This window comes from Gopherus flavomarginatus, chromosome 1, assembly GCF_025201925.1.
Source record: "Gopherus flavomarginatus isolate rGopFla2 chromosome 1, rGopFla2.mat.asm, whole genome shotgun sequence".
NCBI lineage: Eukaryota > Metazoa > Chordata > Testudines > Testudinidae > Gopherus > Gopherus flavomarginatus.
The window spans coordinates 200,952,532-201,024,620 of record NC_066617.1 but is presented as its reverse complement, the minus strand read 5'-3'; positions in this window follow the sequence as shown (position 1 = coordinate 201,024,620).

Below are 72,089 nucleotides of genomic sequence, written 5' to 3'. Positions count from 1 at the left end.
GGCCATTGGCACTTCCTTTATCCCACTTGGGGGAGTAATACACCACGCAAAAAGACTCCTAAGGTTACAAGCAGTGGTTGAAATAATGGCAAATGAAACTGGAGAAAGTTTAAAAACCCTAGCCAAAGAAACAGGGGTGATCAGACAGGTGGTCCTCCAAAACCGTCAAGCATTAGACATAGTGCTGGCGGCCAAAGGAGGGACCTGTGCTCTCATTGGAAAAGAATGTTGTGTGTTTATACCTGACAATACCAATGAGGTAATAGATCGCGCTAGCCACTTAGAACAAATCGCATATCTTCCTCATGAAGAGCTGAGTTCTTTATGGAAGTGGCTAAGTAACCTGTTCAATTTCTCTGGCATAGGAAACTGGTTGTTTCAGGGAGCCCTAACTATCCTGTTTGGAATCTTAGTGATTTTTGTATGCTTTCAGTTAATCTCCTGTTGTATCCAGAATTGTGTCACCCAGATGACTGCCCCAAAACAGAGTGCTAATATGATGATTTTTAATATCACTGATGAACAAAGAGATAAGGAACGGTTAATTTGTGGAACCCAGTAAGGGTTGGTCATGGCGTACGCCTGACCAAAAGGAGGGATTGTGAAAGTAGAATGAATTATATAGTAAGAATAGAAAGGATTAAAGAAATGTAGTCTGTACCTTTAAGCAAAATTGTTGGAATGTTGCAACCAGGTGTCAGGAATACAGACATTAACATAGAACAATTGCACCGTTTAAGGGCAGTTGGTGAAACATTAGCCTTAGATAGATAACAGTTAGTAAGGAAATAGGATATGCATGCTGTGCCCCAGGTGAATTTTACTATTTTGCTTTTTTTGTCCCTTTGTCTATTTCCCGCTCTTTTATCTATATAAATAAGACTGTTTGGGCCTTGCATGGACACTCACATATTCTGAATGTTATTGGCGGAGCGCTGCGCTAATAAACAGAGTGGTCTGACAAATTGTGAGTCCTGATTCTAACTTTGACATAGCCTAACCAAAAGAAGGTTGAGGGGGGATATGATTGCTCTTTAGAAATATATGAGGGAGGAAGAGGAATTATTTAAGCTTATTACCAAGGTGGACACAAGAACAAATGGATATAAACTGGACACTAAGAAGTTTAGACTTGAAATTAGACAAAGGTTTCCAACCATTAGAGGAGTGAAGTTCTGGAACAGCCTTCCAAGGGGAGTAGTGGGTGCAAAAGCAGGGCTGGTGCAACCATTTAGGCGGACTAGGCGGTTACCTAGGGGGCCGAGATTTTAGGGCGGTGCCAAAAAGCCCCCCAATTTTTTTTTTAAATGGTTGAGCAGCCACTGCTGCTGGGACAGAGAGGGAGTCTGAGCTGCCGGCAGCCCAGGGTGTCCCCTGGGTCAGGGCGCCGCCCCGGCAGCCGGCAGCCCAGGGTGTCCCCTGGGTCAGGGCGCCGCCCCGGCAGCCGGCCGCCCAGGGTGTCCCCTGGGCCAGGGCGCCGCCCCGGCAGCCCAGGGGCTTGGGTCCCCTGGCCTAGGGAAACCCTGAGCTGCCAGCTGCTGCGGAGGTGCACTGACCCTGGGTCAGGGTGCCGCTGCGGCAACCGGCAGTCCAAGGTGTCCGGAGGGGGCGGCAGGCAGCTCCTGTGGAGCTGCCGCAGTCGTGCCTGCGGACGGTCGGTTGCTCGCGCGGCTCCTGTGGACCTCCCGCAGACACCACTGCGACAGCTCCACCGGAGCCTCGGGACCAGCGCGCGGGGCAGCGAAATTGCCGTCCGCCTAGGGCGCTCAAAACCCTAGCGCCGGTCCTGTGCAAAAGACATATCTGGCTTCAAGACTAAGCTTGATAAGTTTATGGAGGGGATGGTATGATGGGATAGCCTAATTTTGGCAATTAATTTGGCAATTGATCTTTGATTATCAGCAGGTAAGTATGCCCAGTGGTCTGTGATGGGATGTTAGATGAGGTGGGATCTGAGTTACTACAGAGAATTCTTTCCTGGGTGCTGGCTGGTGAGTCTTGCCCCACATGCTCAGGGTTTAACTGATAGCCATATTTGGGGTCAGGAAGGAATTTTCCTCCAGGGCAGATTGGCAGAGGCCTTAGAGGTTTTTTGCCTTCCTCTGCAACATGGGGCCCGGGTCACTTGCTGGAAGATTCTCTGCAGCTTGAGGTCTTCAAACCACAATTTGAGGACTTCAATAACTCAGATATAGGTTAGGGTTTTGTTACAGGAGTGGGTGGGTGAGATTCTGTGGCCTGCATTGTGCAGGAGGATGATCATAATGGTCCCTTCTGACCCTAAAGTCTGAGTCTATTGTGGAAAAGTATAGGAACTGTACTGGGCCACCATGAAGATTCTACAGAATTTGGCCTACCATTAGCTCAGCGTAGAGGCCCACTACTGTCCAGAAGGATTGTGTGTTTTGGGGTAGTTGCCATTTCAAATGCTACCTCAGTTGAGTTATGAGGGCTAGCTGTCTAGGGACAAAACAGGTTGTGCATTTTTGCTATTTGTTTCACTGATTACACCATTTATATATAGGAATTCAGCCTACCTTTGCTGTGATGCCTACAAATCCCTGCTCTCTGGCACTGTTAGGCTGGTGACTCTTGTGATTTGACACTAGTGTGACTACTAATCATGCAAACACACCTTTCTCTACTCTTGCCTTCTCTCTATCTCCATACCCTATGTGTGTTCACATATTGCATGTTGTCTGAATGCTAGACTATAAACTATCTGGGACAGAGTACAAGAGAAGCCACATTTGTTATTTGTTCATACAGTGTCTAGTACTATGGGGGTCCAATCTTTGTTTGGGGTACTTAGGCACTACCACAGCAGGAAAAAATACAATCCATAAATAAAGGCAGCCACTAGATATAATCAAGAACTTTCACAATCATCAGTATTTTACACAGAAACCATTTCTTTTAGAGAATTAAAGTTGCGGTTTCTTCTCAGACTCTGTCCCCTTGCACTATCAGAATACTAAGTCCTAAAAATGCTACAGTTTTCTAGAGTGGAGGTCAAACACTTATGCCAAGATTGGAGGAAAACGTCTAAAGGACTGAATAAAATAGATGTCCCCTTTTTCTGTTTTCCAGAGTAGAGCTTCTTGGTGAAATAAAAATGAGTATCAACCACTTTAGTATTTAGTATAAACCTATTGCAATATTCAAGAGGGTTCACATTCCATCAAGACAGTGCAATTTCTTCCTCCTTCGCCTGTAGAAAAGAGCTCATGGAGAAAGGAGAATTTCACTCTCAGGGAATTTTGTGTGTCAAGCAAAGGGCAGGGCTTCTTGACCATTCATGTTTCCTTAGGATGGAATCTCTCAAAGATGACCTGCAATGGAAATCAAATAGGGTTTGTGCCCTTTTTTGCTGCTTCATGATGTACGCAGGCCTGAAATATTTCTGCCCTTTCCTCTGTAAGCACAGGAATGCTCCAGCTATTGCAGGGAATTTTCCTGGCTTCTCTACTGATCCAGTGGAATCTGATAGCAAAATGATCTGAGTCCTCACTCCAACTTCCTTTACACAGAGGCCTGTCTGGCCTTGAGGACTCCGCTTCCATTCTTCTGTGTGGTAGAGTCCTTGTAACCCCAACAAGGCTGGGCCCAGTATTCCCAGGAGGCTTAATCCCCAGTCTTGTTGTGATCACTTAGGATAGAGGCTAGGGTGTCCCCATTCCGGGGTGCTCTTTCTGCACTGGACACTTCCCTGACCCACTGATCATTACATTACGTTCAAATCAAATATAATTTATTAAGCAACAACTGTAAGGAACCCTGCCCTATGGGTATGGGGAACACCACAAACAGCAGTCTCTGGAACATAAGGTGAGTTGATTCCTCACACATCCCAGGCCTCCCTCCCAGGATCTGGTGGTTGATAGCACTGGTAGGACACCTGCTCTGGTGATGGCCGTGCCTTCAGGCTCTAGGTGTCAGGGACCTTCTCAGTATCAGGACTCCTGTCGGGTTCATGTCCCCACTCTTCCTAGCCTGGCCTTCAAGGCCTCTTGTCTGGTGATGTCTCCCTGTGCTGGGCCCTCTGCCCAGGTTCCCTACCTCACTTTCCCCAGTTGCTCGGCTGTAGTGTTACTTTTGGCAGAGTGGGCATCCACTATGCTGGCTCTAGGTTCGCAGCTCCCCTCTGTGGCTCAGCCCTGGCTCACTACTGGCATGGCTGGTCTGCGCTGCTCCCACTCCCGGCTGCTCTAGCTCCGCTGGCTTAGCATTGCTGCTCTACCGCCAACCCAGTTCTGGCAGTGGTTCTCTCCTTAGCTCTGCTCAATGCTAGATCAGGTAACTGCAGCTCACAGGGCCCCCAGGCTCCTGACTCCCTCATTAGCCTGTCTGCCTAGTCAATCAGGCTAATCTGGAGCATTAGCCTCTCCCTGGAGACAGTCAGTCTCAAGAACTTGATTTCTCTTTGGTCCTTCCCCATTCTTTCAGTATTGGGAGAGCGTCAACCGAAAAAAACCCCACTAAGTTTCAGAAAGGGGCCAAAAGCCCCATTATACTTCTGCCAATTAAGAATATTCCCCCACCACCACCCCTACTTTTTCTTACCCTTGAAATATCAGGTATGGTCTTCCCAGGTTTATCTGGAGACCTTACTGGGAGGGTCTCAGATGTAGATTATGAATTTTTTCAGCCAGTAATCAAAGGGACAAGTGGCCTTGAATCTTTAACGAGCATTTCCTAAAAGTGAAGTAAGTGTTAGTAACAGAAAACAGTTTTAAATAGTCTGAATAAAAAAATCACTTCCCCTTCTCAATTAATCAAGCTTCACTTGCATGTTTTCTCTGCTATCATAATCCTACTAGTTCTCAAGGCATACACAGACTGTGCCCGGAACAAACAGGTAGACAAGACCAGAACTTATAATAGAAAAAACAAGTAGAAATAAAGACTTTGAAACCCCCAACACCTTTCAGATCTTCTTTATATATCCTAAAACCACATTACTCTTTCCCTTGCTGGCTGTGTGGGGACTCCTTTTGGTTTTTGTTACAGGCCAATGCTACAGACCACAGCCTCAGAGATGGGGAGGCTTTACTGGGCTAGCAGGGAAAAGAAAACCCTGGGTCCCCGTTAGGGATTGTTTTTTCCTTTTTACCCTCCCCTTCCTAGTGAGGGCTGTCTCCTCAGTGCTTTGGGGAAAGGGAGTGGGAGCTTCTGGGCTAGATAGAAACGGTTGGCAGAAGCTCATTGGTTCCCACACACTGGAGGGGGATGTGCCACCCTTGCCTGGGGTGCCATTCTGTATCCAAGAGCAACAACTCCCACCATTGGGATTAGCATAGGACTGCGTTTTTGGGTTTAGCAATGGGCATCATACTAGTAGGCTCTGGGGACTAGGAAGGAATTTTCGCTCACTGCCAGAGTAGTCTGACCAGGTTGAGTGTTTTTTTTTGCTTTCCTCTCACCACCTCAGGGAACTAGTGGCTAGGTGTGATATTACCCAGGGTACAGTCTGGACCAATGAACAGCTTTGTCCCCTCAGTTCTCCACCCTAAGGTGCTTTTATCTGCCCTAGGGTTAGGCTTCCTAAGCTTTACTGTGAGCGCTCTCATTCCTGGTCTGCTCACATACAGCTTGGCGTTAGGGTTAGGGTTCCTATGGGCAGGGCTCCACAGGCTAAGGTTAGGGTACCTATTGGTAGGGCCCTTGGAATAAGGGTTCGAGGTTCTATGTGTAGGGATCTCCGTCCTAGGGTTAGGATTCCTGTGGGCAGGATTCTTGGAGTAAGGGTTAGGGTTCCTATGGGTAGGGCTCCCTGGTCTAGTGTTAGGGACCTATGGGCAGGGCTCCCCAGCCTAAGGTTAGTTTTCCTAGGGGTAGGGCCGTTGGAATTAGCATTAGGGTTGCTATGGGTAGGAACCTCTTTTCCACTTCAGAGGGGTCTAGCTAGTTCCAGCTCTGCCATGCAGGATCCAGGAGGGGGGAGCTCCAGTAAGCTCATTTTGCTTTGATACTGCATGGTGAGAGGAGATTGAGCTCTCATGTACACCTCTTCCCCGACATAATGCGACCTGATATAACATGAATTCGGATATAACACAGTAAAGTGGTGCTTTGGGGGGCAGGGCTGTGCACTCCAGTGGATCAAAGCAAGTTCAATATAACACAATTTCACCTATAACGCGGTGAGATTTTTTTTGGCTCCCAAGGACAGCGTTATATCGGGGTGGAGGTGTACTTTGTTATATGGTAGAGAAGGGATAAGGGACAGAAATTAACAACGGAGCCTATCCATCTACGCAGTGGGGCCACAGCAGAAAAGTTTGTTAATGTATACGAGGATGTCTCTGGAATGCTACATAGTGCTCTTTAGAAAGCTATCCTCTAAGTAATCTGTAATCCTCTGCCAAAGGTTCTCAGGCAGAGCTGCCTTGTTTCACCCCCTGCTGTAGGAATCTGCTGCTCCTCCTGGCAATTATTTCTGAAGAGAGCAGAGCAGCACATAGGCAAGCAGCATACGGAGCTGGTCTGAAGCCACATGCATTCAGGACACCCTTGCATCCTGGGTTATCCTTAGGAATGAGATATTGGGTTTGATTACCTCAACCTGTGGATAAGGCTACCAATACTCAGAAAAGGCTCCCTAGCTGCTTATAGTAGTCCCTCCGCAAACCATGCTTTGTGCTTTCTTGCCCATTCCCGCTTGACGACCATCCGCCTTCCTGCAAGCTCCCCATATTCAGGATTCACTTAGTACAATTAATGGTCAGAAAGTAAGCTCTTACAGGGGTAATTCAAGGCAGCAAATAAACATTGCCTGGCAGAATATATCACATAAAGACACATTACTGGGAATCATTGTCAAAATACTCCTTCCCTAATTCAAATAGCCTCCTGCCGTGCCTCTCTAATTGCCCTTGTATCTGGCTGCTCAAAATCACCAGCCAGACAAGCAACCTCAGCAGTCCACCTCTGGGGAAAATTTTCCCCCTTCTCATCACAATTATTATTCAGAGTACAGCAGGCTGCAATTACATTAAAATATTTTCCATCTTGAGGTCTAACCAGACAAAAAAACAGCATCAGCGACCTTTTAATCGCCCAAAGGCACATTCATCGGTCACTCGGCACCTGCTGAGCCTGTTGTTGAAGCACTCCTTGCTGCTGTCTAGGTTCCTGGAGTAAGGTTTCATGAGCAAGGGGTAAAGGGATCTCAAAGGATCACTATGGACATTTCCACATCCCCCATTGGAATTTTCTGGTCTGGAAAGAAACTCCCAGTATGCACCTTCCTATACAGTCCAGTGTTCTGATAGATGTGTGCATCATGCACCTTCCTGACAACCCCACACTGATATCAGTGAAATGGCCTCAGTGATCCACCAGTGCCTGCAATCCATTCCCAGAGCTCCCAGCGGCGTAGGGTGGCGAGTTGCGCAGTGGGATAGTTACACATTATGCAATGCTTTCTCTGTCAATGCAAGAGCAACAACTGTGGATGCACTCAGCTGAAACAAGGAGTGTTTTGTGTGGATGTGCTCAACAGTTGTTATTAAAGAGACTTATGATAGTCAACATAACTTAAGTCAACTTAACTCTGTAGTGTAGATACGGCCTAAGTTGGTGTAGTGGATGAGTTACATTGGTGGGGACTACATTTTAGTGTAGACACTTACAGAGTCAGGTTGACATAAGCTGCCTTATGTTGCCCTATCTCTGTAGTGTAGGCCAGTCCTTAGTTTTTTTATCTTTAGCAAGTTGCTTCTCAAAGTCTTTCTTGGCCAGCTTTGTTATACTTTTACACTTAACTTGCCAGAGTTTCATAGAAATATGGGACTGAAAGGGAATTCAAGAAGTCATCTAGTCCAGTCCCCTGCATTCATGGCAAGACTAAATATTATCTAGACCAGGGATCAGCAACCTGCGGCCTGTCAGGGTAAGCCCCCTGGCAGGCCGGGCCGGTTTGTTTACCTGCCACGTCCGCAGGTTCGGCCAATTGCAGCTCCCACTGGCTGCAGTTCGCCGCTCCAGGATAACGGGGGCTGCGAGAAGTCGTGACCAGCAGATCCCTCAGCCCACGCCACTTCCCACAGTCCCCATTGGCCTGGAGAGGTGAACTAAGGCCAGTGGGAGCTGCATTTGGCCAAACCTGCGGACACAGCAGGTAAACAAACTGGTCCAGCCTGCCAGGGGGCTTACCCTGGCAGGCTGCGGGCCAAAGGTTGCTGATCCCTGATCTAGACCATCCCTGACAGCTGTTTGTCTAACCTGCTCTTAAAAATTTCCAATGATGGACATTCCATAACCTCCCTAGGCAATTTATTCAAGTGCTTAACCACCCTGATAGTTAGGAATTTTTTCCTAATGTCCAACTTAAACCTCCCTTACTGCAATTTAAGCCCATTGCTTCTTGTCCTATCCTCAGAAGTTAAGAAGGACAATTTTTATCCCTTCTCCTTGTAACAACCTTTTATGTACTTGAAAACTGTTATGTCCCCACTCAGTCTTCTCTTTTCCAGACTAAACAAACCCAATTTTTCAATCTTCCCTCATAGGTCATATTTTTGAGAACTTTGATCATTTTTGTTGGTCTTCTCTGGACTTTCTCCAATTTGTCCACATCTTTCCTGAAATGTGGTGCCCAGAATTGGACACAATACTCAAGTTGAGGCTTAATCAGCTTGGAGTAGAGCAGAAGAATTACTTCTCATGTCTTGCTTACGACACTCCTGCTAATACATCCCAGAATGATGTTCACTTTTTCTGCAACAGTATTACACTGTTGACTCATATTTAGCCTGTGATCCATTATGACCCCCAGATCCCTTTCTGCAGCACTCCTTCCTAGGCAGTCATTTCCCATTTTGTATGTGTGCAACTGATTGTTCCTTCCTAAGTGGAGTACTTTGCATTTGTCCTTATTAAATTTTATCCAATTTACTTCAGACCATTTCTCCAGTTTGTCCAGATCCTTTTGAATTTTAATCCTATCCTCCAAAACACTTGCAACCCCTCCCAGCTTGGTATCATCCACAAACTTTATAAGTGTACATTCTATTCCATTATCTAAATCATTGATGAAGATGTTGAACAGAACTGGACCCAGAAATGATCCCTGCATGACCAACTCATTATGCCCTTCCAGCATTACTGTGAACCACTGCTAACTGCTCTCTGGGAACAGTTTTCCAAACAGTTTTGCACCCACCTTATAGTAACTCCATCTAGATTGCATTTCCCTAGTTTGTTTATGAGAACGTCATGCAAGACAGTATCAAAAGATTTACTAAAGTCAAGATAAACCACATCTATCACTTCCCCCCCCATCCACAAGGATGTTATCCTGTCAAAGAAAGCTATCAGATTGGTTTGACACGATTTGTTCTTGACAAATCCATGCTGTTACTTATCACCTTATCTTCTAGAGTGTTTGCAAATTGATTGCTTAATTATTTGCTCCATTATCTTTCCGGGTACAGAAGTTAAGCTGACTGGTCAGTAATTCCCCAGGTGGTCTTTACTTCCCTCTTTATAGATTGGCACTATATTTACTCTTTTCCAGTCTTCTGGAAGCTCTCCTGTCTTCCATGACTTTTCAAAGCTAATCGCTCATGGCTCAGATATCTCCTCAGTCAGCTCCCTGAGTATTCTAGGATGCATTTTATCAGGCCCTGGTGACTTGAAGACATCTAATGGTCTAAATAATTTTTAACTTGTTGTTTTCCTATTTTAGCCTCTGATCCTACCTTATTTTCATTGACATCACTAAGGGTATGGCTACATTTGGAATTTCAAAGCGCTGCCGCGGCAGCGCTTTGAAGTGTGAGTGTAGTCAGAGCGGCAGCGCTGGGAGAGAGCTCTCCCAGCGCTGCATGTAAACCACATCCCTTACGGGTGTAGCGTGCAGCGCTGGGAGCCGCGCTCCCAGCGCTGCTGCCCTGATTACACTGAGGCTTTACAGCACTGTATCTTGCAGCGCTCAGGGGGGTGTTTTTTCACACCCAGTTGCAGCGCTGTAAAGTGTGAGTGTAGCCAAGGCCTAAGTTAGATGTTCAACCACCACCAACTTTCTTGGTGAAAACCGAAACAAAGAAGTCATTAAGTTCCTCTGCCATTTCCACATTTTCTGTTGTTATTCCCCCACCCCCATTGAGTAATAGACCTACCCTCTCCTTGCTCTTCCTCTTGCTTCTAATGTATTTGTAGAAAGTTTTCTTGTCACTCTTATGTCTCTAGCTAGTTTGATCTCATTTTTGTGCCTTGGCCTTTCTAATTTTGTCCCTACATACTTGTGTTATTTGTTTATATTCATCCTTTGTAATTTGACCTCATTTCCACTTTTTGTAGGACTCTTTTTTTTATTTCTAGATCATTGAAGATCTCCTGGTTAAACCAGTGTCGTCTCTTGCCATACTTCCTATCTTTCCTTCACAGTGCGATATTTTGCTCTTGTGCCCTTAATAATGTCTCTTTGAAAAACTGCCAACTGTCTTCAATTGTTTTTTTTTTCCCTTAGGCTTGCTTCCCATGGGATCTTACCTACCAACTCCCTGAGTTTGCTAAAGTCTGCCTTCTTGAAATCCATTGTCTTTATTTTGCTGTTTTCCCTCCTATTATTCCTTAGAATCATGAAAACTATCATTTCATGATCACTTTCACCCAAGCTGCCTTCCACTTTCAAATTCTCAACCAGTTCCTCCCTATTTGTCTAAATCAAATCTAAACCAGTCTCTTCCCTAGTAGCTTTCTCCACCTTCTGAAGTAAAAAATTGTCTCCAATACATTCCAGAACTTGTTGGATAATCTGTGCCTTGCTGTGTTATTTTCCCAACAGATGTTTGAGTAGTTGAAGTCCCCCATCACCACCAAGTCCTGTGCTTTGGATGATTTGGTTAGTTGTTTTTAAAAAGCCTCATCCACCTCTTCTTTCTGGTTAAGTGGTCTGTAGTAGACCCCTACCATGAAATCACCCTTGTTTTTTACCCCTTTTATCCTTACTGAGAGACTTGCAACAGGTCTGTCTCGTATTTCCATCTCAACCTCAGTCCAAGTGTATACATCTTTAATATATAAGGCAACACCTTCTCCCTTTTTTCCCTGCCTGGCCTTCCTGAGCAAGCTGTACCCTTCTATGCCAATATTCCAGTAATGTGTATCATCCCACCAAGTCTCTGTGATGCCTACTATGTCAGAATTGTTTATTTACTAGCATTTTGAGTTCTTACTGCTTATTCCCCAGACTTCTTGCATTAGTATACAGACATCTAAGATACTGATTTGATTGCCCTCCTCAATTCGGTCTTCTCTCTCCTTTTAGCCATGCTATAATAGCCCACTCTCCCCCGAAATTCTGACTCTTCTCCCAGGTCTCCATATTTTTGACTCACTAGGTTTGACTTCCAAATTTTAAATGATGCCTTTTTGCCTCTTCCATCCTCCATACTCTGCTGTTTCTCCATGGTGGAATTTTTTTTTGGTCCTCTTATTGGCTCATCTGATTTGGGGTATACGTTAGCCTGAGCCTCTACTATGATCTTTATTAATAGTCCCCATGCTGCTTGCAGGCTTTTAACCCTTGCGATAGCTCCTTTTAATTTCCATCAAACAAGCATCCTCATTTTTGTGTAGTTCCCCTTTTTAAAGTTAAATGCTACCATGATGGAGTTGTGCGGGGTTTTTTTGTATTATTCCTACAAGGATGTTACATTTAATTAAATTATGGTCACTACTACCAGATGGTTCATCTATATTCACCTCTTGGACCAGATCCTGTGCTTCACTTAGGACTAAATCAAGAATTGCCTTCCCCTTGTGGATTACAGGACTAGCTGCTCCAAGAAGCAGTCATCAATCATGGCTAGATATTTTATCTCTGCATCATGTCCTGAGGTGACATTTACCCAGTCTATTTGATTATCCTTGAAATCCCCTTTTATTATTGACCTTTCTGCTTTTGTAGCTTGTCTAAAACCTCCCTTAGCATTTCACAGTCACTGTCACCATCCTGGTCTGATGGTCGGTAGTATATGCCTATTGCTACACTCTTTTTATTTAATCATGGAATTTGTTTCCATAGAATGGAACAAACTGTACAATAGCAAGTCAAGATTTGTACCTTATTTAACCCTATATTTTCTTGTACATACAATACCACTTCCTAACCAGCATAGGGTTGCCTAATTTCTAATTGCACAAAACCGAACACCCCTGCCTCACCCCCTGCCCTGCCTCTTCCCCAAGGCCCCGCCCCCTCTACCCCCCGCCCCTGTTGCTCGCTCTCCCCCATCCTCACTCATTTCACCAGGTTGGGGCAGAGGGTTGGGGTGTTGGAGGCAGCTGAAGGCTTTGGGCTTCGTGAGGGAGTTTGGATGCAGGAGGGCAACTCCAGGCTGGGGCAGGGGTTTAGGCTGCAGGAGGGGGATCAGGGTGCAGGGTCATGGTGGCATTTACTGCAGCCCCCACAAAGCTGCTGCCAGGTCCTTGCAGCCCCTAGGCATGTGGGCAGTCAGGGAGGCTCCACATGCTGCCCTTGCACACACAGGCACTGTCCCCGTAGCACCCATCGGTCACAATTCTCAGCCAAAGGGAGCTGCAGAGCCAGCACTAGTGGCAGGGGCAGCACGTGGAGCCTCCCCGGCTGCCCATGCACCTAGGGGACGCAAAGACCTGGTGGGTGCTTCCAGGAACTGTGTGGAACAAGGGGAGGCAGGGAGCCTGCCTTAGCTCTGGGCCTCCACTGACCGGACTTTTAACAGCCTGGTCAGCAGTGCCAATTGGAGCTGCCAGGGTCCCTTTTCAGCCGGCAGTCCGTTCGAAAACCGGATGCCTGGCAAACCTAAACAAACCTCTGTCATTCCTATATATTTTGTACCCTGATATTACAGTGTCCCACTGATTATCCTCCGTCCACCAAGTTTCTGTGATGCTTATTATATCCTCATTTAACATCAGACACTCTAGTTCTCTCATCTTATTATTTAGACTTCTAGCCTATATAAGCACTTGTTCATTTTGATAATGTTCAGTTGTTTGCTTTCATGTGTTACATTTAAATAGGACTCTATTACTTTTGACTGTTCCTCACTAGCTCCTACCTGTACTTTACCAACTTCTTTTCTATCCTCTTTATTAGGATATAGAGTTCCCCTTTTAATAAATTCATCCCTAAGGAACATCTCTGCCTGAACCATGTGCTCCTCCACGCCTGCTGGCATTCCCTCAGCCCTTAGTTTAAAAAATCCTCTACTACCTTTTTAATTTTACTTTCCAAAAATCTGGTTTCCTTTTTCATTTAGGCGGAGCCCATCCCCTCTGTATAGGCCACTCCTTCCCCAGAAGGTTCCCCAGTTCCTAATAAATCTAAATCCCTCCTCACTATACCATTATTTCAGCCATGCCTTGAGACTTTGTAGTTCTGCCTGTCTCACTGTCTGTGCACTGTTTCACAGACTGCTACTATGGAGGTCCTGGATTTTAATCTCTTACCTAGCTGCCTACATTTGGCCTCCAGGACCTCTTTCCTACCTTTTCTTCTGTCACTGCTAAGTACATGTACCAGGACCACCAGTTCCTCTTCAGCACCGGAAATAGGAGACAGACTTGTTGAAAGTATCTGGGTAAGGATCAAAGGGGTAAAAAACACGGTGATATCATGATAGGGGTCTACTACAGACTACCTAACCAGGAAGAAGAGGTGGCTGATGCTTTTTAAAAAAAAACAGCTACCAAAACCATCAAAAACACAGGACTTGGTGATGGGGGACTTCAACTACAGACATCTGTTGGAAAAATAACACAGCAGGGCTCAGATTATCCAACGTGTTATTTAAATGTGTTGGAGACAATTTTTTATTTCAGAAGGTGGACAAACCTATTGGGGGTAAGGCTGTTCTAAATTTGATTTTGACAAATAGGGAGGGACTGGTTGAGACTTTGAAAGTGGAAGGCAGCTTGCTTGAAAGTAATCATGAAATGGTAGAGTTCATGATTCTAAGGAATGGTAGGAGGGAAAAGAGCACAATACAGATAATGGATTTCAAGAAGGCAGAGTTTAGCAAACTCAGGGAGTTGGTAGGTGAGATCCCATGGGAAGCAAGTCTAAGGGGAAAAACAGTTTGAAAGAGCTGACAATTTTTTGTGGAGACATTATTAGAGGCACAAGAGCAAAGTATATCACTGTGTAGGAAAGATAGTACCTGGAAAAATAATCAAGCAATCAATTTGCAACCACGTAGGTCCTAGGAAATAATAAGGTAATAGGATAATAAGGTGATAAGTAATAGTCAGCATGGATTTGTCAAGAAAAAATCATGTCAAACCAACCTGACAGCTTTCTTTGACAGGATGACAAGCCTTGTGGACAGCGGGGAAGAGGTAGAGGTGGTATATCTTGACTTTATTAAGGTTTTTGATACTGTCTTGTGTGACCTCATAACAGGGATGAAAGCAAAATTGAAAACTTACCAGTATGGGGGAAGGGGATAAGAAGCAGTGGGCTTAAATTGCAGCAATGGAGGTTTAGATTGGACATTAGGAAAAACTTCCTATCAGAGTAGCTAAGCACTGGAACAAATTGCCTTGGGAGGCTGTGGAAGCTCCATCATTGGAGATTTTTAAAAGCAGATTAGACAATCACCTGTCAGGGATAGTCCTGCCTTGAGGGTAGGGGCCTGGACTAAATGACTTCTCCAGTCATACAAGTCTATGATTCTTTAAGATCTGCTACCTTCACACCTGGCATGTGGTTTTCCTGCTCATCACAAACCCAACTACTGTATCTACACTTCTAATCATTGAATCCCCCACTTCTACTGTCTGTCTCTTCCTAATAACTGTGGTCCCCAGCCCCTAAGGGATATCCTCTGTGTGAAAAGATATCATGACATTATCCGGAAGGTGGGATTGTTTCCCTGCACACCCGCTTGACATTGTCTTGCCCCAAGACTTTCATCCTCCTTAACAACACGGGTTGTTGGATAGGAGGTGGCACTGCTCTGCTATGTCCCTGACAGTCTCCTGTGCGTACCATTCTGTCTCCCTTTGCTCCTCCAGTTCAGCCACTCTGGCCTCTACAGCCCGTCCTCTGACTCTGAGGGCAATGAGTTGCTTGCACCACATGCACACAATACGCTACTTGCCCAGGAAGCAGGGAATCATAATGTTGCACTCAGTGCAATAAACGGAGTAGCCCCCACTGTGCTGCTGGTCTTCTGCCTGCATGTTTACTCTTGGGAGATTTTTTATTTAGCCTAAGTTTAGGGTATGCTCGTTCAGCGTATTGCTCTGTCAGTTGCTTTAATAGGAGATCTGACTCCCTGGTAAACTGGAATTGGAAGTAGAAGTAGGAGAGGACATCCCCTACAGAAGGTGAGGAACAGAGTTGGGCTCCTCGTATCTGCTACAATGATGTGCCAATGCAAAAAACAACAATAATGATAAAAAACCAAACACAAAGCAAAAAACAATAATATAAACACGGCTTAAAAGAGGAAGCACTTTAGAGCACAACTGGCTGATTTGAAGGAGAATGGGAATTGTGACTACCTACACCAGGGCTGAATTTACTGTGTATTCATTATGTCCTCAGCACACTAAATCCCTTGCTCTATCGCTCAAAATTGCCTCCCTCTCACCCCAGGTAAGTGGTCCAAGGGTCAGTCACAACCATCTTTGGGTTGGTGCAGCTGCATCTGGATCTTCTTAAACCACAAGGAGTTATTTGAAGCTCAAAAGTGACTCCATAAGTCCTTTCCTTTTGAGACACTAGGCACTATGAACTCCTTTTCAAGGAGATCTGGACTGTCTAAATCCCTCCCTAAAGTGTCTGAAAACATTATCAGGCTGGGATGGTCCCCTCTAAAGATTTTGGACAAGATTTTCATTTACCGTAAGGCCCCTTTCCACCACTGCGGGAGTGTAAAGGAACAGCAGTGTCACTGAGAATCAGGCCCTACCCCTCTCTATAAGACAGCACTTTCTGTATCAGACTTAATTGATTTTAAAAATGTATGAGCTGCATATTTGATCACTTTTGCCATTCTATTAGTTTCTCTTACCAGAGAGTACAAATTACAAACCACCTTGAAGGTTACCTCCTGCAGGACTGTTACTTTCCAAGACTGCAATAGGATTTAGCATATTTATACGCTCCAGGATTTATTTGCTTTGAAAGAACTATTCATTTGCTTGTGACCCACCCTGCCTAAAAAAGGACTTTACTATTTATTCACTTAGCAAAATAACACTGATTATTTGCATTTCTACTACTTACAGAGAACCTTTGCCTCCATTTGAAGCCCTAGTGGGATTAACTTTTTGTTTTGTTTTTCAGAACAAATTAATTCTCTCTCTCTCTCTCTCTCATACACACACACACACGCGCGCACACACACTCTACCACCTCCTCCTCTCGTTAAAGAAGTAAACATTGAACATTAGTTTGTTTAGTTTTAACAATAAAAATTCTGAGTAATTCTAGGTGTTCAGAAGATTTGTAGAAAGATTCTCTTTGCCATAGAGGCCCAGCTGGACCTGAGCCATTTCAAAAACTTACTGTAAGAGACTCTACAGAGCTGGGGAGGAGGTAGGAATTTTACAAGGAGCTCTTATGCATTAAGCAGGTTTGTAATCCTGAAGGGAAATCCAGCCTTGTGAGCCCAGAAGGGACTCAGCTGAGATTAGGGCTTTCACTGACTTCCATGGGGCATTTCTCTAGCTGCACAGTGCATTTCATCTAGACATATTCTCCACTGGGAACTTTTCTAATATAACCATGCTTAAAAATCCTCCATGGAATTGATGACATGTGGCTGGATTGCAATCCTGTTCCAAATGTAGGGTATGATGTGTAATACTGTGGAGAGGTGCAATCTAGCAACATGAGTTTGTGCTGTGCTCACAGGGCATGATCCAAAGCCCATTGAAGTCAATGGGAGTCTTTCCATTGACTTAAATGAGCTTTTAATCAGGCCCATGGTGAAAAGGAGAACTCATCTAGGTATCCTGGAACAGCATGTTTTCTTTCTGTGAGCACTGCATGATTTATTGCCCAAAGATGTATCTTGCTGCAATACTCTGAGTATCTCACTGCAGAACAGCTAAACAAGAGGCCACATCCTCTATAAAGGTTTGTGCAGGACATCAAAAGGTCTCATTTCAGTGCATTGGCAGGGTTTTACAACACATGCCATGTCTAAATCATAACGCTTTGGCTTAAAGCCAGCTAAGCAAAGAGCAAATCTTTCCTACAAATGACATCTTTGGACTGGTATTTGAATCATAGTGAACAAAATGCCCGTTTCAATTGCAGGAGAAAATGAAAATAAATGTGTGATGTAATGTATTTGCTGGCTGGTTTTATTTCCCCTTGAGTTCTTATAACAGGAGACAGCAGCACATTTCAATTAAAAATCTAGTGGGGTCTTGGAGAGTCAGCTTGCTGGGTGCTCCGCAGAAGTTGGATTGACTAGAGTAACAGCATGTGGAGATGATGATTTCATAGCAGTCTGGCTGTTTTATTCAGCACAGCATTTATTACAGTGGCTCTAGCTCCAGTGGATTATCATCTCATATAATTCCCTATTACATTATACTTTGAGCCTTGTGTCATGAATCCACAGGTCCAGTGCTCTTGAACAGCTCCAGAACAGACCCTGGGAGGACCCCTTCAGTGGGTCAGCCCCCCTTCGGGTCATTCTCTTTCAGTAGGGTAAGCCCTTTGGCTTTACCTTCTCCAGGGATTGAACCTTGGAGCCTTCAAAAAAGAAACCTGCTCTGAGCTCCCTTCTGCAAGTCCACCTGAGTTGGACATCTGAGGAGACTTGTACACCCAAAGGGAGCAATGCACCCCTAAATTCCTTGAACTGAAGTGACTCTCAATAAGCCTTGTAAAAGCAGAAGAATTTATTAGATGTCAAACACAGCATAGGAAGTCCTTATTTAACACAGAGAACAGAAAGTTGCATCATATCTGGGTCAGCCCTAGAGCCCTTTAATCCCTCTTTAGTCCCAGTCTAGGAGCATCTCCCCTCCTTTCAGCAGCCCACACTTTACAGCCCTACCTGGCCTCTCCTCAGTCTTTATCCTTGTTCCCAGGCAAACATTGTCACCTGATTTTCCTCCTTAGCCCTTTGTTCTCCAGTTGGTCACATCTGACTGGCTTCCTAAGGAGGTAGGCCATCCATGGTCATTAGTTGCTAGGTGCCAAACATCCAGGCGATTTGAGTGGCCATTGTCTTCTTGGGCTCTGGGTGGTAATGGAGGCTCAGGGCCCAGGCAGCTAGGCATCAGTCACACCCAGATTTCTGGGTCTCTGCAAAGAGTAAACAACCTTCTTCCATCATGTATTTAACCATGCATCATATTGGGGAAACTGAGGCACACACAATATTCACACAAAATATTATGAAAAATTCCCACTCTATCACACCTTGATGTGCAGCCCTCAAATGTAGCATCTACACTCCTCTAGGACAGGGTGCTTGCTCATTCTCTCCCACACTCTGTTTTCCCATTGGAGGGCAGACAGCTTGACTGCACGTCATCAGTGAAGGACATAGAGATGGTGCTATCTTGGCCACTTAAATGAGCCACATGCTGCTATGTTACAGAATCATAACAATGTATGGATAAAGTAATAGAAAGCAGTATACACTGTATGCTACTAGCTGTGGCACACAAGAATGCTGACATCACCCGTACAGGGAACTGGAGTTACTCATCCACACAGGATATAAAGTATGCCAGAAAATCAAATATAAACAACAGCCAAAGCACAAAGAGGATGATAGTGAGGAGCTTCAGCACTTGAACAAGGGAAAATCCTCTCCTTGCTGTCACCCTGATGACTGAAAAGGGGCAATTCAAGCAATTTCACCACCATTCACTTGCAATGAACATCGTCAGTGAAGGCTGCAAGTACTGGGGAGAAGGGGAGGGTAGTGATAGGAAGACCTTCTTCACCCTAATGTAGAAGAATGACAACTGCGGAGAGCTAGAGGAGTTGTGGCCTCTGGCAATGGCTCCAGTGTTCTTGCTGCTAAATGAAAGGGAGAAGGCAGTTCTGTGGTGCCCAGAAAAAAACATTGTGTTGAAAGCTATCATTAGAACATGGTCAGTCTCATCACAGGGTTTAAATGTCCCAGCTGCTTCCAATTGCATCAGGCTGAAATTTAGCAAACAAATATGTGAGGCCAAAACCCAAACATTTGCAAAGCATTAAGCAGTCTCTTCAGTGTAGGGCATGGCTTCCTCCATCTTTACCTAACTTCAAAACTTTTGTTTTTCAAAACTGTAATTGAAGAATAACTTAGTGAGAGTTCATTCTTCCAGCAAGCAAGGCCCCCCTTGCTACTTGAAATGATTTAAGTCTGCAACAGCTGATTCCATACCTCCTCTTCCCCATGACTGCATTTCTGCTATCCTGTCATGAAGCTGTACATGCAACTTAGTGGAGAGCAAATCTTCACATCAAGACCACATGAAAGCCTGTCATTATGGGCCTATGAAGATGACTTAAGTATGTCATTGCTATGACATAACAATGTCAGTGCGAATGCAAGGAGACAGCATTGTGGCATCAAGTCTAAAAGACAGGGGAAATTAAGTTTAAATATATTCAGGGGCAGATTCAGACAAGATGTTTGGACTCTTGGGATCCGGGCACCACCGCAGGACGCTACCAGAAGGCAGCAGGGAATCAGAGGACATGCAGGAGGCTATGGTAGAGACTTGATTCTTGGGCCTGATCTACACTAGACAGTTTTGTTGAAAAAAGTCAGCTTTCACTGAGAAAACAGTGCAGGTGTACACACTGAAATGCTGCTCCCACCCATAGGGGCTGACTCTGTGAATGCTCCGGGGCTCAAGTACCCATGGGAGCGGGGTGGGGGTGGGTGGAATACTGGGTGCTTAGTACCCAGAAGTCAGAGCTTGAGTGTGGAATCTGATGAGTTCTATGCTAGGAACAACTTCTGCCCTTGGGGCAGGGAGTTTGTTTATAAACAGAGGCAAGGTGATTAAGATAACAAAAGGCTTGTCATTAAATTAAGGATTATTAGATGATCCTGAAAGCATTCCCAGGCACTACAGTTAAAAGATAGGAAACAAAGGGTAGGAATAAGTGGTCCATTTTCAGAATGGAGAGAAGTAAATAGTGGTGTGTCCCCCCACCCCACTGTGGGGCTTGAACTGGTCTGGGATCAGGACTGTTTCACATATTCATAAATGATCTGCAAAAGGAACAAAGAGTCCTGTGGCTGCTCTAATACATCTGTTAGTCTTTAAGGCGCCACAGGACTCTTTGTTGCTTTTTACAGATCCAGACTAACACGGCTACCGCTTTGATGCCTATCTGCAAAAGGAGTAAACAGTGAGGTGGCAAAGTTTGCAGATGATACAAAATTACTCAAGATAGTTAAGTTCAAAACAGACTGCAAAGAGTTACAAAGGGCACGAAAATGGTAAATGAAATTCAGTGTTAAATTCCAAGTAATACACATGGCAAGATATAATCCCAACTATGCATACAAAATGATGGTGCCTAAATTAGCTGTTACCCATCAAGAAAGAGATCCTGGAGTCATTTGCAGTACTCTGAAAGCACTGTGTTTCCAGAGTACTGCAAATTCATAAGAACACTTCTCACTGTGCCTGTATCATCCTGAACTCATTCTCCAGCTTCAGAAGACTTAAAAATTATCTCCATTCGTCAATGGGACAGATGCAACTGTATAATGTAGCTGTCCTTAACATGCATCAAAACAATACCAGGGAACCTAGATGGAAATAAGATTGCTGACAGTTTCATCCAAAAAGCTACAGTGAGACATAAATTCTTTAAACTGGGACATTAGCGAAGACAGCTTTTAGATTATTGCAATGATTTTAACGTACAGTAATTCATGATAATATAATTTTGTAGTTCATAACAATTGAATCATTATTAAAATAGTAAAGATACCAATGATAGACACATTCAATAACTAAAATATGAAAAGTGTATAAATATACTGAAAATAGCCTCCCCTCAAAACTGGCAGAGTGCCCCCCCAACACACACACCTCTTCAAAGGTATCCACCGGCAAAAACAAAAGCCAGCGCCTGTGCTTCCACCAATGTAACTCCCCTGCTACGCCAACATAATAAAACCACCTCAATGAGCTGCAAAGAGCTTTTGGTGATGCAGTTAGCGTGACACAGCATCAGTGTACACCCTGCGTTTGGTTATGTCACCCTAACTGGCCTCCAGGAGGAGTCCCACAAGCCCACCTTGACCGCTGTGGTCAGCAGTTTGAGCTCTGCAGCCCTGAAGGTGCACAGGCATGTGCCACTCCCCTGTTTAAAGGCCTTGGAATTTTTAAAATTCCTCTTCCTGTTTGCTCAGCCCAGCCGACCATGCCTGTTTTCCACAGCAGATGCTCTCCTGCGTGGAGCACACCCGGAGCTGCTGGATCTGCTGAGTCTATGGGGAGAGGAGGCTGTGCAGTTACAGCTTCACTCCTGCCGTAGGAACTTTGACACCTATGGGCTGATTGCTAGTGGCATACAGGAGAAGGGCATGAGAGGGACTGTGCTATGGTCAAGGGAGGACAAACATTGCTCTGGTGCAGTGCCGGAGACATGCCCTTCTATAAGGAGCTACACAGCATCTTTGGTGGCAACCTTACCTCCACTGCCAACAGCTCTGTGGATACTTTGGGGGGACTGGAGCCATGGCCAGTGAATTTAACCTCAATAACAAAGGGGAAGTAGAGCTGGAAGACATTGTGGAGCACACGGTCAGATTTCTCTTGGGGGGCACATTCCTGTATCTGTTGATGCTAATATGTGGTTTGTCATGGACTTAAGTACTTTGAGCAGTCAGAAACAAACAGCAATTTTAAAATGGAATCTGGAAACTTTCTGCCACTTTTCCTGACCATTTCCTAAGTTCACGTTATTGCTGTTGCTGAATACAGTGTTTTCTCAAATTATCAGTAGACATCAAGAGGATTTCTTCACTGTGAGGACAGCCCTTTGAATATCAATCTGCCCTAACTAAATAAAGAAGTCTAGTCCTTTGAACATTATTCTACTTAGTCTCATCTTTTATTGTCTTTGATCTGTAAAGCTCGGTTGAAACTAGACTGAATTGTTTCTCTCATCATCTCGGTACATGAGAACTTGAGGTATAATGTATTGGCAGTGCATGAAATGTTGCATCCCGTCAGTAAATGCTGAGTTTTTCTATTGAAGAAGAAAGATCTTCACTGAAAGAGAATTCATATTAAAAACTCCTTACACAGAGGAAAAATAATCCATGATCCCTTATTGAAACCCACCTCTTTTCTACTTTTCCCATTTTGCAGCTTGTAACTCAGGCTAGAGTTGTTGAACAATGCAAAACACAGGCAACCTAAAGTTGAGTTAAAAAAAAATCTCAGTTCCATGGGCTAGAAGATTTGCAAAAGAGAGTTATTGTAGTTCCTCAGACTAGTGCACGTGTGTTTATGGACAGAAGAATTTTGGTGAGGTAATTGCTTTTCCATTTCTTCAGATGCATAGAGTCCATGCATCTGAAGAAGTGGTTTTTTTACCCATGAAAATTTATGCTCAAATAAATCTGTTAGTCTTCAAGGTGCCACCAGACTCCTCGTTGTTTTTGTGGATACAGACTAACGTGGCTACCCCTCTGATACTTGCTTTTCGATTTGCAATAGCAAAGTAAAAATGACCAATAAGTTTTATTCTTGCTGCTCAGTTTTTGTGTTTTAAAAGAAGAGTCATCCCATTTAATGTAAAAAAGATAGTTGCTTTGTATGCAAATAAGTCTGAAAGCACTTGTTAAATGAGAATGCCTTCTCTGTCACCAACACTGACTTTTAATTTGAGTAAATAACTGGGAGAAATTTTTCAATAAAAAACATTTTTTAGTGGGAAATGCAGATACTGGTTGATTGAAATATTTCACAGATTTATGTAGATTTTGGTGAACTGTTTTGATTTAAAAAAAACCTAAAAATCCAAAAAAGTAAAAGCATTTTGTTTAGATGTTTTAAAAACAAAACATTTTGACTTTTTTATTTTGAAAATTACCTTGAATTTTATTTTAAAAAACATTTTAAAAGAAAAAAAAGCTTTAAATAGAAACAAAATATTTATTCCAACCCAAAATGCAGTATTTTTTGACTTGTCGATTCACAAACAACTTTTTTTTTAAAGTGTTTTAAGGTTGACTCAAAACTAATTTTTTTTTCAATTTTTCAGAATTCCCAGTGGGCTGAAAAGTCCATTATTCGCACAGCTCTATTTGGGAATTTATTTTTATTTTTCATCCTGAAGAAAGTTCGCCATCCTCTCCACACAAACAGATTAGCTTGCATTTGTCAACATCGCATTTGCCAATGTGTTGCCTGTTCACCTGGCTTTGTTAGTTCCCTAGTTCCTCACAGTCCTCTAATCACACCAGGCAGGGGCAGCCCGTCCATATAGGTGAACTAGGTGGTCGCCTACGGTGCCAAGTTAAATGGATTGCCAAATTCGAGGGAAAAATCTTTTTTTTTTTTAAAAAAGATAAAGATAAAAAAAAATACAATAAAGCTAATTATGTCAGTATTTCAATTCCTGTGCGCGGTCTGTGCCGTGGTTGACCAGATGGATGGATGGATAAACCAAATAACTAAGCCTCTGTTTAAAAAGAAAATACTTAAAAAACATTAAAAGGAAAAAAGGGGCAAAATGTTTCCAAGTTTACCAAAAACCTCAGCCCGTGGGGTTTGGGGGTGGGGGCACTGATTGCATGGTTTGTCTAGGGAGCCACTTGCTGGCAGCTAGTCTAGGGCTGTCCCCGACACCAGGCAGTTATAGTCTTGACTAACCCTAAAGCATTTTGTGTCATTTGCAAATTTTGCCACTTTACTTCGCTGCTTTGCCCTTTTCCAAGAGCTTTATTGAATATATTAAATCACAGCAGTCCCACTCCAGAACCTTTGGGTTGTCATGATGAAAACTGACAGATCATTCCTACTCTTTCATTTATGTCACTTGGCCAGTTTCTAATCCTTTTTTAATAGCCTCTTGTGAGGGATTTTGCCAAAAGTTCTTTGCACATCCAAATAAATGATATCAGCTGTTCCCCTTTAGCCACTATTTTGCTAACACTCAAAGACTTTTCTTAGTTAAAGGGATGATTTTCCCCGACGCAAACCATGCTGGTTTGTTCCTATCATATCATATTTATCTAGGTGTTCTATAATTCTGTTTTTAATGAAAATTTCAAAGAGTTTGCTTGGTACTAAAGAAGGCTCACTAGCTTGTAATACCCACAATTAAATCTAACTCCCATTTTTAAAAACAGGTACCACATTTGTCATTCTCCAGCACAGAAGTTAATAAGAGATGACTGTGTGGGAATTTAAGGTATTTAGCACTTTGCAGGATCAAGCTCTAATACTAGTATTGGACAACTGATGTGCAATTCATTATATACATAACACTAGGGGACAGATAAATTGTACACAGGAATGTCTTAGATTCATGAGAAATGCTTCGGTGAAGTCAACTCATTGATTGATGCTTTTGATCAAAATAATCTTATTTTGTCTCAGAAATGACCATCAGTTCTATGCAGATAATGCTCAATGGTACAGCTTTGTTAGTTCGCTCTCTAGTGTTCTGTCTTCCATTTATCTCCTTGTTTTGACTCTGTACATATTCTGCTAACCTTATTCATAGCAGTATCTTAGTCCCCAAGAAGGCTCACAGAAAAAAATGGGACTCTGTGATATTCCCCCATGGTGTTGTCTGGACCAGTGATCTGCTAGGTCACTCCAATCCTCGACTCTGGGAGCCAGCCTTACCTGGCTCTGCTGTGAGAACCCCCACTCCTGGCCTGTTCACAAACAGCCTCCGGCAGGTAAGCTGCTGCTTGGATTGCAAGCGAATGACATTAGCCAATATCTCCAGTCCCAGACACAACCTTAGGAACCTCCGTCTTCCAGTGTCCAGTTATGCCAGCGGGACGCTGCAAGTTTATATAAATTCATCAATTTAACAAAGAAATTGATATGTACCAGGCTTGTTATCCCAAGGGGAGTCTCTGACATGCTTCAAACCAAATGCACTGCTTCAGGTAGAATAAACAAACAGATTTACTAACTGCAAAGATAGATTTTAAGTGATCACAAGTCAAAACACAACAAGTCGGATTTGATGAAATGAAATAAAAGCAAAATGCATTCTAAGCTGATCTTAACACTTTCAATGCCCTTACAAACATAGATGCTTCTCAGCACAGGCTGTCTGGTTGCCCTTCAGCCAGGCTCTCCCCTTTGATCAGCACTTCAGTTACTTGGTGGTGATGTCTGTGACGGAGGTGGAAGAGAAAGGAAGAGCATGGCAAATATCTCTTCCTTTTAGCATGTTCTTTCTTCTCTCTTGGCTTTGCCGCCCCCCACCCCACTTCAGGGTCAGGTGAGCATTACCTCATCACAGTCCCAAACCGACCAAGGAATGGGGGTGACCCACTCAAGAGTCCAACAGATCCTTTTGTTGCTGCCTAGGCCAGAGTCCTTTGTTCCTGTGAGGCTGGGCTGGGCTTGTCATATACATGCCTTGATGAGGTGTGATCTGCCCCCCTGCTCTTAGAGAGTTTTTGCCTGGGCTTATTTTAAGCCATGAGGATACATTTTCAGCCTCATAACTATATACATGAAATTATAACCTATAACATTACTGTAACAACAATTACTGTAAGATCACTATAACAACAGTGCTCAGTGCATCATGAGCCTTCCGAAGACACCCAACATGACAAACTTTGCATTAGATACCACCCAATCATATTATAAGGATGAACATGGGGGTGTAGGGTGTTCTCATGAGCTACAGAACATCACAGACTCCTCATGGTATAAAATACTACTCCATGTGAGTAAGCATGGAACAATGTGGCCCTCCATCAGCTACTGGCTACAGTATAACTTTCTACCATGGAAGACTTGGGTCCTTCTGAGTAAAAATTCATTTGTCCATGTTTTTGACTTTCTCTCTCTCGTTTACTCAGACTTAAAAGTCCTCTGCCACAAAGCTGGGAGTAAGCTTTTGCCTAACACTTTATTTTTCTCAGAGATCTCCCCTATATGTAAATAAGCCCATCCTGAGGACTTTGACAGAATTACCTTGACCTTGCCTTTCTTTCCATCACAGCTACTGTAATTCCCTATTGCAGCTTGTCTACACTGGCAACTAACAGTGCTGCAACTTTCTTGCTTGGGGGGGGTGAAAAAACACCCCCCTGAGCGCAGCAAGTTAGAGAGCTGTAAAGTGCCAGTGTAATCAGTGCCCCAGCGCTGGGAGCTAAGCCCCTTCGTCACATGCATCCGACGAAGTGGGTATTCACCCACGAAAGCTTATGCTCCAATACGTCTGTTAGTCTATAAGGTGCCACAGGACTCTTTGCTGCTTTTTAAGCCCCTTGTGTTACCTCTGTTCCCCTAAAAACCAGTCCAGGGTCACACTTGTATTAGTTTTATTATAATGCTGCTGTTAGGTCAGATAGAAAAGAGATGGAGCTTGTTCATACATGCACACATTCACTGCATTCAGGGCCGGCTCCAGGGGTTTTGCCGCCCCAAGCAGCCAAAAAAAACCCCCAAAACGCCACGGTCTGCGGCAATTCAGCCGGAGGTCCTTCACTCTGAGCGGGAGTGAGGGACCCTCCGCCGAATTGCCGCCAAATACCTGTAAGTACCGCCCCGCCCCAGAGTGGCCGCCCCAAGCACCTGCTTGATAAGCTGATGCCTGGAGCCGGCTCTGACTGCATTCATACCCTCATGCACCACACACTTACACAGGCGGAGAGTTACCGGAGACAGCATGGAGGCCGAGAAGCTGAAGCATGGTAGATCTGGTGAGTCTGCCTGCGGTCACAAATCCAGGCTGCTGAGTAGGTCAAGAAGCAGGGGCTTGTGTGCATGCCTTCTTCCTCTTATTTTGGAACTGGGCGGCTCCTGTCATGTACACTGAATTTCCTTTCTGTGTCTGTCACTGAGAAGCATTCCCAGACCAATTCCTTACATGCATACCAGGTTCTTCTTTTCTTTACAGCACTTCATGACTGACTTCTCAGGGCAGATTATATCAGATACACCTGGCTCCTGGCTCCAGGCTCCTCTCTCCTTGCAGTTCCTCTCCGCCCAGTCCCACATACACTCCCTTGTTCACACTCCCTCGTTCACACTCTCTCTGAGGGATGGGATATTACAAAGCTTGGAAGTTCATACAACTGGTAACTTGAAAAGGTTACAGAGCTTGCAAAGGTTACAAAACTTTAAAGGCTATGCTAACAATCACTGAATTTACAAAGTCTGCAAAAAGGTTGCAGAACTTAATACAAGTTACAAATCTTACAATCACTTTTGAGCAGAGGCTTTACATAACACCTTGTTGCGGTGGTTTTTTTTAGAGCTCTCCCAGCTCTGCACCGCGACCACACAAGGCACATTAAAGCCTAGGGTGAAATCCTGGCTGTACCAAAGTCTGTGGGATTTTTGCCATGTCTCCAAATTCACAATTACAAAAATGCTGTTGCCAGACTACTCTTGCCTGCAAGGAAGTGGGACAACATCACCCTCATTTCCTGTTCATTTTTATTAACTTCCTATCCATGGATCTCTTTGTTCCATTCAGTACTGTCTGTGTGATTTTCACAATTCTTAATGGGCTTGAAATACTTGAGACTTCGAATAAACTACCAACTTACTCTGCTTCTCCAGTTTCAGCCTCAGCTCTCCACAACTGGGGGCTATTCTTTGCTGTCAAGTCACTGAACTCCCTACTCTGTTTTAAATAGAATACTAAAACCTTACTCTTTTCCACAGATCATGACTTCCGTTGTAAGACGTTTTGATATAGTTTTAGAACACAGCTATAACCATAACTGTAACAACTATAGTCAAGGCTGCACTATGGACCTAATCTAAAGCCTACTGAAGTCAATAGGTGTCTTTCTATTGACTTAATTGGGCTTTGGATCGGGTCTTACAACACTCTATCCTTTATTGGACAACTTCTGTTGGTGAAACAGACAAGCTTTTGTGCTCCACAGAGTTCTCCTATGGAGCTTGAAAGCTTGTCTCTCTCACTGACAGAAGTTAGTCCAATAAAACATATTACCTCACCCACCTTGTCTCTCCAATATCCTGGGACCAAAACAGCTGCAACAACACTGCAAACAACCCTCTATCCTGTTAGTTATAGAGCTGTGGGGGATTGTCTCCTTTATAACAAGTACTTTGAAAATTAATATATAAAAAACTAATTTGAGACACCAGTAAGGTTTGCGTAAGGAAGCTCCCCAAATCAGTATTCTCCAGGTATAGTCCATGATGCTATATTATAAATAAGCAAACAAACGAACACAATACAGGAGTGTTTTGATTAATTTCTCTAGCAACTAGTTTTGATAAGGGAAATCAAAAAACATGAAATTCATTCATGTAAAAAACTATCACGTGTCTTATGCACCACATCAGCCATCAAAATAGATGTTAAGTGGGATTTAAGTGATGATAGGCCTTGTGATGGCCCTGTGCTGCGGGGGTGGGGGGTGGGGAAAGAGGTGGGGGAGAAGTGAGGGGGGTTGAATTTCACCCATTATGCATAAATCAAGACTACATGTACAAACTTAACCCTTTCCCCTTGTGTGTATGCATTGTTACATAGACTTTCCATTTTAGTCACATTTTGTCTTAGATCCAAATGTGGCTGTACGGTTGGAGAAATAGTGGTATTACACTACAGCATAATATTTGAAAATAGTACTGTATCTGACCAGATCATTAAAGACCCCATATGAAATAATGATGGTTTTGCCACTGACTTCATTGGGATGGGGATTTCATCTCTGTCATCATGCATACGAGTAAGGGAGCAGAGTTCAGTTTGTACATTGAACCTTAACTGAATTTTGAGTACTTAATAGTGCAACAGTAACAGTCTTTAACAAAGAAATTTTGTATTGACATAAAAATATATTGGATTATGTTGCATGATAAATATTTTTTCATATTTCTACACACCTTTGCTTAATAGACCAAATTTGTCTCTGCGTTATATCCATTGGATTTGCAGGGATGAATTTAGCCCAGTAATTGCATATGAAGCTGCTGTTATGAAAATGACCATTTTGGCATGATGCCATATTGGGCTATTGTGGGAGAGGCCAAATCAGCATATTACATGACATAAAATGGCACTGCTTTGAAATGGGTGTTTGAATTAAATGCAGTTTCTTGTATCATATTTTAAAATCCCACAGAGCACATTTATTAGAGAAAAACATAACCATGTTCATTTGAATACTTCAAATGAGTTAGATATTGCACGCACAAATGACCCAAACTGCATTCACTATACGCTCCTGTGTGTAATTTACACATATCACTGAAAGGTAATCAGATTAAAACATATACTGCGCTACAGTGAATGGGTCTAAGAGTATGTCTACACTACAAAATTAGGTTGATTTTATAGAAGTTAATTTTTAGAAATCGATTTTATACAGTCGATTGCGTATGTCCACACTAAGCGAATTAAGTTGGCGGAGTGCATCCTCACTACCGTGGCTAGCATCGACTTTCAGAGCATTGCATTGTGTGTAGCTGTGAGTAGCTATCCCACAGTTCCTGCAGTCTCCACCGCCCACTGGAATTCTGGGTTGAGATCCCAATGCCTGATGGGGCAAAAACGTCACAGGTGGTTTTGGGTATATGTCGTCAGTCACTCCTCTCTCTGTGAAAGCAATGGCAGATAGTCTTTTCACGCCAGACACCAGGGTGATTAGAAGAGCACAGCAAGGCACACTGCGCATCAGAGATGCTTTGAAAACCAGTTTCATGACTGGCCAGGCTTCGGTGTGACAGTTGTGTTTCTGCTTGATGCAAACTGGCCCCCTTTGTTGATTTTAATTCCCTGTAGGCCAACCACCCTCCCCTCTTCAAAATAAAGTAACTATTGTTTTGAAACCATGCATTTTTTCTTTATTAATTAAAAAAATGAGATAACAGAGAAGGTAGCCAAGGTAGCCTGGGTAACGTGGGGGAGGAGGGAAGAACAAGGCCATATTGCTTATTTTAGCCACACAAAAATCAAAGTGTTTGAATGACAGCCTTCTGTTGCTTGGGCCACCCTCTGGAGTGGAGTGGCTGGGTGCCTGGAGCCTGCCCCCTGGCATTTTTGGGTGTTTGGGTGAGGAGGCTATGGAACATGAGGAAGAGGGTAGGCTGTTATACAGTGGATGCAGTGGGAGTCTGTGCTCTTGTTGGCTTTCCTGCAGTTCCAACAGACACTTCATCATGTCTGTTTGCTCCCCCAACAGACGCTTCATCATGTCCATTTGCTCTCCCATTAGCCTCAGCATCGCGTCCTGTCTCCACTTTTTGTGCTCACTTCTTTCCTGCTCTGCCATTGAATGCCTCCATGCATTAAGCTGTGCCCTATCAGTTTGGGAGGACTGCATGAGCTAGGAAAACATGTCATCACGAGTGCATTTTTTTCACCTTCTAATCTGCGATAACCTCAGGGATGGAGATGATAGGGGGAGTGTAGAAACATTCTACACTCTATGATTCTGCGGGGGACTGCATGGTCACCTGTGCTGCTGAGTTCACCATGCTGAACAAACAGGAAATGAAATTCAAAAGTTCCCGGGACTTTTCCTGTGTACCTGGCTAGTGCATCAGAGTTCAAAGTGCTGTCCAGAGCGGTCACAATGGAGCACGCTGGGATAGCTCCCAGAGGCCAATACCATCGATTTGTGTCCACACTACTCCAAATTTGACGCAGCAAGGTCAATTTTTGCGCTACTCCCCTCGCCGAGGAGTAAAGAAGTCGATTTTAAGAGCCCTTTAGGTCGACGGAATGGGGTTGGTTGTACAGCTAAATTTGACCTAACCCCATAGTGTAGACCAGGCCTTAGAGATTTATTAACATAGTTTCTATACATTAACAGATTTTTTTCTCTCTATTACTTTATATGCCAATACATTTAGTACCATTTGCTTTTTTCAGATGGAATATAGGAATTCCCATCACACCAGGAGTCCATCAGTCCAGTATCCTGTTTCTGACAGTGTCCAGTACCTCATGCTTCAGAACAAGGTGCACAAAATAAAGTAATGGATAATTTTGGAATATCCTGCCTATAAGAAAAGCTTCTTCCCAATGTTAGTGAGAAAATTCAGCTGGAAGTTGGCTGATGATCTGAAACATGAAGATTTATAACACTTCTAAAAACATTTTAAAATTTTGTCTCATGTAGCTGTGAACATTTTCATTATCCATATAAATGTCTAGTACTTTTATTTTTTTACTCTCATTACAAAAAATTGCTCTTGAAAAATGCATTCTCTTTTAACTAGAGGTTTAGGGCCTATGGTCATTGAAAAGATAGAAAGTACATATAGTGATTGCTATGAAAAAGTCAACATTTGCCAACGGATACCACCCACAGTGAACCTACATTTACTACAGCTATCTCCTGTTCTCAACGTCAGAGAAATAGTGGTATTCTCAAGATACCACTTTGTGGTGACTGTTGGCAAGTGCTGCCTTTTTCATGGGGACTGCTGTAATGTGGGTCTGTGAAATTTTTAGCAAATGAATTCCATGCCTATATTTTATCTAGTTTCAGTTCATTTCCTTTATATTTTAAAGCAAAGCAATCAATATTTCAAAGTGATGTTATCTTTATAGGTATCACTTTTCCATAAGTAATGTATAGAAAAGGGAAATGGTGGTCCCCAGAAGTCTTTATTAACATTCCAAAGAAAATAAATTATAATTAGGAATAACATTAGCTTGTTGAAATTCTACCAACAAAAAGTATGTGGAGTTCTCCTTTTCATAAATAAATTACAGATGTTCTAGTGATTCAAAACAAAAAAAACTATTAAAATAAAGTGGGCAGTATTAGCCCAAACAAAATACATACCATACTTCCAAGTACTGGCTGAGTTCCACCGCCATTCCCCTCCTTTTCCCTCAGTCTGTCAATTAAGCAGTGATTGCAAGTATTACAGACTTGATTCTGCTCTCTCTGGCACAAGTCCATTGACTCCAGTGGCAATATTCCTGATATACACCCATGTGAGCAGAATGAGACCCAATATTTTCAAGCATTGTCTTCAATTAATTTAGAAAAGAGGCAGGTCCTCATTTTTTAACTCATTGAAAACAGGCAGCCTGCCCCTAACTGTGAGTTCTAACCAATTCTTATGCATTAACAGAGGAAATCAGAGAGGAAAAACAATTTTTGAATTTTCATTAGTGCCCCAGACTCAGGATTATGACTATGACCTGTTTATATTTTCTTGAAATGTATATTGTTCTTTCGCTTTTGTTATAAACTAACTAAGTTTAAAAATACACAGTATAAAATTCTTGCCTGACCGAATTCCATGGAAGGAAATGGAAGGGTAAATAATGTCTTTTCAAAAGGTGGCTCATAAACTAATATTTTAATTTAAAACAAATTTAAGGTCACAAAAATGACTGTAAAGCTAATATTGACATAACTTTGCTTCTTAGACTCTCTCTCAAAGCCAGAAAATTCCCTTTTTGTGTCTATTTCTGTCCACCTGCAGGGATCTCAGCAAGAAACTGATCTGCTTTGGTTAAAGTGTTACATAAAAATACATTCATAACAGTTCAAACAGAAAGCAGCTGTTCCCAGGCACAGCTTTCCTTGGAGAGGGTGGTGCTGGTGTTGGTGGTGGAGGAGAAACTCCTCCCCTGTGCCCTCATGTCAAAGGCCTTTGCTAGCTAGCAAAAACAGCATTGGAAATGAGGTAGTACAGCTGTGGGGGGCAGTGCCTGCAGGAGAGGGCAGTGTGCGGCAGAACCACTTGCCCCACCCAAACCCCAGGAGCCACAGGGATGTGGTGCTGCCAGCTTCTGGGAGCAGTGCAGGGCCAGGGCAGGCAGGGATCCTGCTTTAGCTCCACTGTGCCATGGGGCTGGCAATCCTGCAGGCCGGACTGAAAGCCCTGATGGCCTGGATCCGGCCCATGGACCATAGATTGCCCTCCCCTGAGCTAGTAGATGTCTACTTTTTGCCACTGAAAACTTATTTAGATTTCAGATAACAAGGGCTGTGTAGAAGCAGAGAGAAAGGGGTTATAGTACTGTCTCTCCGGGAATTTTGTGATATGGCACATTCTGAAAGGTACATGCTGTGAAAAGCTCCTCTTTCACCCAGCAGTTAGCCAACCATAGGCCTGCTTCTATGAAGTGCTGTGTCTTCTCAAATGCCATCGAAGGCAAAGAGAATTGAGAGTGCTTAGAATCTCATGAGATTGGGCCCCAAACTTGAGACAGTAAAATATCCTTTATTCTGGTGTAAGAGAGGATAGGTGTATATATAATTTCTGCTATGGCAACCTTTCTGAAAAATCAGTTATTCGACTGTATCAACAAGCATAGCTGATAGGGAGCTCATGCTAGTAAAAGGTGGGGAGGTAGTGGAGTGGGACAGGTGTTTGCTGGTGTGAGGTGGCTGCTGGCTGGAGGACTGGTTTTGGACAGGGTGGGGGTGCTGGTCTGGAGAAGTTTCTCCCACCTCCTTTTGCCTGCATAGGACTCAGGTTGGAGTAGTGCCAATTCCAGAGGCTTACAAGGCTGTGGGGCCAGCTCTGGAAGTACCATTCCTCTTCCCTCAGAGTTTATCAGTGTGGGTAGAGAGAGGAGGAGAAGATGGCTGAGAAGCTGCCTGAGGTTTGGATAGGTAGAGGGTACAGGCGGGAAGAGAGAGGAAGTGAGCTCCTGTTTTCACATCCACTGAGACCTACCAATCATATACATATGTAGCTAGTCCTTGCATATTTTTATATAGTTAGTACACTCAGTTATTTGGAACCCAAATGTGTGTTTGTGATTTCCACACATTCTTAATATTGCACAGAGAGTAAAGACAGAATACAGATGTAGTCAGTACATATGACTGATTAAAAGAGACAAAAGCAGATTTTGCCAATCAAGTATCCAGTACTTGTTAGTTGTACAAGTAACAGGCAGAGACATTAGGTTTTACCAAACATTTTCTAGGTCTTGTTAGTATTTTCACTAGTGAAATGAGTGAAGGTAAAAGAATTGAGCTGTTAGACTTACAGGGAAAGTTTTCTACAAAACCACTATGCTGAAGTTGTGTAAGCCTTCTTCATTAAATAACTATTCAAAAGGAAATTCTACATTTTTTCAGTGAAGCCCTAAGTAACTTTTATCCTAATCTTTTCTGTCCACAATCTAAAGCTTTCAATAAATGGCAAACAACAAATGTTGATGAGAAATCCCCACTTCAGTCAGCAGCTGAAGAAGTCTGCTTCCTACAAAGAAATTCATATGTGCGCTGCATACAGAACTACATTCAAGTAATACAGAAAATGAAATGGAATTCCTAGGCAGGATTTTGAGAAGTTACTTCTTTTTTCCATATTTGCATGCTTGTACATACAGGCCCCAGTGCTGCAATGATGTGTACATATGCGTAACTTTAAGTTAACTAAACTAACGTTACGAACATGTGTAACTTTTTACAGGATTTGGTACCTTAATTTTGCACATCTACTCATATACTGTACTTACCTTTTTATATTGAAGCTGGAAATCTAGTCCAATCTTATAAAGAACCTTAGGAGCAAAATCTGTGTTAAAAATTATACCGAGCTTTAGTGTTAATTGATAGACTTACTTTTTAAAAAAGAAGTTTTATAAATACTTTTTGCTTTATATCTATACACTCAATTTTAATTATTAACTTTTATTATCACTTTAACTCCAGTCAAATGAGTCTTTAATAGGAATAAAGCTGAGTTAGACAAAATACCCTATGTAACCATAATGTGCTAGTCACTCACATACAACAGTGATGGAGCCACATATGGATGGATAAACAGATAGATGAATGAGTTAGAAATCACACACAGAGGCCTTTTCTACTCTACGAGTTTATCTCAAATTTAGCAGCGTTAAATCGAATTAACCCTGTACCCATCCACACAATGAAGCCCTTTACTTCGATATAAAGGGCTCTTAATATCGATATCTGTACTTCTCCCCGACAAGGGGAGTAGCGCTGAAATCGGTATTGCCATTTTGAATTAGGGTTAGTGTGGCCTCAATTCGACAGCATTGGCCTCCGGGCGCTATCCCACAGTGCACCATTGTGACCACTCTGGACAGCAATCTGAACTCGGATGCACTGGCCAGGTAGACAGGAAAAGCCCCGCGAACTTTGAATTTCATTTCCTGTTTGCCCAGCGTAGAGAGCTGATCAGCATAGGTGGCCATGCAGTCCCAGAGTCAAAAAAGAGCTCCAGCATGGACCGTACAGGAGATACTGAATCTGATCTCTGTATGGGGAGATGAATCTGTTCTATCAGAACTCCGTTCCAATAGACGAAATGCCAAAACATTTGAAAAAATCTCCAAGGCTATGATGGACAGAGGCCACAACAGGGACTCAACACAGTGCTATGTGAAAGTTAAGTAGCTGAGACAAGCGTACCAGAAAGCCAAAGAATCAAATGGATGCTCATGGTGGGAGGGGCGACTGACGACTGTAGCTATCCCGCAGTTCCTGCACTCTCTAAAAACCATTTGAATTTTTGATTGAGCTCCCAAAGCCTGAAGGGTCAAAAACATTGTCACGAGTGGTTCAGGGTATATGTTGTTACCCCTCCCCACACCGTGAAAGCAAAGGGAAAAAAATTGTTTCTCGTCTTTTTTCAATATCACCGTATGTCTACTGGGTGCTGCTGGCAGACGCAGTGCTGCAGTGCTACACAGCAGTATCCTCTTCCCTTCCCTTCCCTTGCAGATGGCAGATGGTACAGTAGGACTGATAGCCGTCATCATCGTCCCATGAGTACTCCTGGCTGGCCTTGGTGAGGTCGGCCGGGGGCTCCTGGGCAAAAGTGGGAATGAATCCATGTCATTCTCTTCTTTAAGTTTTGTCTAATGGAGATTCAGATTGTTTCTGGAAGTACACCCATAGAGGGCAGTATTGTGTTAGTAAAGAGATGGACAATGAGTATTCCTGAAAATATTTCTTTATCATTCAATAACTTCTCTCTGCAACCCATCTGAATTTTGGGACTCATTTAGACATTGGCATGTACCACCTTTGTTGAGTAGGTGTGTTGCTTCCAGCTAAAGCATGTAATGCAGTTAGTGGTATGGTTACATACAGTTAGTGATGTTAATTTTTAATCCATGTGTCGGACAGAGGTTTGCAGAACCAAAAGTGGCAAAAGATTTGTGGCATTTTAGTGTGGTCTTGGCCGGTAACAGTAGTCCTGGAACTGATTAGTAGCCCCAGAATGGAAAATAAGTGGTCTTGGACAAGGGCCATTCAGTGTAAGGTTAGGAAATGTTTGTAATCTCCAGTTTAAACAAATTTCTATTTTTGGTTTGTGGCTAGTTCATTCCTTTGTTCCTCTGGTCAATTTAAATGTCCTCTACATTTTCCAAAACTTGAGTGATTTGATTCTGTACCCAGCAGTTGCACATGGTGTAACAAGAAAGACATAAGATTTCCATCAAATGAGTGGGGGAAGGGGGCGATCAAGAGTAGGTCAAGGGAAATGCCAAAGAGAAAGGCACAAAAATCATGAGGAAAGTTTATTTTTGATCACCCATACTAGTGTATATTGAGAAACCAGGAATTACAAAATAAAGTGGGTTCAGCTTGTTTTTCAATACACAAAACAAATACAATAATTTTTTTCAATTGCAAACAAGCATCTTGTCTACTTACCGAGTGCCCAGACTAGCTGGCCTGAGTCCATTTGGGCACTCTTTGGTGAGAGAAATTGTAGCTCCCTTCCTGTGACTACCATGCTGTTACCTCACTCTCTCCTCTCCATCCCTAACAAACTTTTAGTGATGCTCAAAAGAACAAAAACCAAAGCCCCAATCCTGAAAACATTTACATGCATCTTTACTTTAAGCTGTTAAGCCTTCCAAGTGGGTTCTAAGCATTTATGCATGGATCTTTGTATTTGCAATCACAAAGTATGTGGCTCTTTAAGCGGAGTGCCCCTGGAAACCTTTCAAATGTGGAAATATTTGTTTAAAATATTGTCTTGCTAACTGCACTTAAAACCTATTGATTTCACAGAGCTTTTTGTTCATTGTCAAAATCTGTTTCCACTTGAGTTGTACAATGTTGTGGTTCACATCATTGTACTGGCACTGTAAGTCTTCTCCTCCCAAGTCAGGGAGTTCTAGGGGTGTTTCTCTTGATTTTAAAGATTTTAGACTTTGGAAATAGACCATCAGACCTGGCAGGTCTCATTTGTATGTGCTCTCGTGGAGCCTAATCCTGTTCCTACTGGAAGTCAATTTGAGTCTCAAATGACTGGGAGTTGTATTGGGGCCATGAAGAAATATGGTGAATAAACAGGAAGAACTAGAAATACTAACGAATAATCAGAAATGCAACATAATTGATATCATAGAAACTTGGTGGAATAATTCCCATGACTGAATATTGGCCTCGAAGGGCACAGCTTGTTCAGGAAGGGCAGGTGGGGAAAAAGGGAGGAGGTATTGCCTCGTATATCAAACATGTATACGCTTGCACTGAAGTTAAGATAAAATTGGGAGGCAGGCCTGTGGAAAATTTCGGGGTAAGGATAAAAGTGGTAAAAAATAAGGGTGATGTCACAGTAGTGGTCTACCATAGACCCCCCTAACCAGGAAGAAGAGGTAGAAGAGACTGTTTTAAAACTACTAATGAAGTCTCCCAGACATCTGTTGGGAAAATACAGCAGGGCACAGATTATCCAACAAGTTCTTGGAATGCACTGAAGATAACTTTTGATTATAGAAGGCAGAGGAAGAAACAAGAAGGGAGACTCTTCTGGATTTGATTCGGACAAACAGGGAGGAACTAATTGAGAATCTGAAGGTGGAAGGCAGATTGGGTAAAAACAGTCATGAAATAACAGAGTTCATGATTCTAAGGAATGGTAGGAGGGGAAAAAGTGGAATAAAGACAATAGACTTCAAGAAGGAAGACTTTAGCAAACTCAGAGAATTGGTAGGTAAGATCCCATGGGAAGCAAGTCTAAGGGAAAAAAGAGTTCAGGAGAGTTGGCAGTTTTTTAAAGAGACATTATTAAAAGCACAAGAACAAACTATGTCAATGCCTAGGAAAGACAGGAAGTATAGGAAGAGACTTAATTAACCAAGAGATCTTATTTGACCTGAAACTCAAAAAAAGACTACAAGGGGGGGAAAGTAGGTAAAATTACAAAGGATGAATACAGAAACTACACATGCATGTAGGGACAAACTTAGAAAGGCTAAGGCACAAAACATAATTAAACTAGCTAGGGATATAAAGGGTAACAAGAAAGCATTTTACAAATACGTGGGAGGCAAGATGAAGACCAAGGAGAGGGTAGGCTGTTTGCTAAATGAGAAGGGAAAGACAATAACAGAAAATGCAACAATGGCTGCAGTATTAAATGCCTTTTTTGTTTGTGTTCACCCAAAAAGTTAGCACTGATTGGAAGACCAACACAAAGAATATCACTGTAAATGGGGTAGGATCTGAGACTAAAGTAGGAAAAGAACAAATTAAAAATTACTTAGATGTCTTCAAGTCGGCAGGGCCTGATGAAATAAATCCTAGAATACTTAAGAAACTGGCAGAAGAAATCTCTGGGCCACTAGCAATTATCTTTGAGAACTCATGGAGGATGGGAGACATACCAGAGGACTGGGAAAGGGGAAATATAGTGCCTACCTATAAAAGGGGGAATAAGGAAATCCCAGGAAACTATAGGCCAGTCATCTTAACTTTGGTACCTAGAAAGATAATGGAGAAAATAATCAAATAATCAATTTGTAAGCACTTAGACAAAAATAACGTGGTAAGTAACACTCCACATAGAATTTATCAAGTCCAAACCATGTCAAACCAACCTAATATCCTTCTTAAACAGGGTAGGGGTGGAAGCAGAAGCAGTCATAGATATCTCGACTTTAAAAAGGCTTTTGATACTATCTCACATGACCTTCTCATAAACAAACTAGGGAAATATAGACTAGACAAACCTACTATGAAGTGGGTGAACAACTGCCTGGAATAAACATACAGAGAGAATTTATCAGTGGCTCACAACTGAGCTGGAAGAACATACTGAGTGGGCTGCCACAGGGATCTGTCATTGGTCTAATTCTATTCAATAGCTTCATAAATGAATTGGATAATCAACTGCACAAATACAAAATTGGAAATGACGGCCTTGGAAGGAGTGCTGAAGAAAAGGATCTGGGGGTCATAGTGGGTCACAATGTGGGTCAACAATGTACCGCTGTTGCAAAAAAGGCAAACATCATTCTGCAATGTATTAGGAATGATGTAAGCAAGACACAAGAAGTAATTCTTTCTCTCTACTCAGCACTGATAAGGCCTCAACTGTAGTGTTTCAGTTCTGGACACCACATTTCAGGAAAGATGTGAACAAAATTGGAGAAAGTCCAGAGGAGAGCAACAAAAATGATTAAAGGTCTAGAAAACATGATCTATGAGGAAAGACTGAAAAAACTGGGTTTGCTTTAGTCTGGACTAGAGAAGACTGGGAGGCGGGGTGTGTGGACCTGATAACAGTTCTCAAGTACATACAAGGTTATTATAAAGAGGAGGATGATAAACTGTTCTCCTTAACCCCCGCAGACAGGATAAAAAGTATTGGGCTTAAATTTCAGGAAGGGAAATTTAAGTTAAACATCAGGAAATACTTCCTAACTGTGAGGACAGTTAAGCACCAAACCAAATTACCTAGGGAAGCTGTGGAATCTCCATCATTGGCGGTTCTTAGGAACAGTTTAGACAAACACCTGTCAGGGATGGTCTAGATAATACTTAATCCTGCCTCAGTGCAGGGAACTGGACTAGATGACCTCTTGAGGTTCCTCCCAGCCCTACATTTCTATGATTCAATGGATTAAAAGTTTGTGTAAGCATTTAAACATATGCAAATAGGCTGATTCTGACCTTTTTACCAGTTTAACGCTGGGGTAATCCCTGATAGACAGAAATTAGTCTAAATTTTATTTAACAAGTATAGGCATCTCCTTGCTTATAGAAATGTTGATTTAGCTGATTACACTGTGGATTGTGTGTTATTTCAGATTACCTGTGTGATGACTTCTGGACTGAGGTTTATATTAATGGCTAATTTTAGTGCATGTCAACAGCGGGAGTGGGTGTTTTAGATGCCATACTACCCCATATGGAAAAAGAAGCCATTTTCAGTTCAATACTAATTTTTTATATTTGTGGAGCTGTGTGTCAAACTGAGATGTGCAAGACCATAGGGGACAGAAGATTTGCAGTTAAAATAGGTGTACAATTGAGCTGAAAAGTTTTGCTTTTTAAATGAATAGCACATGGGAAGTACCTATTTGTACACTAATTCCAAACTAGACTAAACATCCATGTGTTAAGCACTTATTTTTGAGTCACTGCAGGTACTGTGGAAGGAAGAAAACCCAGTTCAGCTGGCATGTATAAAACTGGACTAGGTATTTACAGTCAAAAATAAAAATGCCAGTCAAATTAATTCCTCCCCCCACCACTGAACATTTCCAGATAAATATGGACAATGTTTTCAAGAAACCACTGCTGACCTGAGGTGGGTTGATTCTGACAGGAACATAAGAATAGCCATACTGTATCTGGCCAGTAGTTCATCGAGCGCACAATCCTGTTATTAATGTAATCACAGTGGCCAGTATCAGATGCTTCAAGGACAGTTAAAAAAATAACCCTGCAAGGAACAATGGTGGGATAACATACTCCTAGGGGCAGCTTCTTTCTGGCTCTAGTAAGTCATTAACCAATGCCCTGAATCATGAGTGTTTAGAGTTCTTATATTTTTCTGTCACCAGATTTTCTCCATATCCATATAAATGTCTGATCTTTTTTGAAGTCTTGGCCTCAGTAATACCTGTGTTAGTGAGCTCTTTGGGCTAATTATGTGTTGTATAGAAAAGTATTTCCATTTATTGGCATTAAATCTGTTGCCCCTCAATTTCATCAAATTGTCCTCTTGTTCTTGTATAATGAGAAAAAGTAGGTTCTTTTCTGTGTATCATTCACTGGTCTCACGTCACTGCAAATCAGAAGTAATTCCTTTGAAGACCATCATTCTTCCACTGTAAATCTGTTGTGAAGGAGATCAGAATGGAGCTCTCATATAGGAGTTGAAGTCAGTTCACTGTTCTCTTCAGTCTCTGCTCTGGACAACAAGTCTCTTCGTTGGTCTGGAGAGTTTGTCCACATTCTGCATGGATCAGAACTGAGTTTTCTAAGTGAGGTTTATGCATTTATGCAACCAGCCTAAACAGACTGAGGAAAAGGGAGGGCACATATTTGCCTGGTTACTCTGTACAACACTGAGACATAAACACAACCTGTGGAGGAGAATCAAAGGCCAATTTGTGTTAGAAGACAGTTTTAGATGTTGGCAACATCAATCTTCAGATGTCAACCAGGTATTTATAGAGGTTCTGGAAAAGAGTTTGAAAGTACACTATAATTATGCATTTGGAGTGGAATAATGTTATGATAAATCATTTTATAGAGGTTCCAAACACCTTAAATAGTCACTTTGTGCTATTAAACCAGAACATTTATGACTCTAATCTTGATTTAATATCCTCAAAAGGGGCTTTAAAAACAGACCTAGGACAGAGAAGTCAGGCACCAAGTTTTTATTTCAGAATTCTATGACCTAATGAGGTAAAGAAGCCACCAAGAGGATTGTAAAAAGACAGGCAAAAGACTGAAATAGATGAATAACTTTTAAAGGTTGGCCACAGATGTGGGTATGAATACAGCACAGCCTAATGCTTAACTGAATTTACAATCTAGATGAATTTAAACCAGTTTAAGACTCTCTTAAATTCAGTAAATTATCACATTAATTTAAACTGCTTTAAGCAAGTTTTAAATCATTTTAAGGACATTTACCTTATTGGTTTCCACTAGTGTAACTTGATCAATTTTAAATACTAATAAAGCTATTTTAATTAAGGGCGTGATTTTTTTAACTGCTATAATTATACTGGGGTGGACCCTTAGGCTAGGTCTACACTGGGGGGGAGGTGTCAACTTAAGATACGCAACTTCAGCTATGCGAATAGCATAGCTGAAGTCGGCATATCTCAGGGCTATTTACCTGGCCATGAGGACGGTGGCGAGTCGACTGCTGCTGCTCCCCCATCGACTCCGCTTCCTCCTCTCACCGCGGTGGAGTTCCACAGTCGACAGCAGAGTGATCGGGGATCGATTTTATCGCATCTACATTAGACATGATAAATCGATGCCCGATAGATCAATCACTCCCCGCCGATCCAGTGGGTAGTGTAGATGTACTCTTAGGGTGGATACACTTCACTGGTATTAGGTACCTTTATATCAATATAACTGCATCCACATTAAGAAGTTTGTGCACTAACCCAATATAGTTAAAGCAGTGCAACTTTACTGTGTAGACTAACCTTAGCAATATTAGTACAACTTCTCTAATATACATAAGACATAACCAAAAAAAAAGCAAATCCCACAAACAAAACCCGAGAACAAATATAAAATGTCTGTGAAAGTGCAGTGTGCGGTGCTTCATTTTACCATAAGCTGCAGCAGCTCTGATAGCAAAATTGCTGCAATCTCTGTGCACAAGTAGAGTCCTTGGAAATGCTCATGGTGCAGTAGCCAGAAAAGAAAAGCAGCCCAGTTTCTTAGCCTGATCTATGCTACATCAACCTCTTTGTGTACATGTCTACAAGCACATTTTTTTTCTGACTGATGTAAGCGCCCATTACAGAAATGCAGTAAAACCACTTCCCAAAATGGCATGGTGCCATGGTTGACCTACTGAGGTCAATGCCGCATTAGTGTAGACACTGCATAACCTATGTCAATCCTAACAATCCTCCAACAGCTGTCCCACAGTGCCCCCATTCCCTGAAAGTGACTATTCCATTCACAATTGTAAACTCCACTGCCCAGCTGTCAAGAGACCAGAAGTTACAACCCTCCTTTAAACTCCCCCATGTGTTTTTTTAAATGCTTTTTCCCAATTTCCCACTTTGGCAAGCACACCTAGCAGTTCACTTTTGTTGTGTGCAACCAGTCAACAACCATGCCAGCTCCATGCACTATATGTCCTCCTGCTTGGAGTAGACAGGAGGAACCTGGTCTCCTGGCCTGTGGCAAGAAGAGGATGTGCAAGCACAGCTATGGTCCAGCCATAGAAATGTGAACATCTACAAACAGATTTGCAAGGGGGTTGCAGGTGACGGAATATGAAAGGGATCAGCAACAGTGCCCTGTGAAAGTGAAGGAACTTTGTCAGAAATATCACAAGGCCAGAGAGGCCAACAATAGATCTGGTGGACCCCTGCAAACCAACCACTTTTACAAAGAGCTGCATACCATACTTGTCGGAGATCCACCAGCACCCTGCACACCACCATGGATATCTTGGAGCGTCCCAAGACAGAAACTCATACTGTCAATGGCAAGGAGGAGGAAGGGGAAGATGCAGCAGGGGATTCCAGCTATACTGCAAGCCAGGACCAGTTCGAAAGTGTAGCAGTCTAGCCAGTCCCACCAGGTAAGCCTGGATGGGCCTGATGAAGGGGAGGGGAACTCAGGTGAGTGTGTACATGCATTTTCCCTTTCAATGTTTTAATTTAAAGATGCCGTCCATCCAGCCCATCCCCAAGTTCACAAGACAAAGGTATCAACATTTCATAGTTTTACTCGTTTGAGAAGCAGTAGAGGTATAACAAACAGAGGTAGAGTTGGCATCTGCTTTTCATTCCCCTGTTAGGTTGGGGTGGTGGTCATGCAGAACAGTTTATGGACATAGGAATGTCCCTTTTCTCTACCTGAGAGATCTCAATGAAACTATCATGGAGGCACTCTGCAATCCTTTCACAAAGGATTCTAGGGATGGCTTCCTTATTTCTTCCTCCATGATAGGACGCCTTCCCACGCCACTCTGTGATGAGCTCATCTGGCTTCATTGCAGTAAACAGGTTAGTGGCATATGGGCCCAGGCAACTTCAGGATGCCAGTAACAGCTACATTCTCGGTGCCTTTGTGACCCTCAGGAGTGAGATATCAGCTAAAATCACCACTGCCTGTGGAAAACAGTGCCAATATTCCATGCCATTGCTCTGTACTCATAGCCATAGAGCAGGGACTAAATTTTTTTAGCTTCAGTCAACAGAGCCGCCTTCCCCGCATTCACCCCTGAAGGGCCAAACTCACCATGGCTGGAGAGCAGTGCTGTGCCAAGACACGGTAAAGCTGAAGTGTCAATAAGCATTTCATATTAAAAGTGTTTGTGGGAATAAGGGAAGAGAGTTTTGAAACATATATTTCCTTTGCTGTTGTAAATCCAATGACACATCTGTGATGCTGTATGGAACACGGGAGACCATTCATAATAGTAGTGATACCAACATTATACACGAACAGCACAGTTAGCACCACGTTATTCATAGCTGCAGGAAAACATTTACAAATGTACAGTGCTGATGCAAGCAGCCAAGTATGCACATGCACGAGCAATATACAAAGTTCAGTGGCTGAACACCAACATAATTTGAGTCAACCAAAGTTCGTAGTGTAGACATGGCCTTAATTACCTACCCAACAGCATTGATGGAATGTAGTTCAAGAAATCTTGTGCTTGCCGCCCTTCCTGGAGCCCCCATTGGCCTGGAGTGGCGAATTGCGGCCAGTGGGAGCTGCGATTGGCAGAACCTGCAGACGCGGCAGGTAAACAAACTGGCCCAGCCTGCCAGGGGCTTTTCCTGAACAAGCAGCGGCCCTAGTTTGAGAATCACTGGTCCAGAAGACAGGGCCGGCTCCAGCGGTTTTGCCACCCCAAGCAGCCAAAAAAAAAAAAAAAGCTGCGATCGCGATCTGCTGCAATTCAGCGGGAGGTCCTTCACTCCGAGCGGGAGTGAGAGACCATCCGCCGAATACCTTAAAGTGCTGCCCCACTCCGGAGTTGCTGCCCCAAGCATCTGCTTGATAAGCTGGTGCCTGGAGCCGGCCCTGCCAGAAGATCTTTGCACACAAATTATCACTTACTTTGCAATAAGTAGCTCATATGGCAGGTTTTCATTTTTCCCTTAGTAGAAACTTTTTTACCTCAGAAGTTAATTTTATTTAAGAACACCTTCTTGTGGAGTCTTGCATAGATTTCAGAGCCTGGAAGGAGTTTAATCCAGAATTTGGAACAACAATTCCAGGATATCCCCCAAACTAAAGTTAGAATTAGATCTGACAGTTCCTCAATCCTAACACGCAGCACACGTTAATGACTGCCATTTTTAAATGAAATCAGTTAAAAGAAAATTAGATTCAACAGCGATCCTGTAACTCGACACACTGAGATCTTTTTGCTTGGCTCTCTGAGATAAATGTTGTACACTTGGATCTACTTTTTATATAACTCTGCCACTTGGCCTGTTTTCCAGGGACTAAGGATAAATGCTGTCCAAATGCACCAAAATTTTACTCCCATCCCCACCCCTAAGACTGATTGCTCTCAATATATGCCATCCCAGCCCATCCCAGGCTATATCATCTATATATATCAACAGGCAATGTGATATATGAACACCTCATTTCCCTTGTCTCCCCCAGCTCCTCTCCAAATTAGCTATCTCTCTCCTACTCCTGAGGCCTTGATCTCATGAGTGAGGCAAACCCAGACCACCTTACCAGGCAGCTGAAGGCCAGCAATCACTGAGCACTGCATTACCCCTTGATATTCCATCTCACTACTCTGTCCAGGGGCCTGGATCCCCAGCATAAAGCTTAATCCACCCTTTCCATTTCCCACCTGGAGTTGTAGGGCTTCCTCTCTCTTTGGAGAGCAAATATGGGTTAGATGGGCTCTGGGGCCCACACTTTAGGTCTGAACAGTCTGGATCCTTGGGGAGGTTCAGCTCTGGATTCAAAATGTGTGGCTTTTGTCTATACAATGGGCTGATCCCAATCACGGAATCCCAATGCATCACAACTTTGTGGAAACTCAGCTTTGGAGCTGAGCTTTGCCCTGGCTCCTCCGCCTACAATGAGCTGCACCAAAATATCAGATCCAAACACCCCCCCCATGATCTGGATCTGACTCTTGAAGCAGCTTGTTATAAGAATAGCCAAGTAATTTTCTTTCCCTATAATAAATAAATAAATACACAATTAATGTAATAAAAACATTCTCCACTTTGATTGAAAAGTAAAGTTGGTTTTAGTATTTTGTGCAGCAGTTTTATGAGAAAATGCACAATGTGTATGCTATCTGTTTATTGTCTCTAAGGTTCTGGGAATAATTTTAATAATTTAAATCAACAGATTTACCAGCCACCTACAGAGACTCCACGTGAATAGCATCTTCTTTAGACAGCAATAAACATTCTCAACACAGTAGTGATTAGTAATTAAACAAAGAACACACACAGAGAGCAGCTTTGCTTCAGTATGTAGAGCTTATTTTATAGCTAACCAATCAAGGCTAATTTTGTGGACAAATTAGGCCATTAAAATTCTGTGGTAAAAACTTTAAACCTAACTGGATTGCACATATCCACATGCAGATTGAAAATATCAGTCAGATCAGTGTAGTTCTAAGCATCACACCTGTCTCCCGTAGCAAGCCCTAAGCAGGCACATATTACAAGACTCCTTGGAAGGGATTCTGCCCTTGTACTGCAGGGCTCCTGTACCACCTCATCCTCCACATACTCTACAAAATGGCATCCTTCATGAAGTGTGATCTCGCACATATGTTGTGTGTGAGGTCACACTGCACAGAGAACACAATTTTGCTCTTTAAAATGATATCCTCCATGCTGTCTCAGGTCCTGTGAGTTAATAATTAATTAAAATGGGATCAGGCTGGCAAACAGCTTGGGATTCCCTGCTCTAGAGAAATTAAGGGCCCTTGTTTTCCCATATTTAAAGAAACTAAACTTCCAAGTCTAAAATAAGTGGCACATTATGGGGTCAGAACCTGTTGCCAGTGAAGTCAATGGAGGTTTTCCTATTGATTTCAAGAGAAGCAAGATCCAAGTGCTTCTTCTTGCCAAAAACCAAGCAAGTTCTGGAATAACCTTAGTCTACTGCAGCCTGCACCTTCTGTGTAAACCAGGAGACATCAGGCTGTGCTGCAAATCTTTAAGGCTGGCTCTGTAGACTTCTGTGTCTCCCTAAGGACAATGATGACGATCTCCTCCTAGTCTTGGAAAAAATGTGTTACAAAGCGTATTTGTCCCAGGAATACCTCATGTACTTAACATCAGCTGTTTACATCACTTCCCTAATTAACCTGAGCACTGCACTAAAAAGATCATCATGGACTTGGTGTACAGACATCCAGCTTACATTACAGCCACTGACCAGTCTATATGTCAGTTTGTTGGCTGTACATCTTAGGTTCATAGAACTTTGAGAAGGCTGCAGATCAGCTCATAAACCTCCCCTCCCTACAAAATACCGTGCCATGAGGTTAACTGCTTTGTAGTATGTTGGACAGTACACTGTTTTTCATTTCTGGGAGACAAGTAAAGGACTTGGCTGCTTTCCAAAGAATGCTGCAGCACATAAATGAACTGGAGTGTAGAGCATTTGGCAAAAGGAATCCCCCATAGCAAGAAAATAAACACACTGGCCTCTAGCCTCAAAGTTTATCAGAACCAGAGGAAACATTTAATATGCTTCTGATTCCTTACAAAGTAGTTATTGCTGAAGGAAACATAACAACTAGCTAGAGCTAAGGGGTGGCGGCTAGGGGAGAGAGATGTTAATCTTACTTTAATGATTTTTAGAAAGACTGATGCAATTTCAGTAGGCTTCAGTCACTTGGGATTACACTGGATTGGAACAGCACTGGAATGCTGCTCCAGCTCTTTAATAAGAAAGGAGATTGTGCTAAGCTTATAAAAATCTAATCGTGCTGTATTTGTTTGATTGTTTTTTAAATGTTTGTTGGGGAATTGGTATCATAAGTGAGATAATAAAGGTGTGAATTTTTTGTTGGCGGTTGTAATATTTGTGATGTTTTCTGACTGGCTCCCAAGCTCCATCTAAAGAGGAGTAAGGAAAAGAAAAGGAAAAGTGGCAACTTTAGGAGCAGATCTACGTTATGTATAGTGCACTGAATCTTTATGGGGTTACAACCTCCTGGAAACTTTCTGTAGCCGCTCATCCTGCTGAAACAATATGTTTTATACTTACCCATCTCTGCTGTTAACGGTGATATGGCCCTTTATGAAGGCCTCTATTTAACCATCGGTGCCAATTCAGGAAGTTCAGATACAGTGTCATCATTCCATCAACCCTGAATTTCTCTGTCAACAAGATCATAAAACAACAGGCACTTGAGTGACTAAAAATAGGACTGCACATATATGTAATTTTCCCAGGTCCCTCTTGATTTCTTTGCTAAACAATGAATTGTATTATATTACACTGAAGGATTTTCCTTCTTTCCTCAAGGTACCAGTCTACTGGTAACTGCAGAACTAACTGTGGATATTTTTACACCTATGTGTCGTACCTATCAAGCTTAGGAAAATATTGAGCTATGAAATAGAACTAAAAAACAGGCAGCGGAAATCTGCTAGAGGCATAATGCAGGCATTGAAGCACCACTGAGGAATATTAAAAGTTTTCAACAGTAACAGAAAACACGAGACAAAACGGGAGTACGGCCAGCGCTGCAAACAGGGAGTTGCCGCGCCGGGAAGGGGCCGGGGGCCTGAGCAGCCGAGGGGGTTAATTCCGCCCTCCCCGCCCCCGCTGTAACTCCCTCACCAGCGCTGCAACTTTCTGATGTAGACAAGCCCTCTGAGGCAGAGACGTTTACTGGAGGCTACTGCTTATTGGTTTGCATGGCAACGTGCTGGTGAAGCTGGGAACATCATCCCTTAACTTGTATTCACATACAAGGTAGCTTATTGCAGTCTCTGGGAGACTGAAACAGGTTAATGCAGACAACTGAAAGTACTTTATGATATGTACAGCCACAGTTTGTTTGTTTTTTTAATAGTACAACCCATTTATTGTTATGTTACCACTATGGGGACATGTAGATGGTGTATCTACACAATAGATGGGACTATTGCAGAAGTGGTAATCATTTATGAACACTGTATGTTGACCTAATTATTAGGATGTTTACTGCATGAATATGTTGCATTAATTTAATAGTGGGCAATATGGAAAAACCATCAGGAAGATAAGATAAGCCTCTCACTAGCAAATTCTTGAGGGTTGTTATGGAACAATGGAAGAGCCATTGGCTCTTAAGAGTCTGACTTGACTTTCTGATCTTGCTGAACAGGATTTGACAAGCCAGACCAAAGTCTAGGAACTGACAAGACCAAAGTGACTCTGGCTGGAGTAAAAGGGACACTTGTTCTGTCAAGACGGAAGGTTCTTGCTGGGGAGCTGGGTGGGGGAAACCATACTACCACAGGCAGCTGCTGGGATGTCTGAGGAAGGTAGGCCTTCCTAGTCTGTCGCTTTGACAATGTCATCCTGCTCTCTCTGCATTCTTCTACTGGCTCTTCTTTCTTTATTTCATCAATCATTAGCTAATTGTCTTCACTTTCAAGGCCTTTCATGGCCTATCCTCACCGACCTATCATCTCTCATTCACTATTGAGATGTCATCTCCCACTTGCAATCAACACATGATAACAGCCTCCATCACCCACTTGTTACATTTTCAAACACTTTTCTCCCATGCTGCCTCTCTGAGTACCCAGGAATGTGAGTCACCTTGTTACCTCCTGCCTCCAGCATGGGGGAGTCTTGTCTGTGTCTGACTGGCTGGCCAGTTTGTAACACCATCAGCCTTTCCGACACTCAAGCTGTGCCAGCCCTGTCTTTGTCTTGAAGGTTAACAATAGGTGCACTCCATTCCCAAGTCCCTTTCATGCATTCCTCTGTGATAGCCAACCTGACACTGGCTACTCACAGAAATTCCAGATCCTTTGCACCCAAGGGTGCAGTGTACCCCAGTTTTACCTTAAACCAACACTTCACATGGCATTTGGGAGTGCTTATAATAAAATAAAAGTAAGTTTATTTAAGAAAGGGTAAAGATTTACCTAGAAATGAAAGGGCTTGTCTACACTATGCAGCTTTTAGTGACAAGGCTGTGTCGACACAGCCTTGTTGCTAAAAGTCAGCATGTGTGAACGCTCTCTATCGGTATTTTGTCAGCACTTTTGCTGACAAAATACTTCCAGCCCCGCAAGTGGCATAAGTTCACACTGCCACATGTGTCGGCAAAACTTTTGTCTTTTGTGAGGGTGCTTTTTTAAGTACCCACAAAAGACAATAGTTTAGGCGACAACATCGCAGTGTAGACAAGCCCAAAGAAAGTGATGGAAACAAATGGTTGCAATAGAAAACAAAACCCAACTCTGAGCTTACACTTATGAATAATTATCTTTCCTACCCAATAAAGTAGATTTTCCACACACCTCCTCACCTCCATCAAAGCTCAGTCTCTTACAGAGCTGGCTATTTCACAAGAACCAGGATCCAAACATACCTGAAAACGCTCCCATTCCACAAGGGTTTTTGTCAGTGAATGGATACAGAGTGCTTCTCTGTGATATACTGAAAACAGCATATTGTTTCTATTCAAGAAAGGGTGAACCCATGTCTTGTTAAGTTCCCTTTTATCTTCAAGTGGTTTTGACTGTTTGCAGTTGCCTCTGATGATTTCCCATTCAAAGTCTTAGCATTACGCAAAGCTAAACAATTGAGCCTGACATTGCATCACCAGCTAAACTTGGTGGGGATGACAACTCCCCTACCGCCCAAATGAGCCATCACTGAGGGCAAGTCTACACTTACAATGCTGCATCAGCGCAGCTCTCCCATTGACATAGTTTCCCGCTCCATATGAGGTGGTAGCTATGTTGGCAGGAGAAGCTCTCCCATTGACATAGTGCTGTCTACATGTGGGGTTAAGGTCAGTATAACTACATCGCTTACAGGTGTGGATTTTTCACACCGCTGATCAACATACTTATACTGACATAGGTCTGTAGTGTAGACCATACCCGTCACGTTATGCCCTGGTAAGTAATTTTTCCTCCAAGTGCATAAAGCATATTTTCAATATAAATACATTATTCCTTAAATATTACCCATCACACATCTCACAGTGATTATGACTCTTGTCAAATTACAAGCTTTCTGTCACTACACAGCATGTTACTCTTTATAGATAAATACCCTGCAAGATATGTATTTGATGTGAGGAGGCTGTCAGGTCCGAGATGAGTGTTGTTTGGAAAGAACAGGAGACCCTTTGCCTGGGGGTCCCTGTGTGGCACCCTCACTCTTGGGAAGAGAACCCCATAAATATCTGCAGAACTACCTTGTTATCCGTCTTCATATCCCTCCTAAAAACCCTCCCTTGCCATGATGCCTACACTTGACAAATGTTAGGCTGCTGGTGTGAGAAACCACTGCCTCTCATGCTGACCAAAAGTCTCTCATTGTTTCCTTGTCTTCTCCTGTCAGTCTGTCTGTATCCACATGTTGTCTCTTGTCTTATACTGAGATTGCAAACTGCTTTGGGGAAGGACTGTCTTCTTGTACTGTCAGGACAGCACCTAGCACAATGAGGTCTTCAAAGAGACCTTGATAGGTCATCTAGTCCAATCCCCTGCACTGAGGGCAGCCCAAGTTAGTACATTTCTATGATTCTATGACTAGAGCTCCTAGGCACTATGGTAATGTAAATAAATAATAATAGCTAAGTGACCATCACGGGATGGGAGCACTTAAAGTAAGATAGGCATGTGTTTAGCTTGCTGGTTGTTTCCAAATTCTTATTTTTAAGTGCTTTGTGCCTATTGTTAAAATAAACAATATTTTAGTTTAAGAAGGCTGTCTGGTCACTATATTCACCACTGGTCACAGACTTCCAAAGAGAAGAACTACAGGTGCTAACCCTGGGGGGAAATGCTGGGCACTGTAGATACACAGTGTACTGTAGTCCAGGGCCAGGCTCAGAATGGGACAATCACAGGATTTCACCCCAGGAAAGGTAAAGACACAAGGCCTAATACCTGAGGAGTGCACTCAGAGAGACCAGAAGCCCTGTAGCTTTGTCAGGGATTATAATCTGTAATCTGGTCCTGAACAGTCATACACTAGAATTTTCATCTGAGGTTGAGGAGCACTCAACATGGCTAGGAGTGAAGTTGTAAAGGTGGCTTTAAGCCATTTTTGTGTCCTCCCAATCCTGAGCTGTTCTGCCTTGGTCAGGTTCATGGCACGGGTTAGAGTAGCCTGAAGGCTGCTTTAAATTGCACTTGCTGACAATGGTCCCAAGGGGCCATTATGGCATCTGAGGCTTTCCAAAGCACAAGAATGCCTCAACTAAACTCCCTTTCCCTTGGCCACATTCTTGCAATGGGGCGGCATATAGCCCCTCTGCAAATTTGATCCTCCAGTGGCCAGCTAAGCCACTTTAAATTCACTTTGCACCCATAGAGCTGTGCAAAGCTCTCCTAATGCAGGGGAGAAGCTGGTGCTATATTTGTGCATGGCAAATTACTCTTATGTTGGATCTCAGTGTATCTAGAAAAACAAGAATGTTTTTCTTAGAATCAGTGGGGACAGAGCAGGGTAGAGGTGGAACTGAACTGCTTGGAGAAATAAGGTTCATGCAATGTGGGGTGCTATCTTCCACTTTGTTGAATACACGTGCACTAATTATTTGAAGTGGTGCTGGGAAGTACATATCCAGGTAGAATGTTCATAGCCCTCCCCAATGCCTTGCTGCCAGCAGCCTCTCCACATGGACAATGGGTACTTGGTGCTTTGGGGTGAATTCAGAGCGAGTGGCTGTCCAGAAGGGGAAGGAGCTGATTGCAGCAGCTCTAGGCAGAATGTTCCCTTAGGAAACTCTCATTTTTGCAGCAGAAACACAGTGGACATTACTAGCACTCTGAGCCACATATGGCCTCTGCACTTTTTGGCAGGCGGTAATCATTCACATGCACATCAGGCTTCTGGGAAAGCCATACTGTCAAGCTAGAAATTGCACCAGATTACATGCTGCATCTAGAAGACCCAAGAACCATGGGGCTGTCAACAAGATTTCTTGTGGGTCTTTGTGTCTATATAGGGTTAAGCTTGGCCCTGCTACTTCTCTAATACTGCGAATACCCCTCTCCTGGCTGAGGGGATAACATATCAGTTTTCCCACTGCTGAAATGAGGGAAGTTTTCCCCTTTTGTGTGTTTTCCATGGAAGGGCATAATGGTACTGATCCACCAAAGCACTTAAGCACACACTTAACTTTAAGTGCATGAGTGTAATGGGACTACTCACATGGTTAAAGTAAAACAGTGATTTGCTTGATCAAAATCAATCTGGTTCTTTGCTAGTTTATAAATGGCAGCATTATGCTGCTTAGGAGGATTTAAACCTCTCACAGGACATATCACAGACATGCACTAAGGTTTTATACTGTCCTCACTTTTGCAGAATTTGAACAAAAAGCATGATGTTGGCATGTGGCTCCTTTACTTCAAATTGCAAAAGGTTGTTGCAACAGTTCTCAGGGTACCCAAGATTGTGAGTCACCTCGCTACCCTCTACCTCCTGTGTGAGGGAGTCTTGCTTGTGGTAACTGGGTGTTCACTCCCTAACATCACCAGCCTTGCAGGCACTCAAGCACTCTCCCTCCCAGGCAGGGCCGGCGCTACCATTTAAACAGCCTAGGCAATCGCCTAGGGCGCCAGAATAATTGGTGGGGGCCGTTTTGCAGGAGGGGCGGCAGGCGGCTCCAGTGGAGCTGCCGCAGTGGTGCCTGCGGAGGGTCCGCTGGTCCGCGGCTCCGGTAGAGCTGCCGCAGTCTTGCCTGCGGACGGTCGGCTGCTCGCGCGGCTCCGGTGGACCTCCTGCAGGCACCACTGCGGCAGCTCCACCGGAGCCGCAGAGCGCCGGACCCTCTGCAGGCACCACTGCAGCAGCTCCACCGGAGCCATGGGACCAGCGCGCGGGGCGGCGAAATTGCCCTCCGCCTAGGGCGCTCAAACCCCTAGCGCCGGTCCTGCTCCCAGGCAAGGTGGGCCATAGGGAAAATGGCACCCTGGGTGAACTTGTATTTTGGCACCCCTCCATACCTTGCCCCCAAGGGCTCCCTGGGCTCCCTCCCCATCACCTCCTGGCCCTGCTGCCTCCCACAGTGCTTAATTTGTACTGAAAGAGGTGCCAGAGCTCAGCACAAATGAAGCATTGGCTGGGCAGCCTGATAACAGCAAGGTATTGCCACATCAGCCACATCAGTATTGCCACCCTTACTTCTGCACTACTGATGTGGCTCATGGTGCCTGGCGCTCAGCCTGTTGCTCAAGGCAGGCTTCACACTGTCACTTGGGGGGCTGCATCTTGCTAAAGCCCATGGCCCTTCAGCCACTCCTGGCTCACCAGGAGCACCATTTCAGATTAGGAGGGAGGGGGAGGGGAGGGGCAACTTTAACTGTGATTCCAGGGGCTACTTAGGCACCTGAAAACTCTAGGGTTTTTTGCTGATAATAACTTAGGAATTAGCTGACAGTAGCTCTGTACCTAATTCGATATAAAGAAAGAAAAAGTACATACAAAGTCCAGTTAAAGTTTATATGTAGATTTAAAACAATCAGGAGATAATTCAACAAGATATTCCTGATCCCAAGCCTTGAAGTATCAGTTCTGGAGCTTTAACACAGATATCAGAAATAAAAGTTGGATGCTTTGTACACTATGTTTAGTAGAGGGTTACCAGATTTGCCCATTACTTTGGGGTATGCTCATTTATTAGGGTTACTCTTCTTGGGGGCGAGTGGATGTCTGTAATTCTATCAATGTACAGCTTGTGTCACTTGTATTCTCATACGGAGTTCTATTTCTCCCTTCTGCAAGTCCCCTCCCAATGGAGCTATCCTGCAGGACCTAGGTTCCCCAGGACAGGATCCTTCCAGCCCCAGAATCTCTCTCTCTCTCTCTCACACACACACACACACACACACTCACTCACTCACTCTCTCTCTCTCTCTAACAGAGTGCATCTGAGTGGACCGGGTCAATCAGCACTTCCAAGCTGACCCTGGACTCAGCAGGCTAGGTCGAGCAGCACTTCCAAACTGTCACCCTCATATGCCATGGGCACCGCACCAGAATACAGTATGCCTTAGCAGGCTGGGTTGAGCAGCACTTTCAAGCTGCCACCCTTATATGCCCCTAACACTAGATTTGTTTATGGGTAAACTGATGGCTCAAGGGAGTATACCAGAGTTATTTTGCTCAGGCTAGACAATAGGAACTGATCATTCCTGGTTATGGGTGGTGTTCTTTCGAGGGAGCTCACAATGCAATTAGGCAGCTTCAGTATTTTGGATACCCATAAAGGATTTAGTACTAGAATTGATCTGAGAACTGCTGAGCTGGGTGTGTGCAGGTGGGTTCGTTAACATGTGGAGGAGAGATCCCCCATCATGCCGTGCTTCACTGCTTTTCTGGTCCCAGAGTTCGGTGTGGTTCTTGCCTTGGAATTTCTGTTCTCCATTCTGTATGCTAATGCAGATGCCTCCCTGTCCCATCTTCAATGCAAATGAGGCTAGGGAAGCTTCCTTAATCCTGTCATTAGGGGTTTAGGTGTGTCTTCCACTGCCTTTTCATTGCTTTTTGTAAGTCTTTCTTCTGGTCGGCTTTGGTTCAAGCAGAGCCTGGGATGAGTGAGGGAAGGTCTTTCATGAGTCAGACAGTCTGGGTATTGCGCCCTGGTTCCCTAAGAGCATAAAGCTGATAGGTAACAAGTAATAAATAAAATCTGCTTACTTTTTCTAACAGACACACTCTGTGTTAGTGCCATTATCTATGCTCTTTTAGTCAATTGTTTTTCACTCCACTAAAAATATATTTACTTAATTTTTTCTCTTTTATTAAGAACGGGAATTTATTTTTCTAATTATTTTGGCATTTATGTTTACTGATCACAATCATGTATGTGACTCACTAACATTTGACTCCATCATTGCTATTAGGCTCATACTTGGAACTGCATTTATTTTCATATGGATTTCAAGTTATTTTACAAATATAACTTAAAATACAATTTGAAAATAAGCAACTTTCATCTGCACGGTGTCTAAAGTTATGTGTTTAGCTAATTTATTTTTTAAACTTGCACTGCTAAGGTTAGTACAAGTTAAATTTACATTCTAGAAGGATATTGTTATTTGATTGAACCATTTGAAATCATGAAAGACAAAGCAGGGTATGGTAATAAAAGTAGTAATGATAATTACTCCAGCCAGGACAGGTTAGGCATTTAAGAACTCACTACTCAAGAATTAAATTTAGACAGAAGAGAGAAATAAAATTATGAATTAAGGGAGTGTGAGAGATACAGTGTGTGTGTTGGGGGGAGTGTGAGAGACAGAGAGAGTGTGTGTGTATGTGTGTGTGACAAAGAGAGAGACAAAGTATGTGTTGGAGGAGTGTGAGAGACAGAGGGTGTGTGTTGGGGGGATGTGAGAGAGACAGAGTGCATGTGTGTGTATGTATGTGTGTGTGTGTGTGTGTGTGTGAGAGAGAGAGAGAGAGAGGGTGTGTTGGGGGAGTGTGAGAGACAGCGCACTCTCTTTAAGCATGGCATACACTAGTCTGAAGCCTTGTTCAGTCCAGCAGCAGCAGCCAGTAGCTCCCGCTCATGACCCAGAGGCAGCAGCACAGACTCAGTTCAGTGGAGACCGGGTACACAGATAGGGGGATGGGGATAGATCAACATCAGCCCCACACCTTGCTTTGCACAGCAGACAGCAAACTCCTGGGAACAGCCTGGCCAGGGGTGACTCCAGGCCAGGAGGGAGGGGGCAGGAGTAGCGGCGGCTGCAGACGGCTGCAGAGCAGCAGCGGAAAGAGGGTCAGGATACCCATGCTCCAGAGGTGCCTCCCTCAGCAAGGCACCCTGGGTGGTCACCCAGCCCACCCACCCCTAAGGCTGGCCCTGCCCCCCAGCTATGCCAGCCCTGTCTTTGCCTTGCTGGTTAACAAAGGTGCACCCCAGTCCCTGAGTTTCTCTGAAGTGTTCCCCTTGGTATCCAGCCCCTGACCCTGGCTACTTACAGAAAGCCCTGATCCTCTGGCCCCAAAGATGCAGTATTCCACAGTTTACCAGCTTTACCTTAAACAATTTTTGTCTCTATTCCTAGGCAGGGCAACCTTCTGTCTATTGAAATGGTCCGTATTTACCTCCAAGCGGTTCTGATTGTTTGCTGTTGTCTTTAATGGTTTTCTCATGACTGGTCTGCAACAGGACAACAGTAGACAATTGAGCCTTGCATTACATCATCAGCTAACCAGGTAGGGGTGGCATCTCCCTCCTGCATGAATAGGCCACCACCGAGTATTATCACTTCCTGGTGACTCCTCTTAACTCAAGACCATATGGGCATAAGCTTCAATATAATTCCATTGTTTCTTAATATTACTCCTATAAATATCACAAGATGAATATGACCATCAATAAAGTTCCATCTTTCAATAGAGACCACCATGTTACCTTTTATGGACAAGTATCCTGTAAGATGGGTTTGAGGTAATGAGTTTGTCAAGCCTAAGATGAGAGTTGTTTGCGAAGAACAAGGGACCCTTTGCCAAGGGGCCTATCTGTCACAGCTGTATTCTCTCACCTGCAAATATGTGAGCATCTCAGGAAAATTACCATGAACCCGAGAAGTAGATGATAAACAAGAAAAAAAATTATTAAAATACTTAGCGTTTCTGTAGGTAGCGCTTCACATCTATCTCCCAGACATTGTACAAAGATAAACTAATCTTCACCATGACATTAGGAGGTAGGTGAGTATTATCATCATTCTCCAGATGAAAAAACTGAGACACTCAATGCTGATGCTAGCCCATTAGGGGCCCTAAGCAAGAATATTTCGAGGGGTTTCCCCCCCCCACAACACATATTAATAATTCATAGGGGACCCTCTTTAGCTGCTTGAGGCCCTAAGCAGTTGCTAGTCTGCTTATGCCTAGCACTGGCTCTGACTGAAAGAAAGAGGTTAAAGGCTTGATTTTCAGAGATGATGTGTGCCCAAAATTCCTCTTTAAGTCAACTGCTGGTCAGCACCTTTGAAACACAGCTCCTAAGGACCTGATCCAACGCCCAACGAAGTCAATGGGGGATCAACTGGGTCAGATCCTAAGTGACTTGTGCAAAACCACACATGGAGTCACAGTGTTTCATATGCGTTATAGCTGACCTTAGGCACCTTTAATAACATGACCATTACGTACCTACTCAGCATGTGACACTTAGCTTTGCTGGCCTTGTTTCTCAACAAATTCTACAACATGTTAGACACACAGCTTTTCTTTCCCATAAGCTACAAGTGTCTTCCCTTTCAGTTTGCTTCAGGAGAAATAGTTATTGTGGGCCTACAAGAGAACTCTTACTGTCTTTTAATATTTAATAGAGCTGGTTGAAAATTTTCCAATGGAAGATTTTTCCATCAAAAAAGGCTGATTTCATTAAATCAAAACATCTTGCGGAAATTTATCTATTTGGTTGAAATTTTCAATGGGAAATTATTGAAATGTTTCATTTGGATAGGGTCAAACTATTTTGTTTCAACTTTCTCATTTAAATTTTATATTTTAATATAGTTTATAGTATAACATAAAACCCTAAATGTAATAAGTCAAAACAAAATACCTCAACCCTATTAAACCAAAACATTTCAATAAGGTCAAAATTTTGGAATATGATGGGGTTTGTGGGGGGGGGAGGGCTGAGGAAGAAAGGCCGAGATCTCTACTTTTCATCCAGATGCAGCATGAAATGAAATCTTGGAATTTCCTGTGGGATGAGAATTCCATTTTTTAAGCAACTCTAATATTTAACAAAAACAATGAGGAGTCCTTGTGGCACCTTAGAGACTAACAAATTTATTTGGGCATAAGCTTTCATGGGCTAAAACTCACTTCATCAGATGCATGGAGTGGAACAAACACTAGGGAGGTATAAATACTCAGCCTTACCAAGTGAGGGGTCAGTGCTAACAAGCAAATTCAATTAAGTTGGAAGTGAACTATTCTCAACAGTTGACAAGAAGGAGTGGAAATCACTTTTGTAGTTCTAATGGCCTAATATTTAGGTTCCCTTATGTTCCCCTTATAGTATCCACAGAGTATGATGATGGAAAATAGATTCATGTATTTTATTTATTCATGTTTTAGGAGCCTTGGTGTTCGAAAGATCAGTGCCATCGAGTAGCTGAGAGTGTCAGGGAGAGTTGTTATCTGGGGAATTGGAGTAATTTGCATTCTTCATTCTGCAATCTCTGAGCATTTTACAAGCGTGATGAGTATAATTGGCTGATTAACTGGTTAATTCAGGTTCACAGGAAAATGAGTCAGAGGCTCCTCACACTGAAATCACATACCCTTTAACAATTCAGAGTCTCCTAGGCTTTCCCAGCAAATACTAAAACATATTTGTGGGGAATGGGGTGCTTAACACAATTTATTGTCATAGATCAGGAAGTGAGGGTAAGCCAGTTATTATTGCCGTAGGCAAGCATTTAAGGCCAGCTTGTCACAGGCCGTTACAAAGGAGGAGCATGAGGGTGACAAGAAGTGTGTGTGTGGGGGAGATACAAGAAGTCTATTCCCCCTTTTACAGCCCATTCAAGCACCCATCTCAATAGCATCACCGTGTGCGTGGTGGAGCACAGGACCTGCTCCTTTGGATCACCCCAAAAATGGGGGTAGGGAGGTGGCAGGGCCAGAGCCTTGTCACCCCTTCACATCAACCCGTGGGCTGGGTCTGTGCACAGCAAGGAGCAGGTTGCACCATCCAAAAAGGTTGAGACAGCCTGTGCACCAGGCAGCTAAGGGAGGGATTGTGACTTCCTGAGACCCAACCCCTTCCAAAGGCCCTCCTGTGGCGGGGCTGACACAGCTGCACACTATGTCTCACTCAGACCAGAGCGGAAACAGCACAATATGGCCCATACATTTACCAAGCCTGCTTAGGCAGTGGGTATAAGAGGCCAGAGGAGGCTAAGCTCTCCAAACAGCTGGCCCACTGCCTTTGGAACGTGCCACCACCGAAAGGGTGAGTGCCCCAGCCAGGGCTCTGCCCATGTTCCACCCCAGGGCCCCACTCTTGCTTGTCCTCTTCCCCCTAGGGTCCCACCCTCCATCCACCTCTTCCCATCCCGGCTCTGCCTGCATGGGGAGGGGGTGAAGAGGCGTGGGTGAGGGGAGGCCTTGGAGAGGAGGCTGAGCGGAACTGGGGGTGGAGTAAGGGGGAGGGGGAGGCCGAGCGGAGGGGGCCTTGGGGCAGGGCTACAGTCTGTGCGCACCCAGCCTCCCCAAATGAAAGAGTCACTTGCCACCCATGCCAGCCCTTTACAATCCTAGAAAAGCCACGCTCCTTGCCCAGAAGAGCATACACATCCAAATGAGACAAGAGAAACAAACAAGACACAGGACAATGTGGTGAGAGAGGGGCCTGAGGATGACTGATGAGGAGCGGGAGGGAGAAGGGATTGCTTGAAGAGGGAGGTTTTATGACCTAATAGAACATAATGGGACAATTTTGTATCCATCTATGCTGCTGCTTTGTGTGACCTGTGGCAAATCAAATTCAGCCCTGTCTGTGCCTCTGGGAAATGGAAATAACAATACATAGATGTCTGTGGAAACCTTGGTAATTCTCAGATGAAAGGTGCTCTGTTAGCATCAGTATCATCATTCATTGTTGTTAACATGGTAAAAAATCCATCACCTAGCAACAGAACAGTAACTCTCCTCTCCCTCCTCCATGCTCCCAAGTACTTGCCCTCATCTCAGCTTTCCAGCAATCTTTTCAGCTGGGGCAAGTTTGCAGCTCATGACTGTTGGTTACTTCAAACCTACCTAGTTCTGGACATTCACAGCTGGTGCCATTTCACGCCCTTCCTCCTTCCCCTCTCCCCCACCCCGCCCTCCGCCATCATTGTCATCTTCTTTCAGCTCTTTCTTTCCCTTTTCTCCTTCACTTCTCCCCTCCTCCATTTCCTGCTTTATCTCCCTTTGTTCCCAAGCAATTGTGCATTTAGGCTCATGGCCCCCAATTCCCAACCTTTTGGTTGGGTGATGGCTTTGTGACATCAATAGTTATTCAGCCAGTCACCACACACAACAGTTTTATGCAGTGTAGTTGTAGCTGTGTTGGTCTTAGGATGCTAGAGACACAAGATCGGAGAAGTAATATCTTTTATTGGACCAACTTCTGTTGGTGAGAGAGACAAGACTATGAACAGAAGTAGGTCCAGTAAAAGATACCCACCTTGTCTCATACACAACAGTTGACATTTGATCCTGTTAGATAAAGTGCCAAAAATGTTTTAAATCTTTTTTTAATCAAGTAAATCTGTGGTCCGAATTTTTTATTTTGTATTTGTTTATTTTAGATTACAGAAACATCTGGCAAAATATATTATTTAGGTGACATCTCACTCACCTAAATCCAGCCAGGCCTGTGGGAGTAGCTGGCTTCATATATGTGCAGTACAAACAGCTGGACATTATTTTTATAAGCTAGGAAAAAGATTTGTCTTTATTTTACATAATAGTGTTAGGATAGTCAAATTGCTCGTTATTATGATTTGGCAATTCCATTAGCCAGCATGGTGCTTCAGACATATACAAGGACAATGACCCTACCCTGCAGGAGCTCACAATGTAAATTAAACAGATAAAATATCAAATAATGACAACAGACCAAGGTCAAGGGAGAGAAGGAAGGAAAGGAAACTCCAAAAGATGTAGATAAAAAGAAAACTACTCTTTATTTTACATGGTCAGCAATTCCTTATATCTGTTTTTTTAGCAATGTACCTTTTATCTGTCTATTCTTGTATCTAATCTAGTCGGTCTCTTGTTTCGTTTCTTTAGGGGAGGGAACAAATCAGAACCTCATATCCCAATCAAGCCCAGAATTTGGAGAAGTTTGGATTTTGATCTGATTCTGAATCCAAAATTGAAATTCCGACCTATTTCTATGGGTAGATCCCCAGCAGGTGTAAATCAGCATTGTTGCATTAAAGTCAACTGAAACAGCAATTGCCTCCCTTGTGAAATAACAGATGTCATTCTCTATGGCCAGATTCTCAACTGCTCTATTGAAGTCCATTGACTTCAATAGAGCAACACCAATTTACACCAGCTGAGGAGCTGGCTACAGTATTTTTGTTACCTTAATTTTTTTGTAATGATCACACACACACACACACGCACACAAACCCCAAAACCTGATTTTTAAGGAGGATGTATCTACAGTCTAAAAGAAAGAGAGTCCTGCTCTCCTGCTTGTTATTCCAAAATGCTGGAGAGAGCAAGGACTTGGACTCTTCTACTCTTTGGGAGAAAGGGTTCTTTTGGTAGCTTTGGCTTCATTACTTGAGAAGGGCAGCTCATTGCCAATAAACCAGCATGGTCCTTGTAACTTCTCTGCTGATGTGCAGAGGCGGACACTTGACAGGAGAATAATACGTGAACTGGACATTTATTGCACAGTAAAACCCATGCTGCTCCCTTAAATAGTCATTAAAGGGGGGATTGTTGGAAATCAGCATTCAATGCATGTCCAGCCAGCCCTCACGTAAAGGATAGTGAGGGAGCAGTCATGCATTGCAAATGTTTCTTGGGCACAATACCATGAAGCAAATCCACCCTTTCTGCCACACAAAAGATGTCTGGGTGTTGGAGGGGCGGAGGACACTCACAGAGCTACTGATGTATCTGCCCATTGTGGAAAACCTATATAGAGAAAGTTTTGTTTTATCTTTTCAGGAAAAAAAAATCTTCCCTTTTGTTAATTATCCTGGCCACAGGCAGGAAAACAGGATCTTTGTTTTATTAACATTTTATAGCAACATTTTTCAATATTTCCTTTCTATGTTCTTAGTTAGATGGCATCCATCAATCTTAAAGATATTACTGCTGTGCTGGTTAGAAGCTACGCTTGGTTAGTGGCTATGCTCTTACCATACAAACCTTGTTTGCTGCTCTGGCAATGTCCAGGTCCTCATTACATTCTTTCATCCCCACTTTCTGCATCAAATTTAATATCCCCCACTCCTCATCCTTACAACCCTCAACAGTTTAGCTCCAGTCTGTATTCACTTTTATCCTTGTCACCATTATCCCACCCTCAGGTTCTTTGCTGCACCCATGCCTAAGTCTGGGACCCCTTTCCTGAGCCTGTCTGCCATGCTTCTATCTACTCCTCCATGTCACAACTCAAAGGAGACTTCTCCCAGAAGGCCTATAAACCCAACACCCTTTTTCCTTCACTCATCACCAGATAGATTATAGGAAATAACCAAATTGTGTAATGAGCAAGACTCATGCTAAGCTTCACTGCTTACTCACATTGCTCTTTCCTGCATCCCATCCCATCATCTTCCATTCATACATCCTCCATCTAGAGTTCCACCTCTTTGGGACTTTGACTCTGTCTTCACATTGCCAGTACAATACCTAGAACACTGTTGGTGCTCTACATATACCAGGAGCAAACCAGGGGAAAGAATTCCATTGAACAGAAGACATGTGTGTTTCCAGAGTCCCCTTGCCACAACACGGGTACGGGAAGCATTTTAATGGAAGCTAGGGCTCCTAACTGAAGATATACAGTGTATACAACTCAACTTCAGAACGCTCATTTGAGTTAGGGGCATGATGATTAAAGTAGGAGGCATCAGCAAGACTTAGTTTAAGCTTACTGTGTGTCTCCAAAGAAACATTACTTTAATTTTACTTGCAAAACTGGCCAGAAGACATCTTAAATCCCCACAGCAGCTCCCAATGGGCTGTGACTTACTTTCAGAAAACTAACATAAATTGGGGAGAAATACAGAAGAGGAACTCTTAACAATGATCTTACAGACTGCATGGAAGACAGATGGGATGACCTACTTCCATTGGAATCAATGCAAGTTTTGCCATGGACTTTCTTGCGAGTGGGAGCGTGGTGAGCAGTGCTGGCACTAGGCATAGGCAGATTAAGCAATTGCTTAGGGCCCTGGGTAGCTCAAAGGAGCCCCCTATTCACTTTTTTAGTATATGTTGTGTGGGCAGAGGGCCCAAAAACATTCCTGCTTAAGGTCCCCAGTGGGGTAGCACCACCGTTGGGGATGAGGAGAGGCATTTGCCCTCCAGATATTAAATCAAACCTGCAAAGGTGAAACTGGAGTAGAATGCAAGCCTTCAAAGGCAAACTCAGCACCATAGTGAACTCTCTTGGTGCAATACAGACCCAGCCCATCCAGTGTAGGCCAGTCTCAGTGTTGACAGGGTTGTCATTAAGCTGTATTTATCCACATGGAATCAAGTATTGCTGGGGGACAGGAAGAGAAGTCTTGAGGGGCTTGAGGGAAGCTGCGGGAGAAGACAATTGTGACTCAATCTGATGCCTGGAGTTAAAAGAGGTGGTTTTGAGACTTGAGAGTAGTGGTTGAAAGACTGGGAAATGCTGATGTTTGGTGATGGGGGCTAGAATTTGTGCTTGGTTGGTGGAAATTAATATACAATATTCTATGGTCATGGAAAGTGCGAAGAAGTGGAAATCATGACCCACTGCATGGAGCCTGGTGAAGGAGGAGTGTGGGTGAGTATTGGTACCAAATGGAAAAATGCTGATGAAGGGAAATTGGGATGTGAGGGGTATCTGGAGAAACATGGATTTTGGACTTGCCAGGAGAAGGGAATCAATCTGTACTTGGGTATGGGAAGTCCTGGGAGAATAGGTAGAGAGCCAGAAAGTTTGAAAATGATTACTGGTTGAAGGTTAAATGTGAATACTGTGTAAAAATAGCTGAAAACCTGCATGCTTGCACTTGTTAATGTGGCATCAGACATATTGGGTGACACACCAAGGATTGAAGCAAGTATCTCCAGAGCCAAAAGCATGAATTGCTATAGCTTGAGTTAAAGCTTGCTAGTTGGGGCTGCAGCTAGGGCTCCCAACCCTGCAGGATTGCCCTGGAGTCTCCATGAGTTAAAAATTACTCTTTAATGAAAGATTATAGCATGTGATGAAACCTCCAGGAATACGTGCAACCAAAATTGGCAACCCTAGCTGCAGCACACAGGGAGACTCTAACACACCAGTGGGTTACAGTAATACCAAAAAAATGACATACAGTCAATAAGGCTTTAGCATCATTGAAGCCATGGTAGCAGCTCCATTGTATCAATTACTTTGTCTTTAAAAGAACACAAACACACATTATCCTTCCAGCTAGGTAAATGAACATAGGTGCTGCCACCATGTTGCTACGTGGGAATCAGGAAGGACCAAGTTATCAGTAAGTCTGCTCTTATTTCCACAAAAAATATAATCACAACAATAGACTTGTATAGTTTTGGAGAGAGAAATTTTGATCTGAAAACCGATTTTGTTTAAATTCTCAGGGATTAGTAAGTAAGCTTAGTGCAAAAACATTTTAAAGAGTATTTCATGGATGTCAGTGTCCCTTTAACTAGAGCCACAGTATAAGCCTCTGTAATCACAGTACAACCCTACACTTCTGCATGGGAAGCACAAGTAACTAATTGGTTTTATAATCTGGCTGTATGCTGAGGATTTGATTTCTTCATACAAAGAGTGTCAAAGGTAAGTGAATAAGGACTTAACTGGACTTGTCAAAAATGACACTTTTCTAACAGGCTACATCCTAGAAGCCACAATTGGAGCAGAATTGGGAAATACCTAATGAAAATGTTATAGTGGAAGGCAGCTGTCAAAATATGCAGACCCTATGCTTTCCCAGATAGTCCACAAAGATACAGATTTAAGATACTTCTTTGCTTTCTAACAGATCTCATGGCTATTGATTTACTGTCCTTCAGTTATCCTAATGAAGTGCTCATCATAGCAAGACAAAACCACTAATTGACAGTGGATCTAGATGGGCTTCAAGCCCTTACTTTCTAGAATGAAGTTTAAACTCTCTTCAGTACCTGCTAGGAAAGCCTAGGGTATGTCTACACTATGGGATTACTCCAAATTTACAGAATTCGATTTTGGACAACTGATTGTATAAAGTTGAGTGCATGAGGCCACACTAAGTACATTAATTAGGCGGTGTGCGTCCATGTACTGAGGCTAGCGTTGACTTCCGGAGCGTTGCACTGTGGGTAGCTATCCCATAGTTCCCGCAGTCTTCCCCCGCCCATTGGAATTCGGGTTGAGATCCCAATGCCTGATGGGACAAAAACATTGTTGCTGGTGGTTCTGGGTACATCCTCCCCCTCCCTCCGTGAAAGCAATAGCAGACAACCGTTTCGTGCCTTTTTCCTGGGTGAACTGTGCAGATGCCATACCACGGCAAGCATGGAGCCCACTCAACTCAAGACAGCAGTCATGAACATTGTAAACACCTTGCACATTATCATGCAGTTTATGCTGAACCAGGACCTGAAGAACCAGGCGAGGAGGAGGCGGCTACAGCAGCGCAGCGACGAGAGTGATGAGGACATGGACACAGAAGTCTCTCAGACCACGGGTCCCGGCACTTTGGAGATCATGCTGTTAATGGGGCAGGTTCTAGCTGTGGAACACCAATTTTGGGCCCGGGAAACAAGCACGGACTGCATAGTGTTGCAGGTGTGGGACGATTCCCAGTGGCTGCAAAACTTTCGCACGCATAATGGCACTTTCATGGAACTTTGTGACTTGCTTTCTCCTGCCCTGAAGTGCCAGAATACCAAGATGAGATCAGCCCTCACAGTTGAGAAGCGAGCAGCGACAGCATTGTGAAAGCTTAGAACGCCAGACAGCTACCAGTCAGTCGGGAATCAATTTGGAGTGGGCAAATCTACTGTGGGGGCTGCTGTGATGCAAGTAGCCAAAGCAATCACTGAGCTGCTGCTACCAAAGATAGTGACTGGGAAATGTGCAGGTCATATTGGATGGCTTCGCTGCAATGAGATTCCCTAACTGTGGTCGGGCAATAGATGGAACCCATATTCCTACCTTGGCACCGGAGCACCAGGGCAGCCAGTACATAAACCGCAAGGGGTACTTTTTAATGGTGCCGCAAGCACTGGTGGATCACAAGGGACATTTCACCAACATCAATGTGGGATGACCGGGAAGGATTCTTGACGCTTGTGTCTTCAGGAACACTACTCTGTTTAAACGGCTGCAGCAAGTGATTTACTCCCCAGACCAGAATATAACTGTTGGGGATGTTGAAATGCCTATAGTTATCCTGGGTGACCCTGGGCAGTAGTCAGGAGCCATTCAACTACAGGCTGAGACAGTGCAGAATGGTGGTAGAATTTGGACGTTTAAAGGGACGCTGGCACATGTTACTGACTCACTCAGACCTCAGTCAAACCAATGTCCCCATTGTTATTGCTGCTTGCTGTGCGCTCCACAATCTCTGTGAGAGTAAGAGGGAGACATTTATGGCGGGGTGGGAGGCTGAGGAAAATAGCCTGACCGTGGATTACACACAGCCAGACACCAGGGAGATTAGAAGAGCACACCAGGAAGTGCTGCGCATCAGAGAAGCTTTGAAAACCACTTTCATGACTGGTCAGGCTACGGCGTGAGAGTTCTGTTTGTTTCTCCTTGATGAAAACCCGCCCCCTTGATTGACTCATTCCCTGTAAGCCACCCACCCTCCCCCTTCGATCACAGCTTGCTTTCTTAGGAAATAAAGTCACTATCGTTTAAAAATCATGTACTCTTTATTAATTGATTATAAAAAAGGGAGAGACCTGACAAGGTAGCCTGGGTGGGGTTTGGGAGGAGGATAGGAGGGAAGGAAAAGGCCACTAAAAAGTTCAAAATAATGACAGCCTTTTGCTTGGGCTGTCCACTGGTGTGCAGTGGGCGGGTTCACAGAGCCCAGGGCCAGCTCCAGGCACCAGCCCAGCAAGCAGGTGCCTCCCCTCTCCGCTGGCCACCCCAAGCATGCCCAGCTCTTCAGCGGCAGGTCCCTCACTCCCTCTCAGAGTGAAGGATCAGCCGCCGAATTTCCACCGAAGACTGAAGCGGCGGCAGAAGTGCTGCAGATCGTGATTGCAGCCTATTTTTTTTTTTTTATTTTTTTTGTTGCCTGGGGCAGCAAAAACCCTGGAGCCAGCCCTGACGGAGCCTCCTCCCCACGTTCTTACATATCTGGGTGAGGAGGCTGTGGAACTTGGGGAGGAGGGAGGGCAGTTATATAGGGGTTGCAGCGGCACTCTGTGATCCTGCTGCCGTTCCTGAAGCTCCACCAGATGCCGGAGCATGTCAGTTTGATCACGCAGCAGCCCCAGCATTGCATCCCGACACCTCTCATCTCGAGCCTCTCTCCTCTCCTCACGTTCGTCCCTCATGGCCTCACATTCACCGGCAGCTTTCCTGTACAGGGATAGGGTGACCTTCCACTCATTCAGATGAGCTCTTTCATTGTGGGTCGATTTCAAGATTTCTGCGAACATTTCATCTCGCATCCGTTTTTTTCGCCGCCTTATCTGAGATAGCCTTTGGGACGGAGGAGGGAGGCTTGAAAAATTTGCAACTGCAGGAGAGAAAAAAGGGAGAGAAGTATTTAAAAAGATACATTTTACAGAACAATGGTTATACTCTTTCATGGTGAACAACACTATTCACATTACATAGCACATGTGATTTCAGTACAAGGTTGCATTTTGCATCTTAATATTGAGTGCCTGCGGCTTTGGTGTTAGAGATCACAGACGCAGGTCCGGGCAACAGAATTCAACTTGCATGTGCCCATGGTAAGCCACTGTCTTTTGGCTTCCACAGCCTTCATGAAAGCAGCGCCCTCCTTTCCCACATACCAAGCAAAGCCCGTTGAGTGCTGCGGTTTTCTTGTTAACATGCAGCAGCAGCAGCAGAAACCAAACTAAACTCCCCGCCCCATCCAGTTCTCTGGGATGATTGCTTTACCCCCAGCCCCAGTACTGCGTGGCTGGTATCAGGGAAGATCCCTGCTAGCTAAATGCTAAAAGCTCAGTGCCAATCCCTCCCTGCCCCCCCAGCTTGGCTAACTGCAGGGAAGGATTTCTTTTCAGCCACAGACAAACAGCCCAGTAGGAACAGCCACCTCTGTCCCCTTAATTAAATTCCCATATTTCAACCAGGTTACCATGGACGATATCACTCTCCTGAGGATAACACAGCGAGATAAAGAACGGATGTTGCTTGAATGCCAGCAAACACCGGGACCGTACGCTACCAGGCTTTGTCATGCAATGATACCAGATTACTTGCTACATGCATGGCATGGTCAAGTGTCCTACCATGGAGGATGGAAGAAGGCTGCACTGCCCAGAAACCCTCTGCAAAGGCTTTTGGAGTACCTCCAGGAGAGCTTCATGGATATGTCCCTGGAGGATTTCCGCTCCATCCCCAGACACGTTAACAGACTTTTCCAGTAGCTGTACTGGCCGTGAATGCATCCCAAGTCCCTCAGGGCAAATTAATCATTAAAAAATGCTTGCTTTTAAACCATGTTTTATATTTACAAAGTTACACTCACCGGATGTCCCTTCCATGGCTTCATGGTCTGGGATACTGCCTTGGGAGGGTTGGGAGGCTGCTTCAGTCAGGCTGAGAAAAAGATCCTGGCTATTGGGGAGAACAGAGTGCTGTGTGCTCTCCGCAAACTTATCCTCCTCCTCATCTTCCCCGTCTGCAGAATCTTCAGCCATGGCTGAGATTACTCCTTCCTCGGAATCCACAGTCAGAGGTGGGGTAGTGGTGGCGGCACTCCCTAGAATTGCATGCAGCTCAGCTTAGAAGCGGCATGTCTGTGGCTCTGACCCAGACCTTCTGTATGCTTCTTTGGTTTTCTGGTAGGCTTGTCTGAGCTCCTTAACTTTCACATGGCACTGTAGTGAGTCCCTGTATGGCCTCTCTCCATCATGCCCTTTCAGATTTTTTCAAATGTTTTGGCATTTCGTCTTTTGGAACGTAGTTCTGCTAGCACGGAATCCTCTCCCCAAACAGCGATCAGATCCAGTACCTCCTGTATGGGCCATGCTGGAGTTCTTTTTCGATTCTCAGACTGCATGGTTATCTGTGCTGATCAGCTCTGCATGGTAACCTGTGCTAATCAGCTCTCCACACTGGGCAAACAGGAAATGAAATTCAGAAGTTCATGGGGCTTTTCCTGTCTACCTGACCAGCGCATCTGAGTTCAGATTGCTGTCTAGAGTGGTCACAATGGTGCACTGTGGGATAGCTCCCGGAGGCCAATACCCTTGAATTGCGACCACACTAACCCTAATTCGAAATGGCAATGTCGATTTCGGTGCTACACCCCTCGTCGGGGAGGAGTACAGAAATTGATTTTAAGAGCCCTTTATATCGATATAAAGGGCTTCGTTGTGTGGACGGGTGCAGGGTTAATTCGATTTAACGCTGCTAAATTCAACATGAACTCGTAGTGTAAACTAGACCCAAGTCTCTTCTCGGCCTTTTCAATACTGAGACTTTTGGTACAGGTAGAGTAGACATGAAAGATGGCTGAAGTGTCACCTTCTGTGAAATCAGTACCTCAAGGTGTGAAGAAAGTTTCCATGGCAGTGTCAGACCTTTTTTATTTTTTTAATGCTTTGACAGTCTCCACCACATTCAAGATTCACAAATAGAGCAAGAATGAAAATGAAATACACTGTGATTCCACAAAGACTACAGAATGTCCTGTCTCTGACACTGGGATACCCATCTCTAGATCTTTATATCCTAGGAGTTCTACTCCTATTTTTTATTGATCTGTCAAAGTCATAATCCTCTGTTTGTGATATTACAGTGAATGGCTATGGAGATTATTGCAATGTCAAAAACAGAGAACTAGGGCTTCAACTTGCTAATATGCAGCCCAGATGAGCTCTTAGGAAACAAGAATATTGCTTTCATGCAGTTGATCTTAGTAATGACAAATGAAGGGAGAAATTCTCTCTTCCCTTCCCCATCCCCTTGAAAATATGTGCATAGGCCAGGGGTAGGCAACCTATGCCACAGATGCCGAAGGCAGCACGAGAGCTGATTTTCAGTGGCACACACACTACCCAGGTTCTGGCCACCAGTCCAGGGGGCTCTGCATTTTAATTTAATTTTAAATGAAACTTCTTTAACATTTTAAAAACCTTATTTACTTTACATACAACAATAGTTTAGTTACGTATTATAGCCTTATAGAAAGAGACCTTCTAAAAAGGTTAAAATGTGTTACTGGCTCGCAAAACCTTAAATTAGAGTGAATACATGAAGACTCGGCACACCACTTCTGAAACATTGCCGACCCCTGGCATAGGCAGAATCATTTCTGTGAGGCATTAGCTGCTCATTCAAGGCCTGATCTAAAATGGTGCAGGTGTCAGTGGGGGTTGGAAGTATTCAGCACTTCCCCGGATCTGGTTTAAAGTCCAAAATGCAGGGATACAATCTTTTCCTAGAAGAACACTAAGAAGGTTGGTCCCCTTGTTGTCATTTACACACATGACTATACAGTGAGCACCATCTCATGCCTAATTATAACTTCAGATCACCAGCCAGCCTACCTGTTAACTCAGGGGCTAGGGCAGTAGCATCTTTCTTCTCTCCACCTACAGCTCGGGGAATGAGTTTCCTCCTGAAAGGAATCTAAACGACAAAGCTTGATGTGAACATACTTTTGTATTACAGAGAACTGAGATCAGAATTTAACTTTGAAATTGACTTATTTCCTGCACCCTGAGCCTGAGCAAAAAGTCAGCCTATTGCCAATGAGTGCACACTGCAGAACTGTAATCAGCTCTAAGCAGTTTAAACTGTCCTTCTGGAGACTAAAGCTAAATGTGTCACCTTCTGCATTTGGACCAGAAGGCTCATGTCTGAGCTAAAGAAAATTCTGAACATCCACAGGATTTACAAGATTAGTGATTTACTGTGCCAGTAAATTTTAAACATCATGCTAAACACACTAGGAAGTCCTCCACCTCCCATCCCCCTCTATAAAA